The sequence below is a fragment of the Gossypium raimondii genome, chromosome 10 (assembly GCF_025698545.1).
Source record: "Gossypium raimondii isolate GPD5lz chromosome 10, ASM2569854v1, whole genome shotgun sequence".
Classification (NCBI taxonomy): domain Eukaryota; kingdom Viridiplantae; phylum Streptophyta; class Magnoliopsida; order Malvales; family Malvaceae; genus Gossypium; species Gossypium raimondii.
In genome coordinates this window covers 46479896-46551984 of record NC_068574.1, presented here as the reverse complement: position 1 = coordinate 46551984, position 72089 = coordinate 46479896, and the positions used below count along the sequence as shown (strand labels likewise).

The 72089-nt window shown below is 33.7% G+C and overlaps 5 protein-coding genes and 1 pseudogene across 5 annotated transcripts in view; 2 read left to right on the top strand and 4 right to left on the bottom strand.

Moving 5' to 3' along the window:
* The window catches only part of LOC105777932 (AMSH-like ubiquitin thioesterase 3), a 5110-nt gene extending 2327 nt beyond the window's left edge, over positions 1-2783 (bottom strand). Inside the window, exons 1-9 of the mRNA XM_012601459.2 lie at positions 2518-2783; positions 2128-2192; positions 1964-2039; positions 1666-1869; positions 1412-1488; positions 937-1042; positions 773-819; positions 248-578; positions 45-134 (exon numbers count right to left, since the gene is read on the bottom strand). Of these exons, the coding sequence (XP_012456913.1) occupies positions 45-134; positions 248-578; positions 773-819; positions 937-1042; positions 1412-1488; positions 1666-1869; positions 1964-2039; positions 2128-2192; positions 2518-2616 (1095 nt within the window). The 5' untranslated portion in view covers positions 2617-2783. The remainder of the gene's footprint in view (positions 1-44; positions 135-247; positions 579-772; positions 820-936; positions 1043-1411; positions 1489-1665; positions 1870-1963; positions 2040-2127; positions 2193-2517) is intronic.
* Positions 2784-32913: 30130 nt separating this feature from the next.
* Positions 32914-33888, top strand: LOC105781356 (uncharacterized). The gene has a single exon (XM_012605899.2). It carries the CDS (start codon positions 32914-32916, stop codon positions 33886-33888), a length of 975 nt encoding a protein of 324 aa, XP_012461353.2.
* A 3325-nt stretch (positions 33889-37213) lies between these two features.
* Positions 37214-40142, top strand: LOC128033984 (uncharacterized; annotated as a pseudogene).
* A 4921-nt stretch (positions 40143-45063) lies between these two features.
* Positions 45064-45921, bottom strand: LOC105775811 (major allergen Pru ar 1). The gene is made up of 2 exons (XM_012598317.2): positions 45644-45921; positions 45064-45550 (listed from the first exon to the last, which is right to left on the bottom strand). The coding sequence occupies exons 1-2, from the start codon at positions 45822-45824 to the stop codon at positions 45252-45254; spliced, it is 480 nt and encodes a 159-aa protein (XP_012453771.1). The 5' UTR covers positions 45825-45921; the 3' UTR covers positions 45064-45251.
* Positions 45922-61419: 15498 nt separating this feature from the next.
* LOC105775051 (protein trichome birefringence-like 4) lies at positions 61420-65637 on the bottom strand. Its single transcript, XM_012597592.2, has 7 exons — positions 65345-65637; positions 64192-64417; positions 62857-64107; positions 62573-62765; positions 62274-62461; positions 62036-62194; positions 61420-61922 (listed from the first exon to the last, which is right to left on the bottom strand). The coding sequence occupies exons 3-7, from the start codon at positions 63372-63374 to the stop codon at positions 61589-61591; spliced, it is 1392 nt and encodes a 463-aa protein (XP_012453046.1). The 5' UTR covers positions 63375-64107; positions 64192-64417; positions 65345-65637; the 3' UTR covers positions 61420-61588.
* LOC105775874 (hypothetical protein) lies at positions 63992-65521 on the bottom strand. The gene is made up of 3 exons (XM_012598370.2): positions 65345-65521; positions 64192-64417; positions 63992-64107 (listed from the first exon to the last, which is right to left on the bottom strand). Exons 1-3 carry the CDS (start codon positions 65519-65521, stop codon positions 63992-63994), a joined length of 519 nt encoding a protein of 172 aa, XP_012453824.1.
* Positions 65638-72089: the final 6452 nt, after the last annotated feature.

Below are 72089 nucleotides of genomic sequence, written 5' to 3'. Positions count from 1 at the left end.
TATCTTAAACAAAAAACTTAACTTCAAAAATAAAGTTTTCTCACCAATGATCCAGCTAAGACACCACATGTTTCCAAGTTCTTTTCTGTATTGGCCCGAGCCAGTCGTAAGAAATCCTCCATCATTTGTACTGGCTGCAGAATAAGTCAAAAATTCGAATATAAATCAATGTAGAAGGTCCAAATCTAATAAACATTAAGTTCCGCCAAGTAACAGGGGAGAACAGTGATTGATACAGGAGCCATACAACATGTAAATGTTGAAATGAACTAGAGTTTGGCAATCCATCTTGAGAAGACTTTGCAGGACCAGGTCTTGGATCAGCAACTTTTGATGGATGAATTGGTGTAAATTCTGGCTGTACTTGAGCAATAACAGGAGGAGGAGAAGGTTGTTTCATACCAACAAACTGGAAAAGATCCTGGTTTGCTTCACTAGTCAAAGAAGTACATGACTCTTCAGCAGGATGTAACCATCGACCATCATCCAACGAGAGTACCGAGTCCATAGCAGAACCAACCCCTCCTGGTTCACCATCTTTTACAGCCAAAGGACCATATTGTTCAGCCTGATTCAGGCTATAAAAAATTGTAACACCAAATAGAAAAATGTTAAAGCAGCTACGTCGTAGCAACAGAAACTAGAAATCTCAGCAGATATTTTTATCTTTTAATATTTACAGAATATCCAAGGATAAAGGATATGATAAAGGGTAGACAGAAATATGCATGTCAGTTTAAAGAAGAGTGATTAGACATTTTGGAAGTCCTACCTTGAATTTTCAGCAGGTGCCAAGTCCTTATTGCTAGGATATTGAACCTGTACTATGAAGCAGAATCAATAATCTGATACAGACCTTGCAGTTCACATGCAAAAAGGATTATACAATGAGTAGGGAAAGAAGATTGGAGGGAGACAAAACAGACAGAGGTTAACCTTTATCTCTGCACTTGGTCCGAGCCACTGGCCATGAAAGCCGTTAGGGCCTAGAAACGAGTGTCTAGACAGAGTTTCTTTATTTGGAAGAGGTTTATTAAGAGACCTGAAACAATCCAGTAAGATTGATATATGTCAGCCTCAAAGAATAACTTTGGAACTAATTCTTTTTTCAATACAATTTTCTAACAAGGACCTAGATGGACAAACACAAACAAATATGACGGTGAGCAAAGCAAAACCAAAAGAAATCAGGGCGATTCTGTAAAGCAGAAGTAACACAGAATGAAATTTTATGCATGGCCATGCTTTTGATATCAATTGATTCCATTTCTTAAGATCCAACTAAAAGTACAGAGTCGAATTTTAGTGGATCCGAATACAACAGTGGATTTTCACATTGGAAAGATAAAGACTTGGAGGTTTCAAGATCCAAATCATAAATGTAGCATTAACAAGAACAAAAGAAACTCACAACTTCTGAAACTGCCTGTCAATCTGATTATGGTTATCGTTATACTTCCATGAAGATTGAACTTCCATGTTGGCAGGCTGCAACCAAATAAAAAAGGAAAGAACTGAGCTAAAATATAAGACATTTTATTCAAGAAAATGCAAGCAAAAAACAAGAAAAAATTGGACAACCAAAGATATAGAAACAGGGAAAGGAGATATCAATAATTACTTCATCAAATCACATTGATCCACCAATTATAAATGGTTTCGTACCTGTTTAATATCCAAGCTCATATTCAACCGTCTATTTTCAGGGTTCCAATCCGAAGGTGACATCTTATCTGAGCCATGGAAAGGGCCTTCATGGTCATCAAGGTCAACCAATCGAGCCCCTGTATGAGCTTTATTTAGTTCTTCAACTCTCTGTTGAACCTCTGGTTTTAGAGACTCAAGCTCATCGAGTACAGCTAAAAGTCTCTGCAAATGAGAAACAATACAACCAAAAACATAATCAAATACCATATGAATGGACTCACATCACAGGGTGCCCAGGAAAACAATTAAACCTCACCTTCCTATACACCGCCTTTTCTTTCGGAAGCAAAACCTGGTAATCTCGATGGAATGGTATTGTTTCTGATACCAAACTAATCAAAACGTAAGTTCATAAATAAGCTTATGCAGACTAATTCAGTATAAAATTATCGAATTCAATCAGTAGTAAGCTTCCCTCACCTTGAATATCTAAGTAGAATTATGTACAAATCTACTATATTTTTTTCCTCACGATAAATGTTCGCCTGAAAAATAAAGGAGATAGATTAAGCACCTGTAATCATACCTAAATTTCTAGCTAACAGAAATATACTAAGAATTCACAAGGCAGTGCTGTAAATGAAGCTAATGAGAACTTAAATTACAAACATATTCAAATATTACGATAACTAATTAGGATAAATGAGATAATTTAAGTATTTAAACTATGAAATCAATAACAATTAAAACTTCGAAAAAATAAAAAAGATTTATTAAAACAGAGATTAAGCTAAAATCAAAGATTAAACGATCATAACATCGTAATTATTAAGATCCAGTACGATTAGGCAGAGAAATCGGATAGAGAACCTGCTTGAGGAGACTATCGGCGATTCGATAATAATACCGGAGTGGAATTCGATTATCGACTTCGACTCTACGAGCCATCGCATTGACGTCAAGCTTCATCTTGTTCCTCTATTTCTTCTTCAGTTTTGCAATAATTCTTTTCCCCTTCGCCGATGGATTTTGCCGTTTTCTTCAGAGTCTGATCGGAGATCAAATAAATTGAACGTGCAGGCTAACGAATTGACAAACGAAGAAAACTCTGTCGGTTTCAGAAGGTTAAAATCTGTTGCCAAAATTTAGAATTTACTCTCTATATTTTTAATTTTAAGAATTTAATCTCTCTATTTTTAAAATTTTTAAATTTAAGTCCATATTTTAAAAATTATTTTGTTAAATTTAAATTCACTATAATATTAACAAATTGAATATTTTGTATTTCAAAATATCACACATATTAATTTAATAATATTAAGAATTAAACCCAAATTTTAAAATTTAAAAGTAGAGAGATTAGATTTTGAAAATAAAATGATAAGGATTCAATTTTAAATTTATAAATAATATAGGGATGTATAGCATATTTGTTTGATTTATCTGGACATGGTAAGTTATGATAAAGGTTTTGTCCACTACGGTTGTTACAAGGAGTAGAGGGCCAATCATTTTAGGAGATGCATGTTATAATAGATTTTAATATGTTAGAATTTGTATATCTATATAATATTATATATACGTAGCTCTTATTTGGTTCATAAGAGTTAATAGGGTTAAATTTGTTAATTTCTCTTTTATAAAAATATATTCCTATATATCACATCAATAATGTCATTTTTATTTAGGAGTGAATAGAAGTTAATAATACATTTAAGTATATTATAAATTACAAATTTGTTTTAATTATTCACCTTCTGTTACTTAATTTGAATATAGATGACAGATTAAGATTTTAGCATTTATAGTAATATCATGAAAACTTGATTTATTTTAAAAATGCATCCTATGGGAAGACGAAAATTAAAAGTCTTCATAATAAATAATAATATTCCATTTATTTATGTTATTTATGACATTTTATATATTAAAATTATTTTATATTTAATTTATATTTTATAAATGTTATTTTGAATTGTGAACTTTAATTCTTTTTATGTAATATTAATTTATAATTTCAATTATTGCAGTTGTATAAGAATAAAATTTCATATTAAAATGTCTTAACTTTGATTTGATTTGAGATTATAATATTGTGTTGAAAATTATATTTTATTAAATTATTTACATATGATTTTGGACGTATTAATTTTTCTTAAGATACCTATATTTTTCAGACATAAAAATAAGAGCATGCATTATTAGGGAAGAGAATGATTTGGAAGCAATAGGAGTGAAGGTAGATTAAATTTTATTTCCTTTATTGTTGCTCTCTTTTAACTTCTTTCAGTCATTTTATTATTACTCAAGTTATCATTTTTTAAGTAGTTAAAAGCTTCTTCTTCTTTTATAAAAAGAGACCGTTTTAAAAAGATTTTATTTAAATATTTTTCCCTCCATCTACAACTCTGATTATTTTAGGTTTGATATTGGATGATGGTTTCTCTCTCTGAAAATGCTAGGTCTAGGGATTCCTCTGTGGAAGGTTTGATCCATAAAAAGGTTCACTTTAGGGATAAAGATGAAAATTTGGGTAGTGATATGTTGGTAGATCTAATTGTAGAACAAACAACCTCTTGGAAAGACAAGCTAGTAGGCCATTCATCCAGTGTCGCAGGGAATGGATTAGAGGAGAAAGAGGATTTTGATTTAATGGATGGGGGCATTCAGAAGTCTATTGTGAATGACATTCCTTCTATTGAATTTTCGGATAGGTCCATCAAATTATCATTAGGGATATGGACAATATTGTGATCTTGAAACTTTTGGGTCATAATATTGGGTATTCAGTGTAATAGGCCAATTTGCCCGGCCCGTAATAAAAAAATCAAATCAAAATAAAAAAAAATATAAACCAAACAAAAAATTAAATAGTCCAATAAACGGTCCAAATTACAAAAATCCACCAAACCCAAAATTAATACGGCCCAACTAGCCTAAACCAGAAATCAGAAACCCTAGCAGCAAGGGTCCCCAGTGCCGCAGCAGTAGCATCTCTTCGCTTTCCCTCCGCACGTGACGAGCCTTCGTACGCGCGCGCCTTCGCCTCCATACACGCCACGTCCTCCCTGTGCAGTACCTACGAACGCAAACACACAAACAAGCAGCAAAACGAAGAAAAAAACAAAAAAAGAGCGACAAAAAGAAAATAGGAAAGGATGGCAGAGAAAAAATAGATGTTTTTTGATTTATTTTTTTCTTTTCTTTTCGATTTGGCTATATAAGGCCATTTTTTTAGCGTTTGTAGGGACTCTCACACGGAGACTGTATAAAAAAAAAACAAAATCAATACAAAAACGAGGTTTTCTTTTTTCCTCTTTTGCATTTTGTTTCCGATTACTTTTTTTTTCCTTTTTCTGTTTGCTATTAAATATATACAAGCATCTATATAAAGTAAAAAAAGGAGAGGAGTTCAGAAAACATTACCTGGATCGGTGCATCGCCAAATCCCCCTCCGTTCAGGCCAAGACTGAATAGGCGATGGGGGGCTTTCGATGCTAAAGCGGCGCAGAGGGGTAGAGACTGGTGTCTGTGTGTTAACAGACGGTTTTTAGGGTTCTGGGGGGGTCTTATATAGCACGTAAAACGGTGTCGTGTTGATCGATTAACCCCAACAACCCGCGCGGTGACCCAACCCGGGGAAGGATCCGCGCGCTTCACAATGCTTGGGTATATTTGTGCTAATGGTCCTTTACTCTTGCAGCGCACTTAAATCCAGTCCTTTTATTCTTCTTTGAATTCAACCTCTCGTTTTTCTTTTGTTTCATTTTAATCCAATGCAACGCTACGTTTTGAGAGGGCGGGGAATATTTCTGATTAGTCCTCCATGTTATTCGCGCATTGCACATTGGCCCTTATTTTGTTTTATTTACGTTATTTCCTGACTAATTTCGTTCTAGTTGCAATTTAATCCTTTTTGTGTTTTTTTTATATTGTATTTTTTATTCATTAGTTTAATATTTTTAATTATTATTATTATCATTATTACTACTACTTTCATTATTATCAATATTTTTACTATTACTATTATATTATTCGTTTATATATTTACCTATTATATATATACATTATTTTGTTCTATATGTATTATTGTTTTAAGTTTCTTTTAAAGTTTTATATGTTATTACCTTTTATAATATACTATCATGGATATTGTTTGAATTTATTTTATTTTATTTTATCTTTATGTAAACTTGATATGCTTATATGCTTGCTTGATTTATTATCTCCTTTTAAAATTTCAATCATGTAATTTTGTGTATATGCATTCAAATCTCTTTTCTCATATTACTTTTTTTACGCATTTTATTTGTGTTAAGTTGTTTGGTATTTCCTTAATTATTTTTGTATTAGGTTTTCAAACATGGATGTTAGTATTTGCACAATGTGAGATACGAAATTATTGCTCCTATGTATTGTATTGCTTATTTACTTGATTATTCTTCATACATTAGTGTACATTTTGGCTTACGAACTATCATTTCACGTGGTATATCATCATTCTATCACATTTTATTTGCTTAAAAGGTGACGTTTCATATTATTTAAGTATCAAAACCAATTTATTCAAAAACTTTCAAGATAACGCAAAGTTCGGTATTTGGAATCTTCGAAAGAATTGAGCCCTAACGTATTGGGTTTCAATTTTCCTCGTCGAATCTAAATAATCAAGAACATCTCTTTAAATTAAAACATAAATAAAAGCTCATTCTCAGGAATTCGATACGTCGTGTCCTAATGTATTGGACATGATATGTTGATTCCTCGAGATGAGAATTTTTTAAAATAATAATAAGGGCTATATTCAATGCTAGGAATTTTGAGAAATTGTGCCCTAATGTATTGGGTTTCGATTTCTCATCTGACTTAAAGCAATTGAATATCCTTTTTAAACTTCACCGCACAAGTTTTGGAAATCAAAAGACAAGCTTATTCTCGAGGACTAAAAATGCCGTGCCCTAATGTATTGGGTGTGACATTTTATTACTCTGAGACAAGGAGGTCTTTAGCATCGGCATCGATTTATCCAAGCATCTTTTATAAAATTAACATTAATAAAAGGGAGGATCATGTTTTTTAAAATTCTTCACGAACTTTCGATATTCAAAATTAAGACCCTAATTAATCAATTCGGTACCAATTTTGGGCGTTACGAGGGTGCTAACCCTTCCTCGTGTGTAACCGACTCCCAAACCTATTTTCTCAAATTTCGCAGACCAAAATCATTTTCAAGGTGAGCCGATCACACCTCATTAAAAGGTTGGTGGCGACTCCCATTTTCGTTTCGTTTTCAAGTCGACAACTAAATTTTTATTTTTTCAAATAGATGGTTTCGACATTCAGTTTTGCAAAATAAACTTTATAGCTTGTGGAAGCCCTCGTTGCCATTTTATCTAATGGATATAGAAAATGAATACTTCTTGGCCAAATTCTAGAACAAAATCGATTGTGAGAAGTTCCTTTTTGAAGGTCCTTGGATTATTTTTAGTCAATATTTGACAGTGCAACCATATACGATGTTCTTTAATCCAACACAAGCATTTCTGAGTGTGGTGATGTCGTGGATCAGGCTCCCAGGCTTGCAAAGTTACATGTATAAGCGTAAGATTTTGGTGGAAATAGGGGGAATGATTGAGAATGTAGCCAAACTGGATAGGAACACTGACAATAGGGTAAGAGGATGATTTGCCCAAATGGTTGTATATGTCAATTTGGATAGACCATTGGTGTCTCAAATTTTAATCAATGGAAAAACTCAAAGAGTTGAATATGAATTCTTACCGACAGCCTGTTTTCATTGTGGAAGATATGGTCATATGAAGGAAGCCTGCATCTTTAGGGTTTCTGAATCCAGCACTAGAAAGGAATCACCATCGTCTAAAACGCTGTCGGAAAATCAAAGCATGGTCATGAACAACAAGGGGGAGAAGTGTGAAACATATGGGCCATGGATGCTTGTAGAGAAGAAGTCACGACGAAAGTCTAAGGATCCCTCGCAGATGAATGCTGGAAATCCGACGAAAAAAAAGGAGGGGTCTCGTTTTAGGGCCTTAAATGATCTGCAATAAAGGAAAAAGAATCTCTGATGAAAACCATCAAAGAGTGGAGATTTATCTTCATAATAATGGTCAATTGGAGAGTGGGGCTCCGAATAAAGGCCTACTTAATGAGTTGGGATTTAAGAATACTATAGGTCCGATAATATTTAATAATATTGCTAACGGGTCAACTGTTAGGCCTGTTTCATCTACCAAGTTTTCAGTTGTTGTTAGATTAATGGATAGTGGGTCCTCTAAGGCCTAAGGGAAAATAACATGTAACACTCCTAACCCGTATCTGTCGCCGGATTAAGATTACGAGGCATTACCTTAAAAGATGCAAATCAGTACAATCATTTATCACCTTTTAATTCACCAAAGAATAAAAAATACATTTATAAAATTTTTAAAAAAAATTGTCCATAAATCATTTATACTAAATTAAAATATATGAAACATAAATCCAATCTACATCAAATATTTAATCAAACCAACACATGATAACCAAATTTTAAACCAGACCATATAATCATATATTACATATATATATACACCAAGAAATATACTTCTATAATAGACTATTGTCTTGACCGAATACACATATCATTTATATATAAAAAAATAAGCCATTTTCGTATGGCTAAATATATACACATTTCAAGACTAAACAAAACAAATGCTAGCCCATATGTTCAAAGATTCAAGCTTTTAAAATACCAAAATAGAGGTCGATAGTGTGACAGACTTCCTTGACGACCCCCGATCTCGTAATTAGCTTTCCAAAAATCTATAAACAACGAACAAACACACACACAGTAAGCTTGAATTGTCTAGTAAGTTATAAGCTAATATATTATCAAATGAACATTAACATAATATTATATCAATATGGCCGAACATGAATAAACTCAAGCACATAATATTCACACCTTTAACATGTATAAATCATATCATTATCCCAAGTATTATAATTATCCATTTTCATGAACATTTAATTTCGCACTTACCTGAACCATTTAACTTGATTTTACACTCGATCTTAACTTACACTACCTATAGAACCATTCAGAATCGATATAGATACTCGGATAACTCGAAAAGATCGTACAATGCCTACGTCCCAAACGAGGTCTTACACGTAATCAAATATCGATGTCACTGTCCTAGACAGAATCTTACACGTAAATCATATATGATGCCAGTGTCCTAGGCATGGTCTTACACGTTAATCATATACGACGCCAATGTCCCAGACATGGTTTACACGTAAATCTCAAATCAATGCTATCGTCCTAGACGTAGTCTTTCTCAATATCGTATATCGAAATTCCTATGATTCGTTGGGGCTTTCGAATGTCGCAATTAAATCAAATTAAGCTCGAAACAGGTCATTCCATGCACAGTTAAATTCGGCAACAACAAACTCATCAATTATACAAGGCATTTTATTTATAAATTCATACTCAATATATATACTGTTTCAGATAGTGTAAAATCATCAACAATGTAAGTCCCTAAATCAGCCTAATAGCATCACATTTGGACAATGTTATTAGCCCAAAACGGACAACTTAATTAACACCAAATGGCAGCATAACCACATCTAAATTTGACAGAAAAATCAACAATTTCCGACAGCTACTGTTATTAGATAAAACGGCATAAATGGTGGTACATTGAATAATGAATTTAACACAATCAAACAACTTTAATTTAAGCTCACTATCATTTAATTAGCATATAAATAACATGTATAGACATTGCATTTATAGCTTGTTTTAATTAGCTTAAAGAAGATGCATTAAATGCTGAAATTTATAGCATTCAAACAACAATTCTCAATTTTGGACAGGGTTAACTTTTATCAATTAATATTTTTCCTTATTTACAACAGCAGCAGACCAATTACACTAGAATTTACTGCACATTCAATACAACAATTACATGCTTAAGTAATAATCATTCATGCGGCAGATTTCAACAACTCTTATGTATTTATTCATTAAAATTTTTTTCTTCACTTCTAACTGCAGTATTTTGATAAAAAAAACATGTATATTAAGCTACTAAACTCTGCTTAGCAGTATTTATATTCGAACATTACTTGCATGTAATAATATATTTTAAACATAAGAATTTTACAAAATTTTCTTCAAAGAACTTACCTCGGACGAAGACGAACGGACCGGAAGACTATTCGACAACTTTTGATTTCCCCTGTTCCAAATCTGATTTCCTCTTTTCTTGATCTAAATCAATAGAAATTTAACTCTTTTATTCACTAAAACATTCAATTCAATCCACATACTCATATTTAGGGTATTTTACAAATTAGCCCTTACATTTTCACATTTTGACATTTAAGTCCCTAATTCACAAAATTACAAAATACACATAATCTCATTTTACACATGCTAGGCCGATTGTTTATACTCTTTATATATGCCCATATGTTTCATTTGTTTCACATTTTAATCCCTCTATTTCATTTTCACATTTTAGCCCAAAATACTCAATTTCATCAAACATCCAAGCACAAAACATATTAATCTCATACCAAGCTTTCATAACTCATCAATTAACATCATTAAACCCACAAAATCATCAATGGCACAGCTCAAAATCATCATCAAATTCTGAAATTGAGGCATGGGCTTAAGAGAATACATTGTAACAATCACAAAAACGTAGAAATTATCAAAAACCGAGCAAACTACATACCTAAATCAAAGCTTCAAAATGTGTCGAACCTAAACAACAACCATGGCTTCTTTTCTTCTCAACATTCGGCCATGTAAGAGATGAAATACTGCATTAACCTTTTAATTTGTTTTATTTATGTCATATTATTACATCATTTACAATTTTAACCTTGGTGCATTTACAATTTTAACCTTGGTGATTTAATTTACAAAACACATAATGGTTGTCCTTTGCCGTCCATAAGCTTTAATAGTGGCCTAATTTCCCTTTAAGGACTTAACAATTAATTAACCATTGCAAAATTAGTACTTTAACAATTTGAATGCCACGTTCACAATTAAGCGATATAGCCCTTTTTACAAATTAAGCACACAAACGGATAAATTAAATCATGAAATTTTCACACATGTTGATTCATATACAATAAGCACGAAAATAATATTAAAATATTTTTCTAACTTGGATTTGTGGTCCCAAAATCACTGTCCGACTAGGGTCTAAACCGGGCTGTTACACAACAAGAATCTAAGGCCTAGTGGGTCGCTGGGAGCCAAGGCCCATTCTTTAATGGATTAGGCTATGGAGGGTTTGAAAAAGCATCACTCCCTTGTAATTGTTAACAAAGTTGGGTGCCTGGATGAGAATGGCGGTCTTGTTGGTTCGGGTAACAGTTTAGTCACTGGGAGTGGTGGAGTTAACCTGAAATCCTTTTTTTGCTCTGAAGTTAGTGACGGAAGAGACAGTAGACGTTGCAGCATTGGTGATGGTTGGTGGTCTTGACCCTAGCAGACACACAGTGGTTACTTTCAAGGAAAATAATGACCTAAACACCAACGTTTAGGTGGATGAGGTATTGGGTTGGTCTCAAGGAAGGACGTGGGTCGTTCAACTGGAAAGGGAATTGGAGATAGTTTAACACCCATAACCCATATCCGTCGTCGGATTAAGGTTACGAAGTATTACCGTACAATTTAGAACAATCAATAACAAATGGCATTAAGTTTACCAAATTAATTAACAAATTCATAAATAATTCAGATTGGAGTAACACATACATTTATGGGCCTTAAATCGAACCTACGATGCCTTAAAAATATGTAGGAACAATTAGGGATCAATTCAAAATAGATAAAAAGGTTTGGGGCAAAATGAAAATATTCTGACAGAACCCAGACTGTGTTGCTTAAGACATGGCCATGTAGCTATCCTACATGCCCGTGTACTTGGGCCGTGGAGCTCACTAACTTGGCTCACATACTCGTGTGCCAGCCCGTGTGAACGCTGCACCTAACATGCCAGGGGAACACATCGGTATGGATTGCTCGTGTGTGGCACACGGCAGTGTGGCAACCCATGTCCCATGCCGTGTGCACCTAAAATTGGTCCAAAACTTGTAATTTTCTCCCTAAAATGCTTAGGTACCTAAACATACCAAAAGTACATGCATACAAGCCTTTAAAACATAATTAAGAATACTCAAACCATGTCAAAACACTCAACCTAAGGCCTAACCAATGTGTCATCAATGACACCCCAACTCAATCATTCAATAATTCATTTGCCTTAGTTAAACTTTAAAATCATGATCACTTAGTCTCAACTAGCATGTTACAAGACTTACCATTTGGCTCACACAACTACATCACTTGTGTCTAGGTTGATACTATACATGCATGCATCAAAAAGTTATAAAACACAACCAAAAGCATAGGCAAATTAAGTTATACAACACAAGCTATTATGCATCACTACATACAATTTTAAACCTCCTATTACATGCCATACAAGCCAAGTTATATTTCAAAATTTACCAAGAGGATCCTCGGATAGTGTGATTCTTCGAGTTGATTTGATCTCTCGATTTTCCACAAAACATATCTACAAGAAATAAAACAAACAACACGATTAAGCTTTCATAAAGCTTAGTAAGTTTTTCATTTAAATGATAAAGCTTACCGAATTAAACATAATAATTCAAATAATAATATTAATAAACAAACTTCCTGTCAATCACAGTTCACAACAGGTGAGTAATGCTTAAACAATAGTACTTTCAGTTTTTCCATATTTCAATAACATTCAATGATCAATAATCAATGTTCGATGAATGATATATGGATGCGAGTACACGGTTAACCATCCAAAACACACCAGACACTCATACGAGCCTGACCAACCGATATCCTACGTTCATCGGCTCAGGAGATATCAACAGTAACTAGTGTTTTATCAAATTATTTTTTCAGTTATCATTTACATGATATCAATACATTAATCAACAATTAATAGATAAGTTTCATTTAATATATATATTTAAAATGTATTAAAATTAACCGAACAAACTCACCAAACTAAACTGCAACAATGATAAAGTACAATGACTATTCTGCAATTTTTTCTTTTCCTTAATTTTCCACTCATTCTTGATCTAAAATAATAATTTCATTCCATTAACTAATTTCCAACAGCAAAATCAAATCATTTTATGCAATTAAGTCCTTTTTGACATTTTTACAAATTTACCCCCTACATTTCACTTTTATGCAATTTAGTCCCTAGGCCCCACACATGCAATTTAACCAATATTAATTAAAACCCAGCCTAGCCGAATCATATAGGATATCATTGTAGCCTATACTTGCTGTTATTTCACAACAAATCTTTGTACCTTCACTACTTTCACATTTTAGTCCTTAAACATTAAAATTACCAAAAAATACTTTACAAAATAGTCATATTTAACAACCAAGCTCAATAATCTATCGTTAAACTTCAAGAACACACTAAACTTATCAAAGGAATAATCCAAAAAGATTATAATTTTTACAAATTAGTCCCCAGGTTATTTAGATCAAACTAATGCGAGCTTAAAAACATAAAAATCACTAAAATCGGGCGAGATTTCACTTTCCTATCATGAAATCAAAGCTTGGACGAAGGTCCCAAGCCCTAAAAATGGCTATATTGGTGCCTAGAAGGAACTAGGAATATGATACTTTCTTTTTCTTCCCTTTTATATTTTATATTCACATTATAAATTAATTTTTATAATTTTACCCTTTGTAAAAGCAACCAAAATTTCATAATTTCATCACCCAAACTGTCCATTAAGACTATAATAGGTATATTTATCATCTAGGTCCATTGAGTTACCTTTTTAACTATGGAAACCATCTTTTTCAAATTTTACGATTTAGTCCATTTTTAATTAATTAGGACCTAATTGCAATTTACCAAAACCTAGAGAATTCTAAATTATTCCTACCGTTTTGCTCCTTAAGGAGGGTCCAATTACACAATTTTTCCTTCAATTATATATTTTTGTAATTATTAATTAATTAAACTTTATTTCAATTTAACCTTAAAGTATTATGACCTAATAATAAAAAACCCAAAGGTTGGTGGAATTATTGACATCCACCACCGCTTGGAGTTTTGGCAATGGTCTAATTTCCATGTTAATCCCTTTGTTATTTTAAAATCTACAATGGGTAACTTTTATCTCTTTTACAATTTAATCCTTTTATCTTAATTAAGCAATCAATCTCAAAATTATCGGACCAAACTTCAATTCACCTATAATATGACTCTGTAAATATTTAATATAAATATTTAATAAAAATATTTAGGGTTTTAAATTACAGAAATGAGGTCCCAATACCTCATTTTCAAAAGTCACTTGACTTTTGGATTGAACCACTTTTACTTATCTATTCGTTCAATTTATAAAAAAATTATTAAACCAGAATTTAATATAATATTTTAATTGACTCATAAATATTAAATAACTATACGGATTTACTTGTTGGATTTGGGGTCCTGAAGCTACTATTTCAGACACCACTAAAAATGGGCTAATACATATAAAACTGAAGGTAGATGAATCCCAAAAAAACTTAATAAAATCAATCATGACCAAAGCAGCCGTTTCAAAGCTGTAGGAAGTTCATGCATCCCATTGCGTGAGTCCACGAACCACCTGGCTAAGATTATTTTGACATATAACAGTGGGGGAAATGACTTAGGTGATTTAGTCAAAATAGAAGAGCACCAGACTAGGATGGATTCTCCTAGATAGTAAGGTTGTGTCTAATCTTTATTTATTTTTTTTATGAATTTAAATCTAAATGTTTTTTCGTAGAATTGTCAAAGCTGCGTTAATAGTAAATTTCTCTGAGTTTTTTCGTGAATATAATGTGGAGTTTGGCTCAGATATTGTGTGTTTGTTAGAACCAAGAGTAAACGATAAAAAAGAAAATTTTATCATTGATAAATTAGGGTTTAATTATTCTCACCCTGTTAAAGTTATTGGTTTTTCAGGAGGTATTTGGGTGGGTTGGAAGGATTCTGTTTGGATTCAAATTATCTAAAATCATTCTCAGTTCATTCTCCTTCGTGTTGCTGGTAGTATTATTGCTAAGTCCATTTTTATTTCTTTTGTTTATGGTAGTCTCGACAGGAGGAAGCGAAGGTTACTCTGAAATAGGTTGAAATCTGTTTTACAGCATATTTCCTCTCCATTTTGATAAGGGGTGATTTTAATGCTATCCTATCACCTGATGATAAGAAAGCTATTGCATCATCGGGAAAACATGTAATTTTTTTGGAAAATTTGTTGATTCTTTTGAATTGCAAGATCTGGGGTTCATTGGTCCATCATTTACTTGGAAAAGAGGTGATACGTTTGAGAAACTCGACCGGACGTTAGCTAATGATGCGTGGGTGACAGCTTTCTCGTAGTGTTTAGTTTCTCATCTTCTACGTATTAAGTCTGTTCACAGACCTATTCTCTTGAGAACGAGACTGAAATTTAGTTTGGCTAGAGGAAGACCCTTTAGGTTCCTAGCGGGGTGGACAAAGCATGATAATTTCTCTACTTTTGTCAAGGATAAGTGGAAATATTCGGGTAATATGACTGACTCTCTTACTGAATTTACATCGAATGTTAAGGAGTGGAATAGGAATGTATATGGATTCATAGATACTCATACATGGCATCTCATGAGGTCTCTTCCCAATATCCAATAGGCATTAGATCATTCTGATTCTCATCATTTAGTTCAACAAGATATGGATATTTGTGATGAGTTAGAGAATGTTCTTAATCAAGAGGAACTACTTTGAAGGTAAAAGGTAAGATGCAACTGGCTTCAACTTGGTGATTAAAATGCAAAATTTTTCCATAGTCGTACAGTCCAGAGAAGAAAATTCAATCATATTATGTCCTTACGCCTTGATAATGGAGAATGATGTTCTGATTAGAGTATTCTTCAAACTGAGGCAATGGATTTTTTTGAGAGATTATATGGTAAAGTTTTAGAGCCTATAAGGGACCTTCCGACCAATATTTTTCCACGCCTTAATTCATTGGACATTTCTTTCTTAGAGGAATCGATAACAAACGAAGAGATTAATAGGGCTTTATTTGACATGGCTCCATTGAAAGCCGCAGGAAGTGATGGATCCCATGCGTATTTTTCATAGCTAGTGGGATATTGTTGGTAGTGCTATTTGTGAATGGGTACAAAGGGTTTTTGCTGGTAATACCATTGAACCAGAACCAAATAACACCCTGATTGTACTAATCCCAAAGAAATATTGTCCTGAGAGATTTAGCCAATTTTGTCCCATTAGTCTTTACTCTATCTTATGTAAATTAGTGATGAAAGTGATTGTAAATCGCTTAAATTATTTTTCCCCAACTTCATCTCGTAGGAACAAGCTAGATTCATTGCTGGACGCAATATCTCTAATAATATTATTATAGCACAGGAAGTCATCCATTCCATGTGAAGAAAATAAAATGGAAAGAATTGGATGACGATTAAGTTAGATTTGGAGATGGCTTATGACAGAGTGAGTTAGGAATTCATTGGTACTTCTTTACAAGTTACTAGGATACCAGATTTCCTTTGAAAAGTGATCATGTCGGCCAACTTTTCTTTTTCTATGCAGATTAAATGGAGTTCCTACTAAGAAGTTTAAGTCGGTTGGAGGGATTCGACAGGGATGTCCATTTTCACCTTATATTTTTGTTTTGTGCATGGAATGACTAAGGTATATTATTCGTTTGGAAATTGATGCTAGTAAGTAGAAGCCAATTTATCTCTCAAGAATGGGTCCTGCACTATCTCATCTGTTCTTTGCAGATAATCTAGTTATTTTTGCAGATAATCATTTTTGTGAGTTTTCTAGACATGGGATCAGTGCTCGGAAAAGTAGTATTTATTTTTTAAAGGAATTGAAGGTGATGTATGTAATTGAATTAGTCAAATGTTTGGTTTTCAGGAAGTTCAGAATCTTGGTATTTATTTAAGGGTACATCTTCTTCATGATAGGGTTACTAATAGTACCTTGAGCTTTGTTATTGAAAAGGTAAGGCGTAAATTACAAAATTGGGCAATAAGGAAGTTATCCATCACTGGTAGAATCAGCTTGGCCAAGTCTGTTATTCTTTCTATTTCGAACTACTTCATTAGTCCATGTTGATACTGAAAGGAGTTTGCTCAGTGATCGAACGACTAGTAAAGAATTTTATTTGGGGTTGTTTTGGTGGTCATCCAAATATTTCTTTAGTAGGGTTGTTCTGGTGGTCATCCAACAATTTTAGCATTTGTGTGATTAGAATATATCGTTTCTTATGAAGATTGGGATTAACTTAGTTTCCAAGGATAACACATTATGGGTTAGAGCCCTCCGTTTGAAATATGGCTTGAAAGAACAACTTCCAGATTCTATTGCTAGGAGCCAATGTTTGCATCTATAACCATCCCTCTCTAAGGTATGACCTCTTTTCTGTGAGAACATAGCATGATCAATTGGAAATGGTGCTAATATTCATTTTTGGAAAGATTCTTTGATCCCAGATGTAGGTCCTTTAATATCACAAATCCCCGCTTATGATAATTTTGATTTGGATTACACCCTAACAGACTTGGAGACGTTTGATGGAACTTAGAATCTAGATTTGTTTCGTATATAGTTGTCTAAAGAAGTGATTAAACGTATTGTTAATATCCCCTCCACATCCTGATTCAAGTTCGGGTAAGGTGATTTGGGCTTGTTCGGCCTTAGGTTTCTTTTCAGTTCATAGTGCATTCTGATCTTTAAAAGAGAAATCTTGGAATCCTAGAGAGGACTTTTGGAAGAATACATAGAAGTATCAGGGGCCACAAAGAGTTAGATTTTCCTTTGGTTGGCATCTAAGTAGAGACATTTAACAAATTCGGAGCGTACAAAACTAGGGATTGGTTATAGTAGTTCTTGTCCTATATGTGGGCATGAAATTGAAGATAATACTCATGTGCTTCGGGATTGTCCGACAACAAAGGAAGTGTGGATGCATGTGATTCCAACTGATCAACAACAAAGGTTCTTTTTTGATACTTTTCAGGTTTGGTTATCTTCTAACCTTTGTTGTCACATGAGGTTGTGGGAACGTGGCGTTACATGGTTGTGTCTTTTTGAATTAATCGATTGGCACATTTGAAAGAATAAAAATCTCTTCATCTTCCAGAATGTTACTTGGTCGGCAATCGAAATTGTTAAAGTCTCTATTAGTTGGGCTCAACAATTTGAATTAAATCATAGTGGACATAAGAACAATGCCCTTAATTTGGGCTATAAAACGCATGCTGATGGTACGTGAGTCCATTTATTCACTGATGGCGTAGTAGCCAGAGTCACGAGAAATGCTTCTGCTAGAGGTATGCTACAAGATTAGTTTGGAAATTGGATTTTGGGATTTAAACGTTACTTGGGTAAATGTATATGTTCTGAGGTTAGAATTTGGGGTATTCTGGATGGGCGTCTCATTTTGTTAAATAAAGGTTATAAATGGGCCACGATTCAAATTGATAATCCAGATGTGGTCCAGGCATTGACTGATATTGGAGTGGAGGATCCAGATATCACTGTGCTTAGAAGGGTACAACGAGTTATGAGATCTGAGGACAATGACAAATCAGATATGTGCCTAGAGAATACAACATAATTGCAGGTCGGTTGGCTAAATTTAGTCTGTTGAAGTCAAGTTTATAGGTTTTTGATGTGGCTCCTAATGAAGTTTTTGAGGTTTTACAACAAGACAAAGCGAGTGGCGTTTTTGAGCAATTAATTTGATGTAATTTTTTCTATGCATTTATAATATAAAATAAAAACATTTTTTATAAGCATTAAGGTCGATTTAATTTCTAATAGATGAACGAGATTTATGCAAATTGATGAGATAATTTATTAATCATTTTACATTATATTACCCTTTAATATTTTCATGCTATATTAAAAAAATACTAATGACTTCTTTGTTTTTTTTGTGCATTTCTAATTATTCTTAGTGTAACAAATTGTAAAGATTTTCAACGAGTGGAACTGATTGGTCATATAGTGCTTATTCTTACAAAAGACCGCTTTTACATTTTGACAATAACAATAACATGTTTTATACTTGTCCCATTCATAATAATTAAAATTTTAAAATATCATAAATATAAATAAAATGAGTAGAAAAGACAAAGACATACACTTAGAAAGTATATTTTTTAAAAATAAAGCATTTAATAATCTTGAAAATAATGAAAATTTCAGCATCTCTATAGTAAAATATATTATTTTAAATATACATTTTAACTTTATAATTTGTTTTTACATTAATTACATGGAACTTGTTACCTATTTGAATAGCTTTGATTTTTCCCAATTTAATTATTTTGATTTTCAATGTTTACTTTTTATCCATTCTAATTTTTTCTCTCTCAAGTTCTATTATAGTTATTCTGATTCTCAAATTCTTTTGAGTTGAACACTGATAATGTTTGCACATTATGCAGTTGAGTACAATATTATTTATAATTTAAATTGTACCTAAATTGATATGAAATATTTAATTTTCTTTTATTGAAGAGCAATATTGAAAATAAGTTAAATGTTCTATTTTCAATTCAATTTTAAGTAATGTTATTTTTTATTTGACTTAAAAGAAAATCAAACTTTAGAATATATTTTGTGAAAACTTTATATATTGATTAAAATAAATCAATTATAAGAAGTCAAATCACAACTCCTAAAGGGTCCCGTTAGGGTATTGTAGTAATTTGCAGTCATTAGGAATTAATGGGGCAAAATGAGTAAATTATCAACACTCTTTTATTATGAATAAGGGTGTTATGGGAATTTAAATATAATAATATCTTAAATTATTATTAAATTGCCAATCAAAATGCAATTATTTTTATAAGGAGAGATCCGCTTACACCAAAGTAAAACTTTTCATAACTTTTATACATTTAATATTTTAACAATCCAACCGTTATATTTTATGCTCCAATCATGTAGATCATGTATATCAAGTTTAACATAAATTAAAAATTTTAACTATTGGTTTTGTAAAAAAACATTCAGCTATTAAATATATATTAGTGTAGAAAGTATTTTAGAGCTACATGATAGAAATATTGGATTGATTCAAAAGTTACGTGCATGACAAGTATAAATAAATCAATTCAATAGTTTAATTGTTAAAATATTAAAAGTTTAAAAGATACGGAAAGATGTAAAACCACTTGAGTTTTACACGGTGTTTTATAAAACAACCTCCTCGGAGTTTTATGAAAAAAATAGGAGTAAAAGAGATACCTAAACTTAAATTTAATGGTAAAATGAATGTTTCACTTTTATATAATAGTTTTTATTATAATTATAATTGTTTTTGAAATTATTATTGAATAACTAATCAAAATTAAATTATTTTTATTTAATATTTTTAGAATAGTATCATTATGTCCTTAATTACCCCATAACAAGCACGTAATTTTTATTTTAATATTTTGTAACTTCTTAGAAGTTTTTTAAAATTAGTTTCAAATAATAATTTTATATCATAAATCATAAACGATAACAAAGAAATAATAACATAATTCTCAGATTGTTGAAGTAAAGAATGATATATATTAGATATGATTTGGTTAATTTGTTAATAATAATTTATTTTGGTATTTTTATCATTCATTTAATGCTTTAATTTTCCCTTTTCTATTGTTACATTTTATTTAATTAATAAAATTTTCAATGTCCTCTTTATTACTTTCCAACATTTACATTTTTTAGTATAAAAGAAAAACCAAACTGTTACATTTTTCAAATATTGCTTGATAAATACTTCAATTTGTCCTTTAATTTTGTCTGCTGTTACATTTTTTTTAAATTTATGTTATTAATTTTGATAGATGTTACAATATTTTTTGTTACATATATAAGCCTCCTTACTTAGGCTAGGAAGAAGAGCTTGTCTTGAAAGTTTATAAACTTAATGTTACCTTAAAATAGTAAAGTCGATATTTGAAACATTGATTCAAAATTTTGAGAGAGAAAGGGTGAATGGGTAGGGAATCGACATGGTTGAAGGGCAATGGCTCACTATGCCCAAAGTTGAACCATTAGAGCTGCTTAGTTTATAAAATTGTTTGGTATTTGTTAACTTCTTTATTTCAAGTTTGCTTTTTAGGTTTTTGTAATTCTTTATAAAAATATGTACCTGCATGGATGAAAGACTTCACATCAATATCCTTGGGTTGGTGACAAATTTTAACAAGGAACTGAACTAAGATACGAAAGCTCATGTTATCACGATTATGTTTCTTGGAGTTATATTTTGATCTATTTATGTAATATGTTGCATAAATATATTATCAATAGGGTAATGAATAAAATAACACTTTTATCGCTTATATCTATCTATGTCCTCTTTAGTTATTTGGAAGATAATAGGGTGGTGTTTACTAGTTATGTTTTAATTTTTGATGGCTATATTTTACAATTTTAATAAACCAATTTAACTTTAGAAAGTATTTTTATAGCCAATTAGATGATTTTTGTGTATAACTAATTAGTTATTTTAGTTTTTTACCAATTACTTTTTGTTTTTAAAATTTTTTTGTAGGTTACATATATATATATATATATATATATATATATATATTAATGCTACCATTGTAGAAGCTTTAGTTGTGCAAGTTCTTAGAGGGCAATTGTCAACAAATAGTATAGTTAGTTGTTCAAGAGAATAGAAGATGACTTATTTGACCTTGACTATATATAGAGAAGATAAAGTGAGACAAAATTGATAGTTTATGTATCATTTATACTGAAAAATACTTTAAATACTAATTTGAAAATAAAGATAATTTAGGGCTAATTTGCAAATAAACTAAAATTGTATTACTAAAATCCATCTTAAATGATCTAAAATTTTATTACTAAAATTTACTATAAAATATTAATTACTATAAACATTAAAAATTATAAATTACATCAACTTATAATTTTTTTTTACAAATAGGCTAAATAGAATTGGTATATACAAAGAAAGATAAACTTTCTCATGTATTCTTCAAGATTTGCCATTCAAACTTTCAAAAAGTTGATATTGAAATCTTGAGTGTTAAGTTTAAATTTTATTATGCATATAAATCATATATTAATTCTCCTCTGAATGTATTTTGGTTAGTTAATTTGAATTAAATTATTAAAGTTTTTGTTATTTTCTTATAAGATGTTTCACTATATAATCAAACCAAACAAAACTTGGTAATATTCCTAGTTTAATAAATTATTACCTTGAATATCACATGCGTTGCATGTGATTTACGATTAATACTTAATCAATTTTTAAATATTTTTATTTAGAATTACAAGAATTAACTAAAAGACATTTCTTATTTGAAATGTCGAATATAATTAAAATAGATTAACTTATCAATTCATTTAGCTATGGTGAGTAAAGATATCATTCCCACGAGGACTAAAAGTACTAGTAATTATCATCTTTCTATTATTTAACCGAATAATTAGAGCGATTGATTCATAACTAAAATTAACTAAATTAATTAACTCCGAACGCGACAAAGAACAAATCAAAATGATAATCGAGTAAACAACCATGAAGCGGAACAATACCTAGAAAAGAATTCACCTAGATTTCATCTGTCATTATCAATCTAAATAATGCAATTTCTTCACTTAGTATCTTGATACGTAGAAATCCCTAAATTATGCTAATATCTCTCTTCAAAAATAAGAGCAACTAACTTAACCCCTATTATCACATTGACTTGATCTATGGATTCCCTTATTAGATTTGACTCTAATCTGATAGATTTATGTCGTCATATTTCTAGGATTGCATGCAACTCCACTCAATTACGCTAAATCTACTCTTAAACAGGGTCTATTCCTCCTCTGATTTAAGCATATCAAACATGGATCAATAGTCTAGGAATATCAAACCAAGAATTAAGCACACATAATTGAGAACAAGATCTAAGTATTTATTGCGTAAAATAGAAATCAAATGATAGAATTTATCATAGGGTTCATCTCCCTAGATATGTAGAAAATTAGTTCATGCTAGCAAATAAAAACATCCTGGTACGAAATTGAAGCGGAGGAAGCGGAAGAAGGATCGAATTCAAGTTGTTCGACTTGAAAAGGAAAGATTTGGATCTGATCTGAAAAGAAGAAATAAAGAAATTTAGTAATAAAGAAATTGAAAACAATAAAAGAAGAAATTTGAGAAAAAATTAAAAACTAAATAAAATAAATAAATAAGAAATATAAATTTAAAAAAGTGGAAAAATATTTAAAATAGTAACTAAATAGAGAAACGATAGATTAAAGTAAAGTGGAAGATGGAACGATAAATCGATGGATATGATGGATAGAATGATAAATGTCCAATTGAACTTTTTAAGATATAAATCTCAATAAACTCAATTAATGGCTCTAATCAACCTTCCAAAAAATAATTCTTGACAAATTGAAGGGTGAAGAATGAATTCTCACTACTCTTTGAAGAAAATCGAGAAGAAAACAACTTCTAAAAATCATAAGAAAGAAATCTTGCACAAGAAACAAACTCCCAAAGTTGAAAACTTTATTAAAGAAAACAATTTCTCTCCTTAACGAACAATGAAAAAACCTTTATACAAAGCTAGCTAAATAAATCTAGATAAAACTATTAAGTATACTAGAACTCTAATTAACCTAAATAATAAGTAGTTTTAAACTAAACTTTCTTATTGACATAAAACTCCTAAATAACTTAAAATACTTAATAATAATTAAAAATTCAGAGTAATAAAATAATAAGAGCTGATAAATACAATATTGAGCTCATATATAATAAAAATTAAGCTTAAAAACCAAACTCAATATGATTTAAACTTGAATTAAAAGTCCAAAACTCATAATTCTCGTCATAATCTCGTCTAGAAATTCTACTCGCGCAGTCTTCACTAAAACGGTCATAACTTGAACTCCCAAACTTAAAACTGAGTGATTCAAAGTGTGTTTCGAAGCTAAGAGATAGATATTCAAACACTATGAAGACATCTAAACCTAAAAATGTCTGGATCCCATTTAAAGAGTCGTCACAAGTCTATTGATTTTCCAAACTAGAAAATTGGTAGCTTTAGTGAATGAAGTTTAATAAATTTCACCCTATCTGTGCATGTACACATCCAAAATACAGTATAACCACAAGAAATAAAGAAAATCATAATAATTTCCAAATAAATCAAAAGGGAGTCTCCAATCTTGACGAAAATCTGCTTCAGAATCGACTTCAATGCTGTTTTTCGAGTTATTTTCTTGAGTATTCTATGACAACTCACTCTTATCTTCTCATTTTTGTCATATATAGGTCTCAGAATGCCCAAAAAACCCTACAAATCGTGTTTTTCCGCTATTCAGAGTGCAATTCGCGAAATCAACACGACCTACCAGATAGTCGTATGGCAGCTCGTGTGACTCACACGGTCATGTGTCCAGGCCGTGTGGAATGGTCTAGCCCATGTGGCTCTTGTAACTCGCTCTGATTTTTCGGTTTCCGATCATTTTTGCTCCTTTTGCTCCCAAATGCTCTCCTAAGTATAAAAACATGAATTTAAAGGATTAAGAGCATAAAATTCAACATTAACATCAAATAATCACCCAAAAATGCATTAAGAATGAGATTAAAACATGTTACTTTTAGCACCTATCATAAGGCTTAAAACAAATTTCTTTCAAGTATTTTAGTTTCCAATTGTTGATGTGCTTTCTCTTTGCTTCTGTCAGAACCACATCTTCTACTGTTGCAAAAACTCCATTCTCCATTAAGCTCCAACATTCCTTTGATCGAAAAAGAAATTCTCCATGAGCATCGCCCAGTGATCATAGTTGTAACACCCCAAACACAGCCTAGACATAATGGCCAAATTTGGATTTGTTACTTAATATGATTTGCAAATTTGTTGTTTTTTTTTTTGGGTAAAGGGGAAATTGTCATAAACATTCAAAATCTCGATTTTATTCAAAATCATTTCTTATTGTTTTATTTACTAAAAATGTTACCTTGTTTATATTTTCTAAACCATACAATTCATAGCGAAAGACTACTTAAAAAGGGATATTTGTAAAACACAATTCGTTGTTTGAAAACCATTTAATTTGGTAGCAATGTGTATTTTGTGAACTAAAACATTTGAGCAGTATTAAGCAAAATACGGGAATAAGTTTAAAAATCTAAACAATCCAAAATGTCCAGAGAGTCCAAAAATTTACAGAACCAAAATAACAAGATTTAAATAAACCAATTTAAATAAATTATGACATTAACCGAGCTCCCGTTAGCACCGACCACATAAGACTGAGGATTACTTGAAAATATCAATTAAACAGGAAGTGAGTTTTGAAACTCAGTGTATAACGAATAACTTAAATCAGCTAAATGCATATCAGACAGATTTATCATAAATAGATTTATAACAGAACAGAACAAATACAACATGTAATCCTACCCCCAACTGCTACATACCATTCTCGACCATCCCAACACACCAAATGGGTATAAAACACCCATCCATCCCTACAAACCACTTGGTGTCCATAGGACACTTTAAAGAATAATCGCAGCTGAGCTGCCGGATTAATAGGCGATTTATCGCCCTTTTTACAGAATCACTTCCTCCACGCAACATTTACAACCCAACCCAGATGCAGATATATAATACAATAAATGCCATACAAATTCAAAGCAAAAATTATACATGTCATTGTTTTACATGCGCAACATATCAGATACAAATGACATGCTTATCATAAATATTCAGATTTATTAATAATTCGGCATCTTAATTACTCTTACAGATAGCAGAAACTATACTAACAGATGTCAAGATTTCATGTTTTATCATACATAAACTCACATACTACCCCTACGAGAGGCCCTTGGTCGACCGGGACTTCGTGTACGACCCTAGGGAAAATTTTAGAATTTTGGGCCCACACACCCGTGTGACCCACACGGCCCAAAATAATCCAGACCATGTGTCACATACGGTCTAGCACAGGGCCCTGATCCGATTTCAATGTAACTCCAAGAATCGAGTAGTCCAACACCTAATTTGATAGAAACACAAGTCAATTAACACGTTCTCTTACCAAATCTAATCACAAAATGACAAAACCATGCCAACAAAAATTCCCAAAATAACGTTTGACGACTTACCCCCAAACGAAACAACTGAACACCATAGAGCTTAACTTGTCGAAGGATCAAATGCCTCGTAAGTTTCCCCTAAAATAACTCCACGATTAGCACAACATATGACCCCCAATTATATAGATAAAAAAAGAATAAAGAAAAATAAAAAAACCACACCACCACTCAAGAACAGATTCGATCAGACACACCTCCCCCCAACCAAAATTGAATGCTACACAACACCAATCAAAATAACTAAAGAAAGGCTGGAGTTGCTAAAGAAAGAAAGAACAAAAGCTAGAAAATCACTTATTGGAACCGCAGGAAGCAACTTAGTAACAAGCCAAATGAATGAAAAATGAAAAGAAAGGAAAAAAAAAAGAAAAACAACAAACAAAAAGGGATGTGCAAAAACTGTAGAGGAAATTTAAAAATTTTGTCGGGATTTATTTTAAAAGAAAAACAAATTGAATATTAGGAAATTAAAACCAAAACCATCCCAACTACCCAACTTTTATCAGATTACCCAAAGGACAATTTCAAATTAATCCAACTACTATAAAGTCAGCTTGACAAAAATAGCAAAAACCTTACCGCTCTACTCCCACCTAGATTCAAACGCCTAACTTCAAACATACCCAAAGCACTTAACCACTGAAGCAGACATTTACTAATGCTAGCTTTTAACAAATAGAAATCCATATATTTTTTGGGGGCCGTTAAAATAGTGCCTCTTAAATTTCGGTATTGTCGATTGCACAAAAAAAAACTCTTCATTGTCATTTTTGGGTTGCAAAACACTCAAAAAAACCTAGCTCGGATACCAAATGTTGTAAACTAGAAAAGAATTTATGAGAGAAAAAGAATTGATGGAGAAAATTTGATGCATTAAATTGAAACAACATTGGCTTTATATAGAGCCTTACATAACAAACCAAGCTAAAATTAAGTAACATGTTCAATTTTGATAGCAAGGCGTGAGTTTCATAAATCGCCTCCTTTAAGGGATCATCTTGTTGAGCATGATCAATGGCTTCTTGAAGTTCTGTTATTTCCTTCCTATGATCTATAAATTTTCTATTTCTTCATTCCATATAAGCATCTTTTTTCATTTGTAACTTGGTCTAAAAATTTCTACTTGTGGTCAACTTCATATGATTACTCCAAACTTGAGTAGTGGTATAATTTGTCTCTTATTTAAGTAACCATTTTGCCCCAAAATGAAATACTTATTTCCTTTTCCTTCAACGTTTGAAAAATGAATTGGTTTGTCATTAGATTCAATGGAAAACCATGGCTTCGAGGGAATTGTCTGTTCAATCCATGTTAATGAAGGCTCTATCAAGCTTTTCTTTGGTAGTCTGATATTCCATTTTTAGGCCGAACTGAATAAATTCATCTCTCAACATATTAATATCGAATAAATAACTTTTGTCAATCCATTCATTAAATTGCATAACCAACACTTCATCAATGTCACAACCTCCACATTTTCCCCACTAAGACAAATGGATAAATGTTGATGACTAGATTTTTTAAGATTAAAACTAAATTGATACAATGTATAAATGTTGAAGGTTAAAGTTGCTATTATGTCAATTTTAAAAGCTACCACCGTTAACTAACAGGTGACCAAAAAAGGCAAAATTGAATAGTTGGATGGCCATTTTATGACTTTTCATAGTTGGGTGATCATTTTGTAACTTTTCATAATAGAATATGTACAAGCCCAATTTTTTTAAAAAAATCCAAGCCCAATTACAACCCAAACCCGAGGCCCAAGTTCGGAGCCCAATTCCCCCCTAAAAATCTAACTAGGGTTTCAGAAAAATGAAACCCTAGCCAAACCTAGTGCCGCACCCATCCCTCTGCCGTCCGCCCTGTCCCATCGCCACCCACCATGCCTAGCTTCATCAACACCTGCAAAATGATGAGAAAAAAGCCGAACGCATAGCAATGATAGTGCAAAGCAATAGAATACAACCAAAAAATATAATGTAAATTGGCTATAAAAGCCAAACAATATCTCTGTACATTTTTTTTACAACGTTTGGAAGGCAAAAAAAAAGAGCAGATCAAAAAATTTAAAGGTTGAACTTAGTCTATTTTCTTCTCTGTTCTTACGTTTTTCTTAGTTATTTTCTTCTTTTTTCGGCTCTCTTTTCTACTTTTTTTAAACAAAACAAAAAAGGGAAAGGAGGAATACCTGTTTACTTCGGAGCCCGTCTTCGTCGTCGTCGAAGTTGAGCAAAAGGGGCATTCCATCCCTTTTTTTGGTCCCGCGGTTGAGAAGGCTTAACCTTCGAGGACGCCGCAAAAGGGGAAGGCAAAGGGGCCATTCTTGCGTAACTCCGGCCACTGGCCATGGAGGCGGAGACGGTGGCCTGGGTTCAAGGGCTGAGGCAGGGAGAGAGAACCAGAGGGTGTCTCTGTTTTTTTTAAATGATGAATGATTTAGTTTTTTTTCTCTCTTTATTTTTATAAGACCCGAAAACCCGACCCGAATAGGGCTAAGATCCGCGCGTTCTGGCTCGGAGGGACTATTTGCACATCTGGTCCCTCCGTTTATGCAATATGACGCGATCTGGTCCCATTCAAAATTTTAAATTTGGCCATTTGCTTTTTATGCGTTTCGATTTAGTCCAGTGTGGAGCACTGCGCATAAGGTTGGGGAAAATTGCTCAATCGATCCCCCTTCTTCTGCGCGCATCGCAAATCGATCTTTGGCCTTATTTTATTTTGATTTCTCCCCTGGTATTTTGTTTTGTTTTCAGTTTAATCCTGTCATTTTATTATTATTATTATTATTGCATTTTATTTATTTATTTATTTATACCATTTTTCATATTTTGTTATATATATACATACATTAACATACGTTTTTACATATATGTATATACTTATGTTTTTTATGCTTTATAATTTATATACATATATATATACATAGATATGCATATTTGTTTTTTATGTATATATATATGTATATACCTTCATATAATTTATAATTTAAATATATAGATGCACATACATAAATATTTCATTTTATAATTAGTATTGTTATCATTGTTATATTTGATATTTATTTATTCATTTATTGAAGTGTTTATCATTTTATAGAATGCTTTAGTTTTTTATTCATTTATTATTTCATGTATCTTTGATTTGTTTATTACGTATTTTACTTGTTGCTCATTTTAGTTGTGCTTGTATTATCTCATTTACATTGTCATCATTATCATTATTTTGCTTCTATTTTTTACTCGAATTTATCAAAAAACGAAAAATTTTAAAAATAAGTAATATTCGGTATTTTGGATCTTCGAGAGAATCGAGCCCTAACGTATTGGGTTCCGACTTTCTTCGTTGAATTTAAATAATCGAGATTACTCTTTTTAAAAATGATAAAAAACTCGTTATCGAGAATTCAATATGTTGTGTCCTAACGCATTGGATGTGACATGTTGTTTTCTCGAGACGAGGATTTTTCGAAATAAATACAATATTCAATGTTTAATATTTTGAAAAATTTGTGCCCTAACGTATTGGGTTGCGATTTCTTCATTTGATTTAAACAATTGAATATTCTTTTAAACTTTATTACACGAATCTTTTCAAACTCAAGTTTTAAACAATATTGGGAATTAAAAACTATCGCGTCCTAACTTACTGGTCGTGATCCTTTTTTAAGCACTTTTCATTCGCGTATCGGGAATTCGAGACATTGTGTCCTAACTTAATGGATACGATTCTCTTTCTCGAATAACGTGAAATATGCCTCTTTTCCCTAAAATTTTCAACGTTTTAACACAAGGGTCGTATTTTAAATTCTTCAAAGTTTTCACTCTTCGACATTAAGACATTAAGTAATCAACTAGGTACCAATTTTGGGCGTATCGAGGGTGCTAATCCTTCCTCGTGTGTAACCGACTCCCGAACCCATTTTCTGAATTTCGTGGACCAAACTTGTTGTTTTAATAAAATCAAACCGTTTATTAAAAACTATCCCTTTTCGAGGTGATCCAATCACACCTCATAAAAAAAAGGATTGGTGGCGACTCCCGTTTCTTTTTTTCAAAACCCAAGTCGACCCCGTTTTCATCCAAAAAAAAGCTGTCGACAGCTTGGCGACTCCGCTGGGGACTTAAATAAGAGAGTCAAGCCACAAGTTGATTACTTTTTGTCTTTTTGTCGAAAATTGAAAATTTGGTTTAAATTTACGATCCTTTCATTGCATTTCATTCTTTATAATTTTCATCATTATGGTCTATAATTGCTTTGTTTGTTTAAATTTTGGTATCTTTTGCATTGCATTGAATGACCGTTGGTCACACCCTTTAAGTGGGAGTGAGAAGCTAGTCCTTCGTGAGGTTTTCACCTCCGTGGAGGATGGTGGATCGCTTTCGGGATACATCCGTACCTATGTCTTCGTGAGATTTTCATCTCCGTGTAGCCATAGGGAAATGTATTCCCCTGAACCGAACTCAGTCCATATGAGCCTATAATGGGTGAGGATCGAGGAATCTGCTGGTTCGGGTATCTTATCTCTAGAGCCAAACCGCATATAGAAGACCTTAGGAACCCACCCTAGTTAGAACCACTTCGAACCCCCGGTAGACACCTAAATAGGTGCTTTATTATTTATTGCTTGTATTTGATTTTTATACTAACTTAATGTGTTTTGTTTGATTGCATGGCATACATGGTATTTCATCATAAAAGGCGTTGGTTCACATTCGGTTACTAGATAGAAAGCTAATCATGGAAAGTGAATTTCTTGATAAAGTGGAAGATAATGCGGTTGTCCGAATATGGTCAGAAAAACGCAACTCGAGAAAGGAGACAGCTTGACGGAAGGGTACATGTCAGAGTTATCGGACTTCACTTATATCAATGTAACTCAGAAAAATTTCCAGGAGTTGAAAGAAATATGGGCCCAGTGGGACGATGAAGTCAAGCAATTGTTTTACTCTAATTATGGTGACTTGCCTTATTTGCTTGATATTAAAGTGGACGAGCATTTGTTTCGAGCTCTGGCCCAATTTTGGAATCCCGCTTATAGATGTTTTACTTTTGGGGAGATAGACTTGGTGCCTACCATAGAGGAATATACAGCCTTACTGCGTTGTCCAATGTTTCAGGCAGATAAAGTCTATTCTAAAGCCGTCAATGTCCCTACTTTTGTGAAGAAGCTAGTGAACATCTTGGGAATGAGTGAGCAATGGGTCTCAAATGGGTCAAACAAAAAGGGGAAAACAAGTGTATTCCTTGGAGAAGTCTGCGTGATTTGATTTTAGCTCACCCTGATACGAAGAAAAAAGTCGATGTTTTTGCTTTGAGCATTTATGGGCTGATGATTTTCCTTAAAGCGTTGGGGTATATAGGCGAAGGCGATTCTTGATTTGTTTGATCGACTGGACAAGAGGATCACACCCGTTCCAGTAATTTTGGCCGAGACATTTAGATCTTTGAGTGTGTGCCGAAGCGCAGGGGAGGGAAGATTCATTGGATGTGCACAGCTTTTGTTAGTATGGTTCCACAGTCACTTCTGGAAAGTGGATAAAGTTTCTTACCGAGTATTCTCCAAGAATTATTCTCCATTGAAAGAATTGGCGGCCATGCCAAGACGTGACAACATTACCGTGGAAAGATGGATAGCGATGCTTCAAAATCTCAAAGATGAAGATGTTGAATGGAAAGCTCATTGGATAGTACCCGATGAGATCTTGTATCGATGTAGGAATTTCGACTGGGTCCCTTTACTTGGGATTTGGGGAGCTGTTGGCTATGCGCCATTAATGGTACTGAAACAATATGGGTCAAGACAGTTCGTGCCTGCCACCCAAAGACTAGCTCAGTGCGAGTTTTCGTATAAAGATGATGGTTACAAGAAGAAGATTCGAGAGATGACCAATGCTTGGAGGAAAACTCATCGGATGAAACGATTTACTGTAGGAGCAATGACGACCCCCGAGTATCATGGATGGCGAAGTAAGAGGATTAATGATAACATCCCCGGGCCAAGAGAAGATTGCGTTCGATCCATAGAGGAGCATTTGCAAGTAGTTCCATCAGAATTAGAGATCATCAAACTGGACTTTGAAAAACGAAGTTTGGAATTGGAAAAGAAGATAGAGAAGCTAGAAGAGGAAAAGATGCGTTTAGGACTAGATGTCGATATCCACAAGCTAGAAGCTGAAAAGTTGAGGAAAGGGAAGAACAAGGCTGAAGAGGATTTAGATAGTCTAAAAATAGATTATAAGAAGCTGCGTTTGTCACTGAGAACTGCGGGTTTAGGTAAAACATCAGAGCAATGGCGACAGGAGATCAAGGAAGAAAAGGCCAAAGCTGTTCAGTGGGAAAAGAAATTTCAAGATGCCCGAGCTCGAGAAAGTGCTTTGGAGGAAAATTTGTTAGAATGCCGAAATGAAGAAGCAAAATTAAAAGCCCATATAGCTGAGTTGGAAAGGTCGCTTCATTTGTGCCGTAGTCGTAATTCTATGATCGAGCTGAGAGCAAGTTTGAGCAAGATTGAAGAATTGAAGGAAAAGATAGAAGAGCTTGAAGATGCATTGAGAAATTCTGAGTTACGAGTAGAACTTCTCGAAAGACGTAATGAACAGTACCAAGAGTAGCTCCATCATCTTCAAATTCAGATTAGAGATAGAGATTGCGTTATGGGCGAAGCTGTGACTCAAGTGCGGGAAGTGCCTGACCATCTGCAAACCTTAGCGGTTCAGGCTGATATACTAAGTTTGAAATATGAGTCGGAGTCAAGTCGGGGTCGAGAGTTAGCTTGGCTCCTTAAGAGGGTTAAGGCTTTGAGCATAAAGGCAAAGCCGTATATGTAATCCACTTTATGTAAAGAAATTTGTTTTCTAGTCAAGTTCTTCTAATGAAATTGAATTAGAATCAATGCCTTTCCTTTACATTCATTCATCTGCATTGCATTTTTATCATATGCATTCAAGTTGAAAAAATAATAATATTAATAAAGAGCTCTAATTAATGACAGTTACCCTGGAAATCAACAAAGATCTGTCAACTAGATATCATTACGGTACTCGCCGGAGAACTAAAGAAATGGATCAAAGACTAGAGAAATTAGAGCAATTGCAAGAGCAGATGCAAGCTCAGATGCAAGAAAAACTAGCCAAAGCTATGAAAGAAGATATGGAAGCATCCCAAAGAGAATTATTGAATCAATTAAAACAGTTAACGACTGGGGGGCACGATAAGGGGAAGAGCCCCGCGGTAAATTCTGGGGATGATCACGAAGACCTTGCCTACCCTCCAGGTTTCGCCCCAACCAATGTCCAGACGCAACCAGGGGTGTACCCACAGAGGGTACCTGTCACCATTAGATCCCAATACCAAGTTGGTGCCCCAGCATCGATAAACTTCCCAACAGGTTCAGGCTCTAATCCCGGGGATAATCCTATTAATCCCGTGGTTCCAGATCTCGACGACGCGGCAGAAATAGAGAAGACAAGAGTAGACTTGCCAAAACAATTAGAAGATCGTTGTAAATGGTTAGAAGAGAAGTTTCAAGCCATGGAAAATGCCGATTACCATCGAGGAGTAGACGCTAAAGATTTGAGCCTGGTACCTGATCTGGTGCTCCCTCCTAAATTTAAAATGCCAGAGTTTGAAAAATACAACGGGGCCAGTTGCCCCGAAGCCCATATCACTATGTTTTGTAGGAGGATGACGGGATACATCAACAATGACCCATTGCTGATTCATTGCTTCCAGGACAGTTTGATAGGGTCAGCGGCTAGATGGTACAACCAATTAAGTCGGGCCAACATTCATTCATGGAAGGATTTGGCGCAAGCCTTTATGAAGCAGTATAGACATGTGATGGATATAGCGCCCGATCGAATTGTATTGCAAAACATGGAAAAGAAGCCTAATGAGAGTTTCCGGCAATATGCTAGAGATGGAGGGAAGTGGCTACACAAGTTCAACTACCACTTTTAGATAAAGAGATAACTATGCTTTTTATCAATACTCTAAAGGCTCCATTTCTCGGCCACATGTTAGGCAGTACCACTAAAAGCTTTTCAGACATAGTGATGTCTGGAGAAATGATAGAGAATGCCATAATATGCGGCAAGATAGAAGCAGGAGAAAGTACTAAAAGGTCGGCTCCAAGGAAGAAGGAGCACGAGATAAACAATACAAGCATGTTTAACAATGACCATTCTAAAACAATCACGGTGGGATAAGCCAGAGCAGTAACCGCTAATCGGCAAGGTTCTTCGAAACAGGAATCTAATCCAAGGCCAAATGTAGAGAGACTTCAATTCACACCCATCCCAGTGACGTATAGGGAATTGTACCAGAACTTATTCGATGCACATGTGGTATCCCCATATTACCTAAAACCAATACAACCCCCATACCCTAAGTGGTATGACGCAAACGCCCAATGCGAATATCACACGGGGACCAAGGGGCATTCGATTGAAAACTGCACTGCATTCAAGAAGTTAGTTGAAAAACTTATCAATTTGGGGATCGTAAAGATTGGTGACTCATCAGGACCAAATGTAGCAGAGAATCCGTTGCCCAACCATGATACTAAAGGAGTGAATGCGATAATTGAGTATGCCAAAAGAAGAGTCAAAGCCAACATAGCAGAGATAAAGACCCCCTTGAATGGGTTTGGAAACAAATGATGAAAAAAGGTTTCATCAAGCAAGGTTCAATAGAAAGGCCTGAAGGAGCAAGGAAATTTTGTGAGTTCCATGCAGAAAAAAGCCATGACATCCAAGAATGCACCGAGTTCAGAACCATGGTACAAAACTTAATGGATAACAAAGAGTTGGAGTTTTATGAAGAGATTAAGGGACTAGAAGAAGGAGAGGTTTATGCTGCAGAAGAAGGATCTACGGGGAAAGCCCAAAAGGCTAATCACCCGGTAGTGATTATTGCAAAACCAATGAGCAGAGGATCGGGAATACAAATAACACCAAAGGTCATAATACGAAAACCTGTATCCTTTCCTTACAAGGATAGCAAAAAGGTTCCTTAGAATTACGACTGCAATGTAACAATCCTAGGAGAATAGAGCTTGGTAAATGCTTCAGGAGAGGATGAAGGATTCTATACACGAAGTGGAAAACGCTATGATCCGACAAACGCAAGAGTGGAATCTGGAAAAGGAAAAGCCTTAGCGGTTGAATTGGGAAAAGCAAAAGCAGACAAAATTGAAACGTGTGTCAATCAGCCGGTAACTGAAAATGAGGCTAAAGAATTTCTAAAATTCTTAAAACATAGCGAGTATAGCGAGTACAGCGTGGTAGAACAATTACATAAGTAGCCGGCCCGTATCTCGGTGCTTGAATTGCTTCTAAGTTCAGAGGTACATCGTAACGCGTTAATTAAGGTGCTAAATGAAACTTACGTCGCTAGCGATATCTCAGTGAATAAGTTAGACCGTTTGGTTAACAATATCAGTGCCGACAATTTCATTTTCTTTAATGATGATGAAATACCGCCCGAGGGAAGAGGAGCCACCAAAGCCTTACATATCACTGCTCGCTGCGGGGAGTATACGTTAGCGGGAGTGCTAATTGATAATGGATCAGCCTTGAATGTTTTACCCCTATCTACCTTAAATAGGTTACCGGTGGATAGTTCCCACATGAAATCATGCCAGAATATAGTGAGAGCAATTGATGGTACCGAAAGGAAAGTGATGGGAAGAATAGAAATACCCCTCTTGATTGGCCCAAATACATACGAAGTGGATTTCTTAGTGATGGACATCAAGCCTTCGTATAATTGCTTGTTGGGGAGACCATGGATTCATTCAGCAGGGGCGGTGCCTTCATCATTGCACCAGAAGTTGAAATTAGTGACAGAAGGCCTGTTAATTACGATCGACGCTGAGGAAGACATCATTGCATCGGTAACCAGTGACGCACCATATTTGGGAACAGATGATGAGGCGATCGAATGTTCTTTTCGATCCTTAGAATTCGTAAATGCGACCTCTGTTATTGAGGGAAAGAGGATCTCAATGCCCAGTATGTCTAGAGCCACGAAGATGGGATTACAAATGACAATTGGGAAAGGAGCTGTGCCTGGAAGAGGACTGGGAAGATGCCTTCAAGGAAGAATAGAGGCACCAGTGGTGAAGGACAAACAGGACCGCTTTGGTTTAGGATTTAAACCAAATGCTAAGCAAAGAAGGAAAGAGTTAGAGAAAAGACAAAAGAGGAGGAAGGCGCGTTTGAACGGAGAAGAAGTTGATTGGGAACCTATGGCTTTCCCCCACATATCTAGGACCTTCGTATCGGGAGGAACCATGTATTCTGGACTAAGGACTCCGAGAAGGAAGACCACAGAGGAAATGTTAGGAAACCTGAACATCAATGCCATATTTGAAGAGGAATCTGAAGAAGGAAGTACCTTAGGCATCTATCTCTTTGAACCTGGGAGTGTTTTAAACAATTGGACTGCAGAAGAAATGCCTGAAGTTTTTAGAGCTCTTCCAGAGTAATATTCAAAACATAGTAATTGTTCTAAGCCTAGAAAAAATGAAAACCTTTTGTGAACTGAAATGGGCTTATATTTGAACATTGTGACTTCAATGAAATATATCTTCGCATTTTCTTTTTGAGTATATATTCTTTTAAAATTCTTTTCATTCTTTCGTATGAATAGTCATCTTGGATGCTTATATTCCAAATTATTCTTTCATTCATGACCATACTAAATAAGAATCCTTAAATTCATACATTCCTTGTACATTCTTTGGTACTTATAACAGGTTCCAAGATATCGATGACATGAATGACTCTACTATGAACTTAGAGAACCCTTTTGAACGAGATATGTGTTTAGAGGAATCTCAAGATTTTGAAGATAACATAGATTGCAACCTATCTCCGGACTTGTTGAGGATGGTAGAGCAGGAAGGGAAACAAATCCTACCTCACGAAGAGACGATAGAGACAGTGATCCTGGAAGAGGGAAAGGTGGTGAAGATTGGCACATGCATAGCTGAAGAAGTAAAACAAGACCTCATTGGATTGTTTTGAGAGTTCAAAGATGTCTTCGCATGGTCGTGTCAGGATATGCCTGGCTTAAATATGGATATTGTAGTTCACCATCTTCCTATAAAGGAAGATTGCAAGCCGGTTCAGCAAAAATACGAAGAATAAGACCTGATGTTGTATTGAAAATAAAGGAGGAGGTGCAAAAGCAATTCGATGCTGGATTCCTGCAAGTGGTCAAATATTCTGAGTGGGTAGCCAATATTGTACCTGTTCCTAAGAAAGATGGGAAGGTACGAATGTGTGTAGATTATAGAGATTTAAATAAGGCTAGCCCAAAAGATAACTTTCCCTTGCCGCATATCGACGCCTTGGTAGACAACACGGCAGGGCATTCACTATTTTCTTTTATGGATGGTTTCTCTGGATATAACCAAATTAAGATGCATCCCGAAGATATGAAGAAAACTACATTCATAACCTTATGGGGGACTTTTTGTTATAAAGTGATGCCATTTGGGTTGAAAAATGCAAGGGCAACGTATCAGAGGGCCATGGTAACACTGTTCTATGAAATGATGCACAAGAGTTAGAAGTCTATGTTGATGACATGATTGCAAAATTTAAAACAGAAGAGGAACATGTGCAGGTCCTAAAGAAATTATTTATGAGGTTGAGAAAATTTCAGCTAAAGCTAAATCCAGCAAAATGCACATTTGGGGTCAGATCAGGAAAATTGCTTGGGTTCGTGGTCAGTGAGAGAGGAATTGAGATTGATCCTGACAAAGTAAGAGCAATACAAGAATTACCCCCGCCGCGTACTCAAAAGGAGGTTCGAGGTTTTCTAGGAAGGCTGAACTATATCGCTCGGTTCATATCACAGCTAACCGAGAAATGCGACCCCATATTTCGCCTCCTCAAGAAACATAATCCTGGTGTATGGGATGAGGAATGTCAAAAAACTTTTGAAAAAGTCAAGCATTACTTATCCAACGCCCCAGTGCTGATGCCACCCTGCCCAGACAAACCGCTCATACTGTATCTGGCAGTATTTGAAAATTCCATAGGATGCGTGCTTGGTCAACATGATGAATCAGGACGAAAGGAAAGAGCAATCTACTATCTCAGTAAGAAGTTCACCGAATGTGAAACAAGATATTCGCCAATTGAGAAATTATGTTGTGCCTTAATCTGGACAACTCGGAGACTGAGACAGTACATGTTGTACCATACGACCTGGTTAATCTCCAAATTGGACCCTCTGAAGTACTTGATGGAGTCAACCGCTCTGAATGGAAGAATGGCCCGATGGCAAATTCTTCTATCTAAATTTGACATAGTCTATGTGAACCAGAAGGCGGTCAAAGGGAGTGCAATAGCGGAATTCCTAGCAAGTAGAGCTCTGGAAGATTATGAGCCATTGAACTTCGATTTCCCAAATGAGGATTTGTTGTATGTTGCAACTGTAGAAAGAGATTTCCAAGAAGGTGGTCCTTGGAAGTTGAGTTTTGACGGAGCTTCAAATGCTATAGGCAACGGAATTGGGGCAGTACTCGTATCTCCTAGTGGAAATTATTATCCTTTCACTAGCAAATTGGACTTTGATTGCACAAATAACATGGCTGAGTATGAAGCTTGCGTTATGGGCATCCGGGCAGCCATAGAGCGGAAAATTAAAGTGCTAGAGGTATACGGGTACTCTGCATTAGTAATTTACCAGCTCAAAGGGGAATGGGAAACAAGAGACCCGAAGTTAGTCCGCTATCGAAAATTGGTTCTAGAATTGATTGAGGAATTCGATAGTGTTACCTTTAGCTATCTCCCACGAGATGATAACCAAATGGCAGATGCTTTGGCCACTTTAGCCTCCATGTTTAAAGTGAACAAATTAGAGGATATGAAGTCTATCCAGATCAGCATCTATGAGGCTCCAGCCCATTGTTGCAACATTGACAATGAAGAGGAAAAGGATGATCACCCTTGGTACCATGACATATTGCGATATATGAAAAGTCGAGAGTACCCTGACCATGCGACAGAAAATGATAAGAAGACATTAAGGAGGTTAGCCATTGGCTATGTCCTAGATGGGGAAATTTTGTATAAAAAGGGAAAAGATCAAGTATTGTTGTGGTGTGTGGATGCTGTCGAGGCAAAGGAAATTTTGGAGGAAGTGCATGAAGGTATCTGCGGAACGCATGCCAACGGCTTCACGATGACCAGACAAATTATGAGATTTGGGTACTATTGGTCTACCATGGAGGGGGATTGCATTAATTATGCCAAAAGGTGCCATAAATGTCAAATTTATAGTGACAAAATACACGCACCACCTTCACCCCTCCATGTTATGGTTTCTCCATGGCCTTTCTCCATGTGGGGAATGGATGTTATCGGGCCAATATCTCCAAAAGCTTCTAATGGGCATCGCTTTATCTTTGTGGTTATTGATTACTTCACTAAATGGGTGGAGGCTTCTTCATATGCAAATGTCACGAAGTCGGCAGTTAGCAAGTTTCTGAAAAAAGAGATCATATATCGATACGGGATGCCTGAAAGAATCATATCTGATAATGCGCTAAACTTGAACAACAACTTAATAGCGGAAGTTTGTAGTCAATTCAAGATCAGACACCACAATTCATCACCGTACCGTCCAAAAATGAATGGTGCCGTGGAAGCAGCTAACAAAAATATCAAGAAAATTGTAGGGAAAATGACTGAAACCTACAAGGACTGGCACGAGAAATTACCTTTCGCCCTCCTGGCATATCGTACTTCTGTTAGGACCTCTACTGGGGCAACACCATTTTCTCTAGTCTATGGGATGGAAGCAGTTTTACCCATAGAAGTTGAAATTCCTTCTCTCCGAGTATTAGCTGAACTAAAGTTGGATGAGGCTGAATGGATTCAATCTCGATATGACCAGCTAAGCTTGGTAGAAGAAAGAGGTTAAAAGCTATTTGTCACGGTCAGATGTATCAAAAACGAATGATGCGAGCCTATAACAAAAAAGTTCGTTCCAGAGAATTTTACGAGGAGGACCTAGTTTTGGAAAAGATTCTTCCCCTACAAAAGGATTTTAGAGGAAAATGGATGCCAAATTGGGAAGGTCCTTATGTGGTAAAAAAGGCCTTTTCAGGAGGAGCTTTGATCTTGAGCGAGATGGATGGTAAAAACTTGTCAAATCCTGTGAACTCGGATTCAGTCAAGAAATACTTCACTTGAAGGAGGAGAACCAAAAGTGAAAACCCGTAAAGGGCGTTTAAAAAAAAAGGAGAGGCCAAGGTGAAAACCCGTAAAGGGCGCCTTGAAACCAAAGGGGATTTGAGTTGAAAACCTGAAAAGGCGGCTCAAATTTTGAGAAGGCATGAAGTGATCGGAGTAGCTCAAATTTTGATCAATATCTAGGGCATGTGGTGGTCTCGATATACCTGAATCAACAAGGAAAGGGTAGGCGACATCTGGGGGTATCGACAAAACCCTGTAGATTCCCTAAACACATATCAAATTCAGAATGGTTTTCAGAAAGCTTATGCAAGGAAACTCGTGCTACAATGTCTTGAGCACCTGTTGTAATTTTATTCATTTTGAATCTTGACAAAAGTTGTTGTCTCGATTAATGTAATCATCTCAAGCTTTACTCCTAATTAAATTCCATCTTGACCATTGTCTTTTCTCATCTCATCTTAGCAAAATTTGCTATCTTGATTAATTTATTCATTTCGAGATTTGTCCTCAATAACATTTTTGTTTGTCCATTATGATATTTGAATGTTCAAGCAAAAGGAGTTTTGCATATTACTCTAGAAATTTCTAAATAATGAAGGAACCTGAAACAGAATGGTTGTTTAGAACACACCAATTTTAAGTATCTAAAAGGAAAAAGCCTAAATTAGGACTATCCTTTCAAACTTTGTTGTCCAAACAAGGATTGAACAAAATGACAAGATGTTGTGACAAAGCTTCAATGAACAAACAAGCGATGTTCACCAAGCAATAAAAAAGGTTTTCTCGGAGAAGAAAATTTTGCAATTGTGCATGAGCATTTGGTATGACACCTTGGGAATGGGGCAAAGGACCAAAGAGCTTCATATTCTGTATTCTTGAATTGCGATAGGAGAAGATGGAGAAAAGCCATATCTTTCTACCCTTAGGTTACAGTGGGAGATTGATGGTACAAATTTTATGTCCCAGTGGATTGAACTTTGATGTTCGCAGTGGGGGCAATCAGATTAAGTGTTTCTTTGGATATGCCAGCCAAGCAAGAAGGCATTGTAACACATCAGTGATAAAACAATGAGTAATAACAACTCAAACATTGAAAGATCATTTTCATTTTGCATTCATGCATACACATTTAGCCAGGATGTTTTGATTCATTTCGATCATGATCACTAGGCATAAATAGGTTCATATAGGTCATGTTCCCCAAAGAATAGATCAATGAAGATGGAAAGTCTTGCTTTCTTGAGTTGATAGCAGAGTAGATCGAAGTAACCATAGATTGCAATTTAAAAGATTGAAGCTACAACAACGAATCTCACCTCCCTGGCAATGCAGTGGAACAGATTGAAGCTACAATTGCGGATCATACTTCCCCGACATTGCAGTTTAAAAGATCGAAGCCACAACGGCGAATCTTACCTTCAGGCGATGCAACGGAATAGATTGAAGCTACAATAGCGAATCTTACTTCCCCGACATTGCAGTTTAAAAGATCAAAGCCACAACAACGAATCTTATTTCCAGGCGATGCAGCAGAACAGATTGAAGCTACAACGGCGAGTCTCACTTCCCCATTGCAATTTAAAAGATCGAAGCCACAACGGCGAATCTTACTTTCAGGCGATGCAGCGGAACAAATTGAAGCTACAACGGCGAGTCTCACTTCCCCATTGCGTTAGATCGAAGCCACAACGGCGAATCTTACTTCCAGGCGATGCAGCGGAATAGATTAAAGCTACAACAGCGAGTCTCACTTCCCCGACATTGCAATTAAAAGATTGAAGCCATAACGGTGAATCTCATTTCCTTGCGGTGTAGTGGAACAGATTGAAGCTACGATGGCGAATCTCGCTTCCCCAACATTGCAGTCAAATAGATTGAAGCTACAACAGTGAATCTCACATCATTAGCGATACAGTGGAACAGATTGAAGCTACAATGGCGAACCTTGTTTTCCCGGCATTGTAGCTAGAAGATTGGAGCCGCAACGGTGAATCTTATTTCCTCAACAAGACCGGGTAAAAATTGGTCTTTCTTAGTCTTTGCTCTGTTATCGTTACATGACAACGAGCAAAGAGGGGCAGCTGTACAAGCCCAATTTTTTTAAAAAAATCCAGGCCCAATTACAACCCAAACCCAAGGCCCAAGTTCGGAGCCCAATTCCCCCCCCAAAAATCCAACTAGGGTTTCAGAAAAATGAAACCCTAGCCAAACCTAGCGCCGCACCCATCCCTCTCGCGTCATACATCCCATCGCCACCCACCATGCCTAGCTTCATCAACACCTGCAAAATGACAGAAAAAAGCCGGAGCACGCAACAGATAGTGCAAAGCAATAGAATACAACCAAAAAATACAATGTAAATTGGCTATAAAAGCCAACCAATATCTCTGTACATTTTTTTTACAACGTTTGGAAGGCAAAAAAAAAGAGCAGATCAAAAAATTTAAAGGTTGAACTTAGTCTATTTTCTTCTCTGTTCTTACGTTTTTCTTAGTTATTTTCTTCTTTTTTCGGCTCTCTTTTCTACTTTTTTTAAACAAAACAAAAAAGGGAAAGGAGGAATACCTATTTACTTCAGAGGCCGGCGTCGGAGCCCGTCTTCGTCGTCGTCGAAGTTGAGCAAAAAGGGCATTCCATCCCTTTTTTTGGTCCCGCGGTTGAGAAGGCTTAACCTTCGGGGACACCGCAAAATGGGAAGGCAAAGGGGCCGTTCTCGCGTAACTCCGGCCACTGGCCATGGAGGCGGAGACGGTGGCCTGGGTTCAAGGGCTGAGGCAGGGAGAGAGAACCAGAGGGTGTCTCTGTTTTTTTTTAAATGATGAATATTTAGTTTTTTTTTCTTTCTATTTATTTTTATAAGACCCGAAAACTCGGCCCGAATGGGGCTAAGATCCGCGCGTTCTAGCTCGGAGGGACTATTTGCACATCCGGTCCCTCCGTTTATGCAATATGACGCGATCTGGTCCCATTCAAAATTTTAAATTTGGCCATTTTCTTTTTATGCGTTTGATTTAGTCGATTGGAGCATCGCGCATAAGGTTGGGAAAATTGCTCAATCGATCCCCTTCTTCTGCGCATCGCAAATCGATCTTTGGCCTTATTTTATTTTGATTTCTCCCCGTATTTTGTTTTGTTTTCAGTTTAATCTGTCATTTTATTATTATTATTATTATTATTATTATTATTGCATTTTATTTATTTATTTATACCATTTTCATATTTTGTTATATATATACATACATTAACATACGTTTTTACATATATGTATATACTTATGTTTTTATGCTTTATAATTTATATACATAGATATATACATAGATATGCATATTTGTTTTTTATGTATATATATATGTATATACCTTCATATAATTTATAATTTAAATATATAGATGCACATACATAAATATTTCATTTTTATAATTAGTATTGTTATCATTGTTATATTTGATATTTATTTATTCATTTATTGAAGTGTTTATCATTTTATGGAATGCTTTAGTTTTTTATTCATTTATTATTTCATGTATCTTTGATTTGTTTATTACGTATTTTACTTGTTGCTCATTTTAGTTGTGCTTGTATTATCTCATTTACATTGTCATCATTATCATTATTTTGCCTCTATTTTTTACTCGAATTTATCAAAAAACGAAAAATTTTAAAAATAAGTAATATTCGGTATTTTGGATCTTCGAGAGAATCGAGCCCTAACGTATTGGGTTCCGACTTTCTTCGTTGAATTTAAATAATCGAGATTACTCTTTTTAAAAATGATAAAAAGCTCGTTATCGAGAATTCAATATGTTGTGTCCTAACGCATTGGATGTGACATGTTGTTTTCTCGAGACGAGGATTTTTCGAAATAAATACAATATTCAATGTTTAATATTTTGAAAAATTTGTGCCCTAACGTATTGGGTTGCGATTTCTTCATTTGATTTAAATAATTGAATATTCTTTTAAACTTTATTACACGAATCTTTTCAAACTCAAGTTTTAAACAATATTGGGAATTAAAAACTATCGCGTCCTAACTTACTGGTCGTGATCCTTTTTTAAGCACTTTTCATTCGCGTATCGGGAATTCGAGACATTGTGTCCTAACTTAATGGATACAATTCTCTTTCTCGAATAACGTGAAATATGACTCTTTTCCCTAAAATTTTCAACGTTTTAACACAAGGGTCGTATTTTAAATTCTTCAAAGTTTTCACTCTTCGACATTAAGACATTAAGTAATCAACTAGGTACCAATTTTGGGCGTATCGAGGGTGCTAATCCTTCCTCGTGCGTAAGCAACTCCCAAACCCATTTTCTGAATTTCGTGGACCAAACTTGTTGTTTTAATAAAATCAAACCGTTTATTAAAAACTATCTCTTTTCGAGGTGATCCAATCACACCTCATAAAAAAAAGGATTGGTGGCGACTCCCGTTTTTTTTTTTCAAAACCCAAGTCGACCCCGTTTTCATCCAAAAAAAAAGCTGTCGACAGAATGATCAAGAAAGAAATTTACTAATAGAAGACTGACTACTAGTGTAGTTTACCCTTAAATAATTCATGTAAAATTAAAGATAAAAATATTAAAATAGATAAAGTTTATATATTTATCTCCTATTGATATTAAGATTTGAAATTTCTGGTTACATTTGGTTTATAATTTGGATTTAAATTTAAAATTTTATATAAAATAAAATAAAATAAAATAAATTATTTAAATTATATTGCAATAAAATTATTGAATTAAATTTCTATGTTATATTTTGATAAAGTCACGTGTGTTGCAAGTAATATTTATATACATTTTTTTTGCCTAAGTTTATATGGATTTGATTGCAATAGTTTCTCCAACATATTGCACCAGTTCCTTCCTATTTGTTTTAAGACTTGTCTTCAAATTCCAAACTGTGATTTCCAAGTTGTAGTTTCAAATAAAGACAAGTCATCCTTGACTCCCTTTTACATTAAAGGAAGAGAAAACATTACAAGTAGACCCACATCAACAGTTGGATGAATTCCAATCCTTATTAAGGCAATTATACCCACACCCAAATTAAACACGCCGAAACAGCCCAGATGTCCAACTACTCTCACCTCCAACCATCAGTTAAGCATAAGCATCAGGATTCTGAAGAAGATAGGCTTCCACTACTTTGTACATAGCCAAGGCCTTCTCTTTGCCTGCCTTGATTTCCTCTTCGGTTAGCACAAAATCACCCTTTGTGTAATAAGTGCTCGTCATCTTGTTCATGCTTCCACCATCTGCAGTGCCCTCAAATTTAACTTCATATGAAATCTTTTCAAGCTTGTCCATCATTCCATCACCTTCAATCAAACTGTATTTGAACGAAAAATTCTTTTCATCAAGCTCATCCACCCGGTTCTTGATGAACTTAACTTGGCTACCTGCATCATATTGTCCTTAATCAGTGTTAGTTAATCAAACCCAAAGTGATATTACTATGGACAGCAAGTTCAGTAATCAGTAGCTTATTCCACCTTCAGCAAAGTTGATCTGCCTGATGGTGCCAGCTCCTCCATCACCACTAATTTCAATGCTTTGAATAGCCAATGGCATGAGTTTTGGGATGAGATTGTGAGAGTCAAGAATCAAGGCTTTGAAGAGCCTGGCTGGAGGGATTGTGGAACTGTACTCATCACTGTAACTGCTCACACCCATTGCAGGTTTGTGTATATCAGAGAAATGGAGATTTGGGGTAAATTTGTGGAGGTGATTGCTACTTGTGCAAGAAGGGGTTGTATATATAGGTTGAAGTACTGGGGATGCCTTGGCCTTTAAATTTGTTTGCTTTGATTGTCATTTATTTTAAGGTTGAGTTTTCAAAGACACGAGGATTGCAAGTGAAGTAGAGCATCACATAGTTGTGTTATTACAAACGCAAAGAACAAATACATACATACATATAATGGCACAAATCAACTTCTTGAGACATAGAGTTTCCCATTGTCTTTATGGGAATGACTGATTATATATGCATTGTTACAAATGGCATTTGCTAAATTGTACAGCATTTTAGAGGGAAAAAATGAAAACAGAAATCTGGGTAAATTTCTGAAACTCAGAAGGGATTAATAACACTTAATATTTCTATGGAGACTGTGTTTATGCTAAGATTACACCACAAGGAAGAACATGCCATGTCATGGAGATTATTTTATCTATATATGTTTATGCTAAGATTACACCACAAGAAAGATGAGAATATTTGTAATGAAAGTTTTTAAAAGAAGATTAAGCATACTAACATCAATAACATAAAAAGCATGGCAGTAAATATCAATTTTCTTAAATGCTAATTGGTGAAAAATCCATAATGTTTTATATTTAAGAGTATATGCCAATCCTATGCTTAGAATCCTTATTATTTTGTTTATTATATTTAGACAATACTTTGTCGGCTTTGTTCGACCACATCTAGGGAAATTCATTTCCCATCTTTTCAACAACATTTGTGTCTACCCTTTTACGTTCAACCTTTTTCATACAATTTTTGTATACCATTTTTAAGTCAAAGCCTCGTTAAATATCGTTAAGGTTGACAACAAATTCTATTCCAAATCAGATATTTGGATTATTTGAAATTTAATTTAATTTTATTTTTTAATATATAATCGATTTTAATTTTTATGATATAAAATAAATATTTTGTATTTAAAATAATAAAATCATTTTAAATTTATTGAAAATTTATTTTTTTTAGAAATATTTATGAAAAAGATATTAAAATTTTATCATATAATATTCAAAAGTCATCAAGCAAAGCTCATTTTATCAAAATAAGTCAAAAAAATCAAAACAAAAAATTAAGATGGAAAAACCGAGAATAGAACCAAGCTAAACTAAATTACGATGGACGGTTCAAAAAATCTAAAAAACCTAACCAAACCGAACCGATATCTGCCTTTCCAATGTCTTTTCATTTGGCAGCGAAAGAAAATGATCGAGGGGAAGTTGATTTTTTTTTTTAAATCGAAAGGCTGTTGGTCGGTTTTTTTCTATGGATCAATATTATCTTTGATTAATGTTTTATCTATGGAGAGTTCAATTGCTTGAGGCGGTGGGTTCACAGAGTACGAGCACCTTGTCAAGATCAAATTATGTGTAATGCATGACCACTTATCAAAGGAAATGTGAACATTTTGCCTATAGTAAAATTTGAACACATGCTCCTTAAATGGAAACAATAAGCATATATGCTACATCAAGTAATACCATGCTCCTTTCAAGATGATCTATAAGCTACAGGTTGGGGGTTCAAACTCTACCGTAGGCTAATGCCCATATGTCTTTTGGTAAGTGACTATGTGCTAGGCTTTTGTCATAATTTATAAAATAAATATGTATATTGTAACACCCCTAACACCCCCTAAGAAGAGAATAGTATTATTTAGGGATTTGCATGTGTTAGAATCTATGAAGTAAGGAAAATATGAATCATGAGTGATTAGTAGAAAAGATAGTTGGATACCATAGGAAATTAAAATGACTTTTGAATTAAAAGAAATTAACTTTTCGTATTGACTAAATCGTAATAGTGTGAAAAGTGATGGGAAAAAAGTGTGAGAATTAATAATAAAAATGATTAAATTGAAGTGAAGTGAGAAAGAGGAAGGACCAAAAGTGTAACTATACCATAAGAGTGTCATGAAGCAAAGATGGAATTGTAAAGATTGATAATGGCTAAAATGGACTTTTCTGAAATATTTTAAAAAAAAAACTCTTATTTGTTGGAAAGTTGTGTACCTTTAAATGAGGTTGAAAATAGGAATAAAATTGTGCCTATTAAACTTGGAGTGATGATGGATAGATTTTATTTATTTATTAAGTTAAATAGATATTTAGATAGAAGGATGTAGAAATATCACCATTTGCTTTCTATTCTCTCCATCTTCACGTCACTCTCATTCCTATTTGAAGCCAATTTTTATTTTTTTTTTCATTTTAGTCATTTCCACCATTTTCAACCACTTCAAGCTCAAAAACTTCAAATTCTTCCATAAATTCTTAGTGAAATCAATAGAGCAACCTCATAGCAAGCTTAGTTCTTGTAAAATTAACTAGTGTTCACATTGGAGGAAAAAGAAAAGTGAAGTAAGGGATTTGGATAAAAGTTCAAGGTGAGGATGATGAGGTTTTTTTAAGGATTTCATATTTATTTCATTAAAAGTGCATGGAAATTATATGTGATTATTGTTTTGATATTAAATATTGTATATGTGTGATATCTTAATGAAAAGGAAGAGAAAAGAGGTGATAAAAAAGTCTTGATAAGGGAAAGTAGTAAAAGAGTGAAGGAAGAAGAAAGAGCTCATCCAAGCACTTGACTACAAGTACTTCAAGAATTTTACTTTACCTAACTTAATCTAACTATAAGTCATATTAAAATGGTTATATGATTAATTTGTTTGTAATTATGTCTATATATATATATATATAAATTTGATGAATGAGTAGTGAAAATATGAATTGGTTTTTATTACAAAATGAATAGATTTGGTATATTGAAATAATAGGAAGAAGGGACTAAATTGTAAAGTGTACAAAATTAAACATGTGAAATAAAATACTGATAAATAGGTTTTGAACGAAGTGTGATGTATCGATGAATAGATGAAAAGTAAAATTATAGTGGAATTATAGAGTATAGTAAATTTTCATGTTAATAAGGATTAAATTGTAAAAGGTGTAAACTTTAAATTGTTTTTAATTGTTGAGTAAATGTAGTGAATTTAACTTATAAATCCCCTGTAGAAAAAGTGTGAACTAGTAGGATATAGATGGCATACCATTGGGAAAATTTCAAGCGTGCTAATGATAGTAGTACTTCGGTGCAATTCAGTGATTTCGCACTTCGGTGCAAGTGACAATGGCACTTCGGTGCAATTTGTTAACTTTACACTTTGGTGTAAGGTAGTGTATGCATGTTTGTGCAAATTAATCAATGTTCATTCCGCATATCCTACGTGTCCTATTGAGTCTACAGTTGGGCTAATAATTTAAATAGTAAGTGCTTATATTAATGAATTGGTAAGTGAATTATAGAATGTTGGACTAAGAATTAACTATTGTTACTTTCTATTTAATTTCTTTGTATATTATTGTTGAAGTACTTAAATGTTAACTTTGGCTGTTTTAAATGGTAAGTTTAATTCTTGATGTACTTACTAAACTTTTATAAGCTTAACGCGTTATGTTTTCAATGCGTTGGTAGAGACTCGAGTTGAAGCTCTAAAGTGAAGATACCATCTCAACTCATCACATCTTAAGGCTTGGAAGAGAGTATGATTTAGATATAGGTTATGGCATGTACACAGGTTAATGCAAAGCATATGGACATGATTTCTAGTGAAAATACTTGAAGAACCTTGATCATTTTGTTAACCTTACAAACTTAGTTAAATTTTGATTGAGGTATATGTGGAATCATATGATGTTTTGATGGAGATTTATGTTTTATAATGTTTAAAAGTAATATAGAATGATTGATGATAATTTAGACTTGGTTTTAGATGTTTCAAACGTGTTTTGGGTAATCTGTCTTTAGAGTCGCAACAGTGGACATGTAATTATAGTATTTTGTTTTCAGTGTCGCAACATTGACCCTGTTTACCCTATTTTGACTCGAATAAGTCCTGATTGGTCCTCGTTTGTAACCAAACTTTAGAGAAAGCCTAGAAATGACTTGAATAACTCCAAAAGAGTCTATTTATGTTAAAACAAAGTTTTAAAATTGATGTTCAAGTTGAGTAGCCTTAGTGTTTAAATGTAACATCCCTTGCTCATGATGTATCGATTCACTCCAAGTGAGGGGTGTTTATATATTTTTACTTTTAATTATTTTTGTTTATTAACTTTTCTATGAATTTTATGGATTTTTAATGGATTTTTGTTATTTTAATATAGTTGAACTATAATAGTTTAATCAGTAAGATCATCAATCCAATTTTTACCACTTTTATTGAACCATTATTTAAAAAAAATCAAAAATCAAAATAATATGGTCATCATGGAGATAGAGAACAAGGCAGCAAAAAATAACTTATAGTTTAAAAATATAGAAAATAGGAAAATCTATAAAATCAATCAAACAACTAACCATTAAAGAAAAAATTATTAGAAAAGAAAGAGAAAGGCTAATTTTTTTCTGTAAAAATTTTGATTTGCAAGAGGCTATTATGAAAGAAAATTATTAGAAAAGCAGGAGAATGATAACTTTTGTTCTCGTAAAAACTTTGATTGGTAAGAATCTTCGTCTTTTGCCATCAAAAGTCAAAGCATTAAATTAAGAAAGTAGATGCATTTATTGTGAAAGTTAGCAAAAAAGGCCAATTTTAAATAATAATTAGGAAATAAGCTGATTTTGAAGAGAGAGTCGTCCGATGGTAACTTTTTCCAACCATAAAAAAATTCCAATGACTAATTTTCAATGTTTTTTTTTCAAACTGCTAAATTTTTTTTCTAATGGCTTGTTTATTTTCTATATATATCCAACTCATTTTCTTTCTTTTGCATTCAAATCTTATTCTCTCAATTTTATTCATCTAGTCTCTCAATTCTCTCAACTATTTGGTTCTCAATTTTCATTCAACTTCTCTCAAATTCTTGTTGTTTTAATTTTATATTTCATAATTTCTTCCATTTTATTTGATTTTTATAATTTTAAAAATGTCAATGACGCTTATTCATTTGGATGCCAAATACATTTTCAACTTCCAATTGCAAATGGTAAGAAAATAATATTAAATTTTTTAATTTTGACTAATTTAATTATTAAGTTTTTAACATTATTAATTTTATAAATTTTTTATGTTTATATAATCAGACCGAAGATCAAATTATCGAGATGTACATACACAATTTAAGTACGAGGGCACCGCATGTTATTGAACAACACTTGCAAGAGGTGGGATTCTTGCACGTGTCTCGTATGTTCGAGGGGGGGACTAAATTGGATCCTGCACTTATCAACACTTTGGTGGAAAGATAGAAACCTGAGACACACATATTCCATCTTCCATGTGGTAAGTGTACAATTACACTAGAGGATGTAGCATTACAACTCGTTTTATTGGTTGCTCGTTACAAGGGTTGTGGGTGTTGGCGATTGGAGCACAATTTGCGAGTAGCTATTAGGCAAGGTGTCGGACAAGTTTAGTGGTAGTCGAATATAGATGAAACGGTTAGAAGAAAATTTCAATTATATCGACAACTTCGCCAGTGCCGTTGAAAGACAACAATACGTGTGAGCATTCATTCTGAGGTTAATCGGGGGTTTTCTAATTCCAGATAAATCTCAAAATTTGGTGCATTTAAGGTGGCTCCAACAATTAGTCGACTTAAAAGAAATGGGGTGACTCAGTTGGGGATCAACTGTGTTGGTGAAATTATACTTGTCGAAACCACCTTTTTATTTGGAAAAAACGGGGATCGACTTTGAAAATAAAATGGGAGTCGCCACCGATATTTTATTGAGGTGTGATCGGATCACCTTGAAAATAATTTTAGGTCTGCGAATTTTGAGAAAACAAGTTCGGGAGTCGGTTACGCACAAGGAAGGGTTAGCACCCTCGTGACGCCCAAAATTGATTGTTTAATGTCTTAATGTCAAAATTTTGAAAAGATTTTAAAATACGATCCTTTTATCTTGAATAAAATGAATTGGATGATAAGGCTCACTTATTTCAAAGAAATAAATTGTCACACTCAGTAAGTTAGAGTGCAACATTTCAAATCCTCAAAATTAAGTTTGACTTTTAAAACCTATGCATTTTGATAATGATATCTAATTATTTGGGTCAAATGCGAAAATCAAAACCCAGTAAGTTAGGATTCGATTTCACAAAATTCCTAAATATCGAATATTGCCTTTATTTGTTTTTATTGAAAGAATCCTCGTCTCGAGAAAAGGATATGTCATATCAAATAAGTTAGGACACAACATATCGACTTCCCGAAAATGAGTTTTTTATTCGTATGCTTTGATTAAAGAATAATCTCGGCTATTTAGATTCGACGAGAAAAATTGGAACCCAATACGTTAGGACTCAATTCTTTCGAGGATCCCAAATACCGAACTTTGTGTTATCTTTAAAAACTTTTTGAATAAAAATGCTCTTGATACTTGAGTGATATTAAACGTAATTTTTTAAACAAATAAAAACAATGAAATAATAACGTACAACGCGAGGCGATAATTCGTAAACCTATATGTTAATGAACACAAATAATCCATAAATACCAATAAACAAATACCATACACATAAAGGCAATAATCTCACATCACATGTAAATATCAACATTAGTATTTAAAACCTAATAATAATAATAATAAACTAAGAAACAAGCAAATTAACACAAACACCAACCCAATGTACAAGTTTTGAAATAACCAAAAACATGAAAGAAAGGAAATTGTAAACCAATAAAGTGTAGGTATAAAATTTTAAAATAAATAATATGCAAGAAAATTTAAAATAGATAAAAATGGAGTTAAATATATATATATATTATGTGAAACAGAAATATCTAAATAAATCTTAAAGTAAATATTACAAATGAGGAAAATCCAAATAAGTAATATATAAAATAATAATATCTATATATATGTTAATCTAAATAAGTAATACATATATGATAATACATGTAAAAAGTTGAAATGGGTGAAATATAATAAAGTAGGTTTTAAAAAGAAATAAATTATATATATGAGAATAAGTAAAATAGAATAATATGGGATTAATAATATATCATAAATGGTATATAAATTATATTAAATTTACATAAAAATATATAGAATAATACATAATAAATTTGAAGAATGATGTAATAGCCCGATTTTAGGCCTAGTCGGAACAGTGGTTTCGGGACCACAAATCCGACGAGAAAAAAAAATGTAATGGCCAGAATTTTCAGAGGTGTCGGAACGGTGATTCGAGATCACTAAATTCGACAAATGAGTAGAAAATATTATTAATTTAGTAAGTATCAGTTAAATATGAAGTTAGGAAAATTTTTGAAATAGTGAATAGTGCACTAGAAATAAATATTAAAATAATTAGAATCGAAATGAGGTATCAAGACCTCGGGGATTTTAAACTGAGCCATAAATATTTTTATAAATATTTATGGAGTGTTAAAAGTTAGTATTAAAGTTTCGTTAAGAAATTTTAAAGTTCCGATAATTAATTGAACAAAAGGACTAAATTGTAACAAATGCAAAATTTTGGGAAATGATTAAATAGCTTAAATGATAAAAGGAAGAGGGCTTAAAAGGCAAATAGACCCAAGGTCTATTTGGGCTGGACAACAGAGGCATGAAATCAGCAAGAAAGTAAGGAGAATTAAGGGCAAAATTGGAAAATTGCAAAATTTGCTTAATAAAGTTAGGACCCAAGTGGAATTATCTAGATTTCTCTTCATTTTCTAAATTCTCATCAGCTAAAACACCATGGAAGGGCTTCTTCAAGCTGGTTCTTCATATTTTTACTACAAGTAAGTTCAATTCTTGACTATTTCTTGAAATTTTGTATTTTATGACTTTTACAACTAGGCTCACTTGTTAAATTCATTAGTTTTGATTTTATGAAAGAAGTTGAAAGTTTATATGAATATGTGCTGAAAGTATATGATGATTTAGCATGGAATTAGAGCTTTAAATTGTACTTATGCTGATTTTATCGAAAGAATTGAATAGAAAGTGAATGTTTGGGACCTAATAGTAAAAGAGTTTTAAGATAGAGTTATATGTGGAAATTCTGAATTTCAATAGTTGTGTAACAACTTATAATGTCTAGGTAAAGTATTAATTGAGAAAATTAGATTAATTGAGGGGTTAATTGAGAAAGGACCGAATTGTATAAACTGTGAAATTTGGGGCAAAATGGAAATCTACATTTTGCACTAAAGCAGTTTTGGACAGCAGCAGTAGTGTAACTTTGAAAAATCACAAAAAATTGTAGAGATTGAATTAGAGTATGAATAAAATATGAAATTAAATATTATTGAGTCTAGTTTCTTATAAAAGAAACGGTGTGAGCAATGGAATTGTAAATCATGAGATATAATAGATTTTGTGAGACAAGATCAGAATGAATTCGGGTTCCCCTGTTCTGACTTTGGAAAATCATTAAAAATTGTACAAAAATGATTATGAGTTATAATTTATATGATTATAATCCTTAATGAGTATATTTTTAGAAGAAACAAACGAAAACATCATCTGAATTCTGTACAATGAGATAATTAATTTTTAGTGAAGAGTGGTCGAAACTGTCAGACAGCGAAACAGGGGAAACTTTAAAGAATAAACTGTATTATTTGGCTCAACCAAAAATTCTAAAAATTTTATGCTATGAATATATGTGAGTGTAGTTTTAGGGAAAATTAACGGATCTTAATTTGGAGCTCTGTAGCTCCAGGCAAAAATAATTTAGTGACTCTGACTCGGATAAACAACTTTGAATATACATGTTAGTGAATATTGAAATTATGGTTAATGTTGTTTAAATGTGTTATACACATTAAGGATGTGGAATGGAGAGGAGGAGGAGGAAAATTGGGAAATATATAAATGATTCGTGTATAAATGGTCATATGTTTGATTATAACTGATAAACGATGAAATATGAATGATGCTTATTTTTGTGCATTATTGGTCATGGTTTAAGCTCATGTGTGAAAATAAAGTTTCATAGTATGTGTGTATGGTATATTTAGTATATGATTTGGCATGAAATAATACCATGAATGGTTTATGAATTAACACATGTTGGTAAGCCTGATATATGAATAAATGATCAAATTGAGCGGGCGCCGGATTTGAGTACTTCGATCAAGTGACAAAGTGATAAGTGGTAGCTTTAGCTACACTTATCGATCAAGTGACAAGTGGAAAGTGATAAGTAATAGCTTCGGCTATACTTATCTGATCAAGTGACAAAGTGATAAGTGATAGCTTCGGCTATACTTATCTGATCAAGTGACAAAGTGATAAGTGATAGCTTCGGCTATACTTATCTGATCAAGTGACAAAGTGATAAGTGATAGCTTCGGCTACACTTATCTGATCAAGTGACAAGTGAAAAGTGATAAGTGATAGCTTCGGCTATACTTATCTGATCAAGAGACAAAGTGATAAGTGATAGCTTTAGCTACACTTATCTGATCAAGAGACAAAGTGACAAGTGGCTACACTTATCTGATCAAGAAACAAAGTGATAAGTGGCTACACTTATCTGATCAAGAAACAAAATGATAAGTGGCTACACTTATCTGATCAGGGACAAGTGATAAGTGATCGTACGTAAGACCATAGTTATACTATGGCAAAGTGAAAGTGAAGTACTCAATTTTCCGTAACCGTTCCCTAATTTGATTAAGGATGGTAAGTGACAAATGGGCCCAAAAGAATTAAAGCAATTGGATAAGTGGTAGTGTATTTATACCAGGATGATGTTGTTATTTAAGTTAAAGTAATATCTTCATTACAAAATTGAGAATTTCATAAATGTGTTAGTGAATGGTACAATCGATAAACGTTGAGTTAAATGGTAAATACGTATTAGTGTTAAACTTAGTGACATTGAATTGTACGTGAATTAAATGGAAATTGCTAGTGATATGATCTAAATTGTGAGCATGAGAAATTGCGAATTGAATGAAATGGAAATGAAGCATTGAATTGCATGAGTATGTGACGGGTCTCGTAGGCCCTAATTATTATTATTATAATATTTCGAGGATATATTGTGAAAAGTTATAGAAGCATGTTAATTATTTTGAAAGTTTTTATTTAGATGAAATTTTATAACTCGGTTAAATACGCTTACAAGTGTATGTGTTTTGGTGATACCTCGTACCCTATTCCGATGTTGGATACGGGTAAGGGGTGTTACAAATGATACATGGAAACTTAAAATAATTATATGATAAATTTAAAATAATAATATGTGATAAATTTAAACAACATTCATAAAGGATTTAAAATAATATTAAGCACAAATATAAAAATAAGGTTAGATTTAAAAATTAAATATATAAAAAAAATAATGAAATATAAATACTTAAATAAATTAAAAAAAGTGCAAATTAAATCAAGCTAATAAGGATTAAATTGGTTTTAAAACAAAATCAGAAAGAAAAAAACGAAAATAAAATAAAATTGAAGGACAAAAATGCAATGCGCGAATAACATGGGGGACTAATTGGGAAATATTCCCCATCCTCCCAAAACGCAGTTCTGCGATATGGACTAAAATGAAGCAACAGTGACATGTCAGGTAGAATTTAAAAAAGTAAAAAGATTGATTTGGATGCGCTTTAAAAGCAAGGGACTAAACGCGCAAATATCCCTCCCCATGCCAGAACACGCGGATCTAGCCGCATCTAGGTCGGGTCATTGAGTAAGCTCAATACGGCGCCATTTTGGAGCTATTAGAACGGGCTTCAAATGGTGTCGTTTCGTTGCACGCATAAAACCTAAAAAACCAAGGCATTTAGCCATTCAACTAATCTGCAAACCCTAACCCCTTTCGCCGTTTTTGAACTCTGCCGATTTTTTAGCCTTGAAACCCTTGCCAAACTCTGATCTCGGTGAAGCAAACAAGGATTTCACGGTGAAACACGAAGGTAACCCCTTTTGTTTCCTCTTTTTCGTATAGAAAATAGAAAGAATCAAAGAAAACAATAGAGAAACGCAGAGAAAAATAAAAATAAAAAATGGTGAATCACCTTCTTTTTTTTTTTGAACTGTTAATCGTTCTCTTTTACTTTATTCCCTTTTCAAAATCCGCCCTTTTACAGTGTTGGAATCGGTCTTATATAACCGAATCGAAGAAAATAAAATAAAAATAATAAAAATCCCCAAAAATCTCTTCTGCTCCCTCTTATTTCTTTTCTTTCCTTGCCCTTTGTTTTCTCCCCTTGTTACCGTCTTTTTGCTGTAATTTCGTTGCCCATTTGTTGTTGGCCCATTTTGTCCTTTTGTCTGCTTGTTGTTTGTTTGCGACGTTGTAGGTACATAGGGCTGATGTGGCTGTGTGCGTGGCGGATATGGAGGGTACGGAGGCGTACGTGAGAGCAGAGGCCTGGCACGTGCGGACAAGAGAAGCTGCTGTGGCCCTGGGGTTTGCCCTAGGGTTTCCTGCTTCTGATTTTGCGTTGGGCCGCTCTGTGATTAGGCTAAGGTCTAGGCAAATTGGGTTTAAATTTTAATGGGCCTTAGTGGGTAGCACTTAAGCATTTGGGCCACTGTATTTGATTTTGGACTGTATTAATTATTATTATTTTGTTATTTATACCAGCCCGGGTAAATTGGGCTATTACAATACTCCTTCAACGGAAGCACAAAAAATTAAAATCGGTGGTTGTATACTCCTTTAGTTATGGGCATGGTACTGGCTACCATTTTTACATTCCCGAGTAAGTGCCCATTATGAATTCTCACTCGTAATAAGGTAAAATTCATTTAATAATATAGTTATCATAATAATTTTCATTATTATATTTTTGAAATAGCATATTATTTGAATAGGTGGAACAATGACACGAGTAATGTGGGTATACCAAACAAGCTTGAAGATATCCGACTATTGGTAAATCAATGGTCAGAAGACGAGATTAGTTTTTTAATTTTTCAATTATATAATATTTACGTAAGGATTTGAAATTTAATATTAGATACATTATAAAATTTATAATTTTGTACTGTAGTTTGAATGGATGCAATACTTTGATCCGAGAATTCAAGAATGCATCCCAATCGAATTTTTGGCGAATCACAACATCTGGCACGTCAAAGTGCCATTGATAGTTTTTATAACGGTCAAGATGCACGAATCTAATCAAGTGATGTGCCAGTTTGGGTTTAGGCAAAGTATTTAACCGTCACCCTAGGAGCTCGATGAAATTCACAAGATCGACTTACAGGGGAGAACTGATGAAGATTAGCCTCAATTCCATGCCAAATATATCTACATTTTGGAACATAAGTACGATTTCAAACCTATGCGTGAACCAATTCTCCCACCATATTTGGCGACCTCTCCGGATTACATGGCATGGTTTAGACTTCACAATAAGCCATATCTACTTCCGGGGGAGGAAAGGAGTAGGCAATGTCATCGTAGAATGCCAAGATGACCTTTATTATAACATTTCCATTAGATCAATGTGAATCGAGCATCGCCTCGACCTCTATGTCACTTGTGAACTCAAATATATCATATCTAACAAGGTTCAATGACGTTAAATATCTATATTTCAAGCTCAAAATTCTTCTCCAACTTGAAGTCAACACTTTCCTTCTAATTTTTGATAAAAGCTCGTGCAATTTTATGCTCCAGTTGAAAGTCAATTTTGTAGATTAGGCTGATACAAAAACAACTCTAGTTTCGGTGTCACAAATTTGATCATCATAATAAATAATGACTCTAATTCGTCTGCTCATCTTCAACCAAATAACCTGTTTCATGCGTTTAAAACCAAATCATTATATAGAAAAGTGAGTACACATTATCCAAGTTCAAACAACAACTCTTACTTAAACTAATTTATTTTATTAGTTTGATTTTTGAAATTCAGATTTTTAACATAAACAATCTTCTCCTTATAAAAACAAACTGCTCGAAATATCAGTATGGAACGTCTACATAGAATGTATTCATTTTATAGGAAATACTACCCTCGGATATCAAACATAACTTCAAAATGTTGGAAAAGATTGGACATGACAAGTCTAAAAAGCGCTTCTAACAAGAAGTGTGTTCCTGAAAAGTCTGAATAGTTTTTAAAAAATGCTTATTGTTAGAAGCGTTTTTCAAAAAAATTTGGGATCTGATGTCTAAATCTTATTCGGGATTCTCAGGCTCGAGAATCTCGAGTTTAGGGTTTGGGTTAGGGAGATAATTTCTTCCCATACCTTTTCAACCCTAACCCTAACAAGGAATCCTTTGAAAAAATTTAAAACTCGGGGATCCTGGGATAATTTTCAAACATCTCATCTTGGGAATCCCTAGAAATTATAGGTTCCCACATGATTTGTTTTTCTTTTAGATTCCTCCTGGTTGCCTATATAAAAGAGGTTTTGCTCCCCCTATTCCATCAATCTCTTGCCTATCGTCCATTAGAATTTTTTAAATTGTTTAGCATTGAAATTTTTAGAGGGAAAATTTGTTTTTGATGGAGTTTTAGGGAGACATTTTGATAATTTTAGAAGATGTTGCATTGCAACTCGAGCCCCCAATTCACGGTGATTATATAGTCACGAGTTGAAGTATAACTAGGACACCCAGTTGACGATGGTTATGCAGTCACGGGTTCAAGTATAACTCGGGCCCCCAGTTGACGGTGATTATGTGGTCACGAGTTCAAGTTTCATGCCACCAGAAAAGGTTGCTTTATAAACCCTACACATAAGTTTGAGATCATATCATAGGGAAAAATGACCTTTTCTGGTATAATCAACTTATTCTTTTTCTCCATCTCTATTCAAGTAGTATCTTTAACCTCATTGTCCGAAACCTATGACAGAGTTAGGGGCAAAAAGACTTTCAGGGGAAAGAGTGACTGTGACGATGGAGAAAAGCTAAAACAACACTCGAGGCGACAACGATTGCTATGATTAAAGAACTCATTAATAACTACAACCGCTACTGACCCAACTCAAGTTTTAGCTTTTTCTCCACCGTCATAGTCACTCTCCCAGAAATTCTTCTTGCCCCCAACTCTGTCACAGGTTCTAGACAATGAGGTTAAGAATACTACTTTGATGGAGATGGAGAAAAAGAATAAGTTGATTATACTGAAAAATATCTTTTTTTTTTCTATGATTATGATCCCAAACTTATGTATGGGGTTTATAAAGCATCCTCTTTTGGTAGCATGAAACTTGAACTCGCGACCGCATAACCACCGTCAATCGGGGGGCCGAGTTATACTTGAACCCATGATTGCATAACCACTGTCAACTGGGGGCTCGAGTTATACCTGAACTCGTGACTGCATAACCACCGTCAATTGGGCGCTCTATTTATGCTTCAACCTGTGACCGTATAACCACTGTGAACTGGGAGCCTAAGTTGCAATGCGACATTTTCTAAGGTGATAGTGCACCCCCTACACGACAAATGAAATGTGTGGGTCTCCGAGTGCCATTACATCACCATGAACTTAAACATACCTTAAAACTATCACAATATCTCCCTAAAATACAAACAAAAATAAATTCTTCTTCCTAAATTTCCAACACCCAACAAAAAATTAATTTTTGGAAGGAAGAAAATGCGTCATACAAGAAGCACTTTCTATTTCTCTCTCCAAAATTGACCAATTTCCCTAAATTTGGGAAAAACAATCTAAATCCCTAATTGTTTCTCTCTCCAAAATTGACCAAAAATTGACCAATTTTCCTACATTTATTAGTTGAGACACGTGTCACGTAATTATAAGTGGAGCACAAAAGGGATAGGGAGAGGAGGTAGAGGAATTTTATTCACTATTAAAAATCTTATCACACGCATAATCATAGATTTAAAATGCAGATGCATGTTTAAAAGTAACATGTAATAAACAATGAAACGTATGGTTTGAAACATTTCAAACATAATAACACATGAAATATATACGATATTAAAATAAAAATTAGATTAAATTATGAGTAAAACGAAATTTAAACACATAAATACCTTAGATAAACAATACTAAATGCACTACAATTATTTATCATGATTTTGTCATCAATTATAAGTTAGAGTCGAATTGACTTGTGACACTAACTTAATGAACAATATTATTAATATTTAAGATATACAACTAATGGAGATAATAAATTGTGTATATTAAATAAAATGTATAAAATATATCAAAGTGAAGCTTTGATTAAGTGACAAATTTAAGGTTCTAAAAAGTAAGTTAATTGATGCAAATTCAAATCTCACTATATATAAAGGGAAAGGATTAAAATAACTATGATTGTTCTCTTTTTGGTTTTTTAATCTTTTTTAGTGCAAATTAAATAATCAAACCACCGAACCAACTGATGGTAGATATCAACTTAGCCTGGTTTTTTCGATAGTAGGATTAATCCATTTCGTAAGGATAAATCAAAAACCACAACCAAACCTGACAACAACGATCCAGTTTTCAGTGATTGATTAACCATCGATATAAAAGACAATCATATTCAATGGCTAAGTAAATTTTTTAGTGCATCGTCATGAAAATTGATCCACGAAATGCCAAAATGGTGGACTATTGGTAATATAAATGAGGATAAACTCAAATTCTTTCAATGCAATTTCATTACAAAACATTTACTTCAATGGTTTTGACACTGGTTTTTATCAGACATTTGATATACACACAGTAAAGGGGGGGGGGGGAACTAACATTAGAACTTGAGAAAAAGAACTGAAAAGGAAATGATGTTAATGATTATTTGGTAGGTCATGGCCCGATATTAGCAAGGCGGCATAGAGAAGCTCATTCCAGAAGTCTGGAACACCTGGGAGGCACCAATGGCTGCAATCCTGGAACATGCCGGGGGTCCTCGGGATCTCTAATGGTCGATAAATCGATGGATGCCCATCTTTTCTGTAAGCTGTCATCTTGGTGATGTTGAGATAAAATACTGGTGTTTTCATTTCTGATATTACTGATTCCAGGATGCTCATCATCCATGGATATGGTGCTAAGCTGGTCTCATTTGATATAGGCTCTGTTTCACCATGACAGTTCCCACCTGTATCCCACTGCCCTTTCCTGAAACGCCATTGTTACCGAGATATGACCGTCCAAATACATGAATAAACATATCAAAAACCTACCCGAGATCGGTGTCCGAGTAACATAGATTAAAACCTTTTTTTTTTTACCTGAAATGAGAAGAAGAGTATCCTGCAAAGAAGACCCTGGTGTGCTTTCTATCAATGTTGGAATCAACCCATTGTGCCCATGTTTTCAATGCCTTTGTAAATGCTTCTTTTACTTCCATTCTGTCATAGACATGGCTGCCTTCCTGGAAGTAATTTTTGCTGCGATTTTAACACCAAATGCTTATCAGAAACTTATGGTAATTCTAGAAATTGATGGAAAACAAAGAAAATGGTATACCCTTTGCCAGTTTTTTGGTGAGTCCACCAATGGCCAGTGTTAAAGACAATTATATCGGCATCACTGTACTTAGAACCCTGAATCATGTCAAGCCTCAGTGTCTCCCTCCTAATCTCACTTTTATCAGAGATTTTCCATTCTTGGACTAGGAATGGTGATTTGATGAAGTCTATTGTGCACTGGTAATCCTATAATCATTTCAGCAAAAAAACCCAAATTGTTGAGAAACAAACCAAAAAAAGAAAAACAGTTTTCATTGACTAAAATTGCAATTTGAAGAATGCTTTTTGTTGACTCACCTGGAATCTGAGAGAAAAGAAACCTTGAGTCCTGTACTCATTCCTGGTGGAAACTTCAAAGAGACTTCTCTTATCTTTCAATGATTCTCTCAATGAACACACCAGTGATTCCCACATGTTCCTATTCAAAGAATCTCCCACGAAAACCAGCCTCTTACCTCTCAACATTTCCAGCATTTTCCTCCCATTAAACCTACACGAATTCAACAATTATTAGAAACAAAGTGGTCGAGGATTGTAAAGTGCTCGATAAAAATCTTGAACGAAATTCTCAAGTTGTAGACCTTGGAATTTGACAATCAAAAGGCTTCCATCGGTATCTAACGTAACTGAAATCGACCCGGCCGTTCTTGAAGCAGTTGAAAGAATCATCAACGTAGGGGCAAGACCCTGGTATGTAAGCAGGGCGAGAATCATCCAAGACCCAGTTGCCATTAAAAATGTCGCAAGAACTAAGGTCTTTAATCACATCGTTCCCGTCTTCGAGAGAATTCCCAGGAGTTCGTTCAACAGCGGTGACCGAAGAAAGAGTGCAGTTGCTCCTAACGTCGGAGACAATGCAGGTGTTGGAAGAAGAAACGGAGGTGAAGGAGGCGATGTAGTCGGCGGCAAATCGAAGGCGAGTTGCTAATGCCAAGGCTAACGCGGTCGGGGAACGCTGGTTGAACGACGTTGAAAGGAAGAAGAGGGAAAGAAGGAGCAAGAACATGTAGAAAATATGGGTTCTTGATCGCCATAGAAGACATGGGGCGGTTCTTGAGAATTGCATCAAAATGGAGATCATGGTCTTGAAAGATGCCATTAATGGGGGAAACGGTAGTATTTTTTTTTACAGGAAAAATAGAGGGATGTTTTGGCACATTGTAGAGGGAATAGTAGTTTTTTTTTTCCTTCTTTCTACTTTAAAAAAAGTTTTAACTCCATAACATTAATACTTTTTTTTTTTTTTAATCTTAGAATCTCAAGCATCAAAATTTTCTGGTTGATTTCAGAATCTTACAGGTTTTCTTGTCATTAGTTTCCAGGTTTATTGTTGCATTGTTCACACCAAGGGCCAAAAGCCAATCTTTATTATTTGGTCTGATTTAATCTCTTTACTATGCATATTATTATAATTAGGTCTGAAATGATGACAAGATTGAACAACGAGTTGACGTATAAATATATGACTGACTTCTATTTAATCTTAATTGTGTTATGGAATGATTATAAAAAAATCTCTAGAATCACTTTTAGATTCTGGAAGAGATATTAATAAGATCTCTTGGTCCCATCTTTGAGTTAAAAAAGTATCAGACAACCTTATTTTTTAGTGAAAGCAGTAAATAAATACATATAAATACATGACTTTGAAACAGAGTAATTGAAAGCAGAGACAGGGAATCCTTGAGCTCTGTAGATTATAGATTATTAAACATGTCAAAGGAATGGGGTGAGCCCTATAATAATGGACCCAACCCCAAACAAAATGCTAGTGCCTGCCTTGTTTGAACCGCTTTCCTCAGCTTCAAGGTGCTCTTCAACGTCGAAATTACCTGCATTAAACACATACAAGATTATAGATTATTATTTATGGCTTCAGCGATTGAAAAATGTTTTCAACACCAAAAAAGAGCTACCTCTTTCAGGACCATAGCTACATCCAGCCTTAATTGTGTCTCTGATATCGTGAATGGTTGCCTTGTTGTAGAACACAAAGTTTTTCATGATGTTCTCTATACAGTTGAGAACAAGGTGGGTCTCTGAGAGGCAAGGTCCACTGCAATATTCGTCGGTGTATTCAGGTGGGACGTCTAGATTTCCAGTTGCACTCAATCTGTTAGATTCTTCACAGCTGCTATAAATCTGAAAGAAAGGGGAAAAAAAACCAAAATATGAACAAACAAAACAATTTTGTCTAATTATGATTTTAGTCCATCCACTATGTTGAAATTTGGATTTAATTCTTTTACTTTATTTTTTTTTATCTTAACCTCGTTTGATCCCTCAATTTTATATATTTTAGTAAATTCAAATTGATAACATTATTAGTTGGTGTATTAAATTGACCGCAGAGAGACTTAATGGAAGTCATGGGTCCCCAAAATTTTAGAAAATTATCGTAATTTTATTATGCCTTCGTTTTTTAAAATTTTCATTAACCCTCTAAAAAAGTTTTAAATGTTAATTAGACCTTAAAATTTTTAAAACTTTAGTGAAACTCTTAAAACTTGATGTGACACTCTCTGATTATAAAATGATGACATTTTTTATATTAAAAACTGTCGTTAGTGTTCAAGTAACATGTAAGTTTATTATTGGTTGCACATTATCAACTAGATTTTTATGTGGCTCTGATTAAAGAATGAATCAAAGACATTTGTGTTAGGGGCTAAATAAAATTAAAAATTCTTTAGGGGCAAAGGAGAACTTTTACATTAAAAAACCTAGATTAAAATATAAATTTTAAAGAAGGGCTGAAAATCAATTTAACCATTTCAACCAAGGGGAGAGGCGAGTCCCTTCCAGCCCCCTTTGATTCATCCTTGGTTTTGACTATATGGTCGAATAACTATAAATACTAAAAATAGCACCATCTTTAATGGCTAATGGCAAGAACTAACGATGTTATCAATTTAGATTTATTGATAATATTGTAAAATTAGACATAGAAAATTATGCCAGACTGAAGTGGAAAGATCAAATTTTAAATTTCAGCATAGTTGAGGGACTAAAATAACAATTAGACCAAACAATTCCTTTAATAGATATTTAAGAACATGAAAATCTTACATATTTATCATTGAAACATAGCAATGCCTTGGCGACAATTTGAGCTGGATCATCACCAACACTGCCTGTTTCAGGAAAATCTTCATCAGCCTTGCACAAGTGGAACCAGAAAATAGACATGCATACTATGGTTACTGCTAAAACCCATGATTTCCCGACTGTATACAAGGACGCCATTGTTGAAGCTTTAAAGACACTTTGAAATAAATATAAGAGAAGGAAAGATGCATTTGAGCTTGCTTATATATATATATAGTGATTAACTATCATGCAGCAGCCTAGCACGTAACGTAAAACTGGTTTCTGTATAGAAACATTGGCAAAAACGGTGTGGTTTTAATGTACTCGAAGTTCCACCGTTGACGAGTTTGGTAAATTTGATAGGAAAAAGAAGGAAGCGTTTACGTTGGAGGAAGGCTAAAGACGTCACTGGGAATTGGAGCAGATGAGTGGAAGCCACCAACTTTTACTGATTCCAGATATCAAACCTAAAATCATATAACGTTTATGATGACTTTTAGTGCAAGTCAAGGTTTCTTTTTATTTTAGAAAAAATTAATGGGTAATTAATCTATATCCTAGACAAAGTCAAGGATCTTTCAATGTCATTTTAAATTGTTTTATACAATATGAAAACAAAAAGAATATACGCATATCAAACATATATATACATATCTAACAATCGCACATCATAAAATACGAATACCATAACATAATAGCATTAGCAGGGGTATAACTTGAGGAGGCTAACTCATAAAATGAAAAATTGTTATTTTAGTCATTTTAAAAAAATTAAGTTTGTTATAATAAAATTACATTTTACCAACAAATATTGGGTGCAATGATAAGAAACATTGTAATTTTAAAAAAGCACGTAGGCTCATACTTTGGAGATGGCATTATTGGGAAGGATAGCCATGAACCTCAAACATGGAATGTGGAATGGATATGAAGGATACCCAATTAATAATAAAATTACACTTTAGTTCCTTAAAATTTAAAATTAAATTTTGGTCTCTCCAAAAGTAGAATGTTTGTAATTTAATCTCTTGAAAAAAATATATAAAATTTTACATTTTGCACATCATACCCAACCTGTATATGATGCACCATTGATTCATTCGGCAACTCCCTAAAATTATCTTTCAATTTTGTGATCTCAACCTCCAATTCAAGAACTTGAAGCTAAAGCTGACAAGCCCTCTCCAAATAGGCATATTTGTTAGCTTTAATCTGGGCCACCTTGCCCAATCATTTCCTCCAATCAACAACTCTCCTTTTCTCCCTATTCAATCCTTAAGAGAGCTTTGAAATGGATTGCTTCAATTATATATTCTCCACCAATAATTGTTCATAAGAAAGCTTCGAGGCTCAGTCTGAAGATGGTTTTCCCTTATTCGAACGATAGCTTAAAGTTCTTCTTTTTTTTCCTCTCAAGGAGAACATGTAACACCCATAACCTATTTTCGTCACCGGATTAGGGTTTGGAGTATTACCGTACATTTCAAAAGATTTAACAACAAGTAACATCGAGTTTATCAATTATTTAACAACATTCATAAATAATTCAGATTGAAGTCAAACATACACTTATGGGCTTTAAATCGAGCCTACGAGGCCAAAAAAATAGTTTAGAAACAATCAAGGGCCAATTTGAAACAATTCATAAAGTTTGGGGAAAAATTAAAAATTTTCAAAACAGGGGTCACACAGCCATGTGATAGAGCCCAGACCGCCGCGTGGCTACTTCACACTCTCGTGTATGCAGACCGTGTAACTCACTATGCCCGTGTAATATAAGGTCACACAGCCGTGTGATTAGGGCGTGCAACTCTCTGTGGCCGTGTAGCTCAGGGTCACACAACTGTGTTGCCAAATCATGTAACTCTTTGTGCTCGTGTGGACCAACCTGCACCTAACACGCTAAAGGTACACACCCGTGTAGGTTTGCCCGTGTGTGACACACAGCCGTGTGGCAACCCATGCCCCAGGCCGTGTGTGCCTAAAAATGACCCAAAACATGCCTATTTCACATCCAAAAACTTAGGTACCTACACATACTCTTACACACATGTTTACAAGACCTTGGATTGCATTTTAAAACACTCAAATCAAGTTAAACAACCAACCTATGTGCCTAACCAATGTGCCATCATTGACACCACATTTCAATCATATAACAAGCCACGATTCAAGCTAAACTTTCAAGTCAGAAGTATATACCACAACTCATAACAAAACTTACCATTTCATGCTTAGTTAGCATCCACTCATGCCTTAACTAGAACTAAGTATGCATACTTCAAATTTCTACTTAACACAACAACATTGCAAGCACATCAAACTTTATCACATATGTGTTGAAGACTATTACAAAACATTCACCAATTTTCCTATTACATATCATATAAGCCAAAGTTTGTTTACAAAATCTACCAAGGACCCTCAGATAGTGTGATTCTTCAAGTTGATCTGATCGCTTGACTATCCACAAAACGTAATCTACAAGGAAGCAAAACAAGAATACAAGTAAGCTTTTATAAAGCTTAGTAAGTTCAATGGTTAAAACGATAAACCTTACCGAATAACATAATAAATCAAATAATAAGATTACTAAACTGAGGTCCTGTCAACCACAGTTCACATGTAATAGCCCGGTTTAGACCCTAGTCGGATAGTGGTTTCAGAACCACAAATCCTAGTAAGAAAAATATTTTAATATTATTTTCCGTACTTATAGTATGTGAATTGATATGTGTGAAAATTTCGTGTGAAAATTTTATCGTTTGTGTGCTTGATTCTATAAAAAGGACTAAATCACGTAAAGTGCAAAACTTGAGTTCTATAAGTTAAATGCACTAAATGGCTATAGAACCTTAATATAAGAGTAATTAGTGGTAATTATATCATTTTTGTGTTAGTGGGCATTTATGAGTTTGGTTTTATAGAAATTATTAAAGTTTTTAAAGGGTATAAAGGTAAATAGGTAATTAAGGTTATTATTAATAAAAAATCAAATGTAACACCCCTAACCCGTGTCCGTCGTCGGACTAGGGTTACGAGGTATTACCGTATAAGACACAGTTCAGTACGGTCATTTATCACCATTCATGCATCAAAGAATAACGATTCTTTTATAACATTATCAAATTCGAATATTCATAAAAATTTGATTACATGAATCATAAAGCCAATCCAAATCAATTGTACTTTACTAATCATGAATCACAAATAGGCATACTTCAAAATTCAAGCAGTTCAATTCGGTTACCAATTCTAAATTTTGAATCAAACTAACATACATCAAAACTCAATTGAACATGTTCCATAATTATCAAATTCGAACTAAAATTTTATACATCAAAGCCATGTTCACATACTTAATAATTAAATTATATTCAAGCATATATCCTTACTTTTCATATACGAAAATATATCAAGACATAATTTCATTAGCTAAATATCAAACGTTTCATTTTATAATCTTTATACATGTGCAAGTTAAACCAATTTGGCCATATCTCACGGCTTAATATTCATTTGCACATAAATCATTAAGTAACTATCTAACATTATCCTACCATGAGCATAACACCTTAAAAACCAAAAATCATTTCTAAATACACTTACCAAATCATAGCATTTTAAACATAATAACATTATGAGCATTTTACCAAATCAAATTGAACCACTTTTGAACACCATGTCAAGTCATACCATATCTAATTCACAAGCTAAATATTATATTCAACCATACACATGAACCACATACCGAAGCCGAATTTACTACCATACATCATTTTACCTTATTACCAAGCCAAATTAGATCACTTTTCATGCTTTCAAAAAAAACAACTAACTAACAAGCCAAATAAACATCCCAATTATATACACTAATAACATACGTTTAGAAAAGATTCAAATTCTAGCCATATATATATACACAAACTTTAACATTATAACCGAATACCACACAAGTATTAATATTGAGATTAAGCCATTTTCGCATGGCTAAATATATATACACTTCATGACTAAACAAGACAAGTGCTAGCCTATACATGCCATATGTACAAAGTTTCGAGCTTTCAAAATACCGAGATAAAAATCGATAGTGTGACGGACTTCCTTGACGATCCCCGAGCTCGTAACTAACCTATCAAAATCTATAAAACAAATAATGAACAAACACACAGCAAGCTTAAATAGCTTAGTAAGTTGTAAGCAAATAGTTTTCAAATAACACAAATAAATTGTACAAGTAGACCGAATTCTACTAATCTTGTACACATACATATATACTCATATTTAAATGATTAAATCATCTTTTCATGTTATAACTAATACTTACCTTTACTTTCAATTTCGTATAACTCAAACATACCTGAATTTCTTAATTCAAATTCACATTCGGTTTTGCCATAAAATATCCCGTTATACCACTCGGATTCAAAGAAAAGATACTCGAATGGCTCAAAAGCTCGTACAATACGAACGTCCCAGACGTGGTCTTACATGTAATCAAATAACCATACCACTGTTCCAGACAGGGTCTTACACATAATCATATACGAAGCCAATGTCCCAGGCATGGTCTTACACGTAAATTTCAAATCGATGCCAACGTCCCAAACGTGGTCTTACACAATATCACAATTCAACCTTCTTGTGGTTCGTATGACTTTCGAGTGTCGTAATTTGATCGAATTAAACTCGTAATTAATTATCTTATGTTAAATACAATTCGGCTTTGTATAACCATACACGACTCAAGATCAACAATATATAATCATACACGAATTAAATTCAGCATCTCATATTCATAAATAATTCGCTATCGACAATATATAACCAACTACGAATTAATTTCAGCAAGGTAAAACATTTATATTTAATTTCAAAAACATTTATTTACTTACGAACTTACCTCATATTCTTGATGAACAGATCAGATTAATTACTCGTCAACCTTCGATTTCCCCCGATCTAAATCCATTTTTTTTCTTTCTTGATCTATATATTATCAAAAATTAGCTTATTTAATCAAATATTTATTCAATTTAGTCCAAAACACACGTTAGGGCTATTTTACACATTTGCCCCTAAACTTTCACATTTTTACAATTTAGTCCCTATTTCAAAACAATACAAAATACACATAATTTTAACCCACCCATGCTTAGCCGAATTCATTAGGGGTCCCTAGCAGCCAAAAACTTACATTTATTCCATTTTACAACCACCTAATTTACACATTTCACAATTAAATCCCTAATTTGCATTTTCATTAAAAATCACTTTATAAAACATGATAATCTAACATCAAATACTTATTTTTCATCATCAAACAACAACAAAAATCAAGCTATCATCAATGGCAACTCACAAATTCATCAACCAATCCAAAAATTAAGGCATGGGCTAGCTAGAATACGAAGCAATGCTCTCAAAAACGTAAAAATCATCAAAAACCGAGCTCAAAACATACCTCAATCAAGAATATAAAGGGTCGAACCCTAAAATGCTTCAAATTGTTTTTCTTATTTTTAGTTTCGGTGAGAAAGAAGATGAATGAAATAAAAAATAACCTTTTTTATTAATAATAACCTTAATTACCTATTTACCTTTATACCCTTTAAAAACTTTAATAATTTCTATAAAATCAAACTCATAAATGTCCACTAACACAAAAATGATATAATTACCACCTAAGTACTCTTAAATTAAGGTTCTATAGCCATTTAGTGCATTTAACTTATAGAACTCAAGTTTTGCACTTTATGCGATTTAGTCCTTTTTATAAAATCGAGCACACAAACGATAAAATTTTCACACAAAATTTTCACACATATCAATTCACATACTATAAGCACAGAAAATAATATTAAAATATTTTTTGACTCGGACTTGTGGTCCCAAAACCACTATCTGACTAGGGTCTAAACCGGGCTGATGAACGATATACGGATACGAGTACATGGTTAACCATCCGAAAACACACCAACTGCTCAAATGAGCTAATCCAACCGAGAACACACCTCGACATTAAGTGCTTAGCCCGTAGGCTAACGTCCGCTTTCAGTAACACACCAGAAAACACTATAATATAACACGATAGTGCACAACGAATGTAGGGCCTCGGTATATTCAGTGAACAAGCGATATACAAGAATCATCATCACCCCTTAAACTGATCTCGTACCACACGCAAAAATAACCTATTGGCATGCCAATCATACTCTATCTTACGTTCATTTGGCTTAGGAGATATCAACAGTAATCAGTGCTTTAACAATCTATTAATTCAATTCTCTTTATATAATATCAGTACATTAACCAGCAATCAACATAATAAGTTTAATCATATATATATAACATATTAGAATTAACCGAACGAACTTACCAAACTAAACTGTAGTAATAACGAAAGTACAGGGGCTATTCTGTAACTTTCTCTTTTCCTCGATTTTTAACTCGTTCTTGATTTAGAATAATAATTCCATTCAATTAACCAATACCAACAGCAAAATTAACTCATTTTATGCTAATAAGTCCTTTTATACATTTTTACAAAATTACCCCCAATATTTTACCTTTTATGCAATTTAGTCCCTAGGTCCAAAACTTGCAATTTAACCATTTCTAACCAACTAAGTTCAGACGAATTATTTAATACTTCCCTATAGCCCATATTTATTGTTATCTCACATTAAGTCCTTGTAATTTTATCACTTTAACATTTTAG

Coding starts and splice junctions, on each gene's coding strand:
- LOC105781356 (XM_012605899.2), top strand. CDS start 32,914: ATGACAGTTACCCTGGAAATCAACAAAGATCTGTCAACTAGATATCAT.
- LOC105775811 (XM_012598317.2), bottom strand. CDS start 45,824: ATGGGTGTGAGCAGTTACAGTGATGAGTACAGTTCCACAATCCCTCCA. Junction 45,551..45,643: donor GCAGATCAACTTTGCTGAAG/GTGGAATAAGCT, acceptor AATATGATGCAG/GTAGCCAAGTTAAGTTCATC.
- LOC105775051 (XM_012597592.2), bottom strand. CDS start 63,374: ATGGCATCTTTCAAGACCATGATCTCCATTTTGATGCAATTCTCAAGA. Junction 62,462..62,572: donor TCTTTTCTCTCAGATTCCAG/GTGAGTCAACAA, acceptor AAATGATTATAG/GATTACCAGTGCACAATAGA. Junction 61,923..62,035: donor TACTCTTCTTCTCATTTCAG/GTAAAAAAAAAA, acceptor ATGGCGTTTCAG/GAAAGGGCAGTGGGATACAG.
- LOC105775874 (XM_012598370.2), bottom strand. CDS start 65,521: ATGGCGTCCTTGTATACAGTCGGGAAATCATGGGTTTTAGCAGTAACC. Junction 64,418..65,344: donor TATGTTTCAATGATAAATAT/GTAAGATTTTCA, acceptor CCTTTCTTTCAG/ATTTATAGCAGCTGTGAAGA. Junction 64,108..64,191: donor TAGCTATGGTCCTGAAAGAG/GTAGCTCTTTTT, acceptor TGTTTAATGCAG/GTAATTTCGACGTTGAAGAG.